The sequence below is a fragment of the Geotrypetes seraphini genome, chromosome 3 (genome assembly GCF_902459505.1).
Source record: "Geotrypetes seraphini chromosome 3, aGeoSer1.1, whole genome shotgun sequence".
NCBI lineage: Eukaryota > Metazoa > Chordata > Amphibia > Gymnophiona > Dermophiidae > Geotrypetes > Geotrypetes seraphini.
The window spans coordinates 228054842-228122702 of record NC_047086.1 but is presented as its reverse complement, the minus strand read 5'-3'; the positions used below and the strand labels follow the sequence as shown (position 1 = coordinate 228122702).

The window sequence follows — 67861 nt, the reverse complement described above, 5'->3', positions numbered from 1 at the left end:
GTTAGGATTGACGGTGTAGGCTTGATCTGTACTAGTCTGGCTTGTTTAGTTTTACAATGGGTGTATTGATGTTGTACTGCTCACTGCAATATGTAAGATGCTGCCTTTTCCTAGATACTCATGTGTGAAGTGTGGCTTGTTACTAAAAATCATGTTTTTCGTACAGATGGGGGGGGGGGGTTGCCAAAAAATGATGTGCCCTGGGTGTCACATATGCTAGGTACGCCACGGCTTCTAAGATCTCCTTCAAAGCATCATACATTATATTCCACATTTGCAACAATCGCTCACCAGAGGAACTTATTCAACTATTCTCTAAGCTCTACTTCACATCAACCTACATCACCAACAGATTGCAGATGGTCCTCCCCTCACCTAAAGGAACCAAGTACCTGTGCATCTTCAATTTATGGAACAACCTGCCATCGGATACTAGAAAGGAAACTTGGTACTTAAAATTCAGAAGGATACTAAAAACATTTCTGTATGATAAGCCCTCAGAATAGATCCAGCATCAACTGCCTTAGGGCTCCTTTCACTAAGCTGTTGTAGCGTTTTTAGTGCTATGTGGAAAAACTAACACCAGCTCAATGGAGGCATTAGCGTCTAGTGTGTGCAGCATTGCAGCACGCGCTAAAACCACTAGCGCAGCTTAGAAAAAGAAGCCCTTAGACTCTTTCAGTGGAGTATATGGAACATCCTTTAATTCTGACACTATCACAGGCATTATTATACTCTGTTAATTGAGGGAATACAGATGATGGCCAAAGCAGACTAGTTTTGAATACAGAGTTATCAAAAAGACAATGAACTTTGTACCCTGTAGCTCCCCATGATATACACGGGTTCTTGACATTGTAAATAACCTTGATCCTTTATAGGCGTAGAGCAGTGGTAGGGAACTCCGGTCCTCGAGAGCCGTAATCCAGTCTGGTTTTCAGGATTTCCCCAATGAATATGCATTGAAAGCAGTGCATGCAAATAGATCTCATGCATATTCATTGGGGAAATCCTGAAAACCCAACTGTAATACGGTACTCGAGGACCGGAGTTCCCTACCCCTGGTGTAGAGCGATCCACAAATCCTAGATTAGATTCAAGTTACAACAATGTAATGTGTGTAACCTTTTTAAGGAAGACTAACACACTGCACATCCCTAACTGGCACTGCAGCCCCCTAAGCTGTAATATTTAAGAGAACCCCATCCCCCTCAGTTAAATAGGAAATGCATTTTAGGTTTTCTATGCTAGAGAAGTATGATCCTCTAAGAGAGGGGTAGGCAATTCCGGTCCTCAAGAGGCAGAGCCAGGTCAGGTTTTCAGGATATCCACAATGAATATGTATGAGATGGATTTGCATGCACTGCCTCCTTGAGATGCAAATCTATCTCATGCATATTTATTGTGGATATCCTGAAAACCTGACCTGGCTCTGGCTCGAGGACTGGAATTGCCTACTCCTCCTCTAAGATGTAACTTGTTTAGCTCAGTGGTTCCCAACCCTGTCCTGGAGCCAGTTGGGTTTTTGGGATAGCCCTAATAAATATGCATGAGATAGATTTGCATATAATGGTTGTGACAGGCATGCAAATCTGCCCCATGTATATTCATTAGGGTTATCCTCAAAACCTGACTGGCTGGTGGTCCTTCAGGACAGGGTTGGGAACCACTGGTTTAGCTTAAAACACTGAAATCAAGAACCTTTTCCTCGCATTGTAAAGCTTAATGTGCCACCTGTCAGGATTATTTGTGGCTAAGTGCATCACATGGCAAGTGTCCATATAAAAGATTCTACAGGGTCTGTTTATACCTTATTAAGCAGTACTTCACAGGGCTTTAAACTAGGTAAGTCAGGGGAGGGTACCCATTCACATATTAGTGCAGAAAGGAATTATCCTGATGAGGTGAGTCGAAACTCCGCTTCCATGTCCAAGGTAAGTACCCACATTGCAAACAGTTCTTTGGGAGTCACACCGACTCGGGTAGGATACGCCTCACAGGGACTTATCAAACACAAGATATGGAGGGCCATGTATGTCAATGCACACAGTTTAGGTAACAAAATTCTAGAATTGAGGCTGAAATAAGGAATGCCGACCTAGATGTGGTGGCAATATCTGAAACTTGGTTCACGGACTCACATGGGTGGGATATGGCTATACCGGGCTACAATCTACTTCGTCAGGACAGAGAGGGCAGGTTAGGAGGGGGGGTAGCTCTATACATTAAAGAGGACATCAAAACCACCAGGATCACAGATGTCAAGTACACCGGGGAGTCCGTCTGGGTAAACCTGGCAAGAGGCAGAGAAAAATGCCTGTATCTAGGTGTGGTATACAGATCCCCAAGACAACTGGAAGACATGGACGCAGAATTAATTGAAGACATAGAGAATATCACTCTACGAGGAGAAGCTGTACTGCTAGGGGACTTCAATATGCCTGATGCAGACTGGAACTCATTTTCAGCGACAACCAGCGGTAGCAGGAGGCTCTTAACTTCCATAAAGGGAGCACGTCTCAAACAAATGGTAACGGAGCCCACTAGGGCCCAGGCGATCCTCGACCTGGTACTCACCAACGGGGAAAGCGTCTCAGAGGTCTCAGTAGGAGATACGCTAGCCTCCAGCGACCACAACATAGTATGGTTCAACCTTAGGAAAGGCTTCCCTAGATCAAACACGAAAACAAAGGTACTCAATTTCCGGGGCACAGACTTCGCACGCATGGGAGATTTCATCCATCAGACGCTGCAGGACCAAGCGGAGACCGATGATATAGAAGCTAAGTGGTTAACACTGAAATCAACCATACATGAAGCAACTAGCCGCTTCATAAAATCAGTAAATAAACGACAAAGAAACAATAAACCCCAATGGTTCACCACGGAGATCTCGCACCTCATTAAGGAGAAGAAAAAAGTGTTTCTCTCCTACAAGCGCATGGAGAAAAGAGAGGCAAAAGTAGAATATAGGACCAGGTCTACAGCGGTCAAAATGGCAGTTAGGGAGGCAAAACTTCGAGTGGAAGAAATTCTGGCAAAAAACATTAAAAAGGGGGACAAATCCTTCTTCAGGTATATTAGTGACAGAAAAAGGAACACAGGCGGGATAGTACGCCTTAGAAGACCGGACGGAAGTTACGTGGAAGCAGATTCCGATAAAGCCGAACTACTGAATGAATACTTCTGTTCAGTCTTCACCTGTGAGGTCCGCAATTGAAGGCAACACAAAGCACAGAAGACCCGTTTCAGAATTTTGAGTTCACACCAGGTGAAGTTTACAGTGAACTGGCAAGACTCAAGGTGAACAAAGCCATGGGACCAGACAATTTGCACCCAAGAGTGCTCAGAGAATTGAGCGATGTCCTGGCGAAACCGTTGGCTGAGCTATTCAATCTCTCCCTAAGTAAGGGGAACGTTCCCCTGGACTGGAAATTAGCTAATGTCGTTCCTCTGCATAAAAAGGGTTGCAGGGCAGAGGCTGCGAATTATAGACCAGTGAGTCTCACATCAATAGTGTGCAAACTCATGGAAACACTAATTAAAAGCAAATTGGGCACGATCTTGAATGAAGGGAATCTTCGGGATCCCAGTCAGCATGGATTCACCAAGGGTAGGTCCTGCCAATCCAATCTCATCAGCTTCTTTGACTGGGTAACAAGAAAGTTGGACTTGGGAGAGTCTTTGGACGTCGTGTACCTGGACTTCAGTAAAGCTTTTGACAGTGTCCCACACCGCAGGCTGCTAAGCAAGATGGAATCGATGGGGTTAGGAGAGACACTAACTGCATGGGTCAATGATTGGCTGAGTGGCAGACTTCAGAGGGTGGTGGTTAATGGTACCCTCTCTAAAACATCGGAGGTGACCAGTGGAGTGCCACAGGGCTCGGTCCTGGGTCCACTCCTTTTCAACATATTCATAGGGGATCTGACTCAAGGGCTTCAAGGTAAAATAACACTATTCGCCGATGACGCCAAACTATGTAATATAGTAAGTGAATGCAGTTTACAGAATTATATGGCGCAGGACCTGCTTACATTGGAAAGTTGGTCCTCAACCTGGCAGATAGGCTTCAATGATAAGAAATGTAAGGTCATGCACCTCGGAAGCGGAAATCCATGCAGGACGTACTTCTTGAATGGAGAAACTTTAACTAGGACTTCAGCAGAACAAGATTTAGGAGTAATCATCAGTGCAGACATGAAAACTGCCAATCAAGTGGAGAAGGCTTCATCTAAGGCAAGGCAGATATTGGGTTGTATCAATAGAAGTTTCGTCAGCCGAAAGCCTGAAGTCATAATGCCGTTGTACAGGGCCATGGTGAGACCTCATCTGGAGAACTGTGTGCAATTCTGGAGGCCACATTACAGTAAAGATGTGCGCAGAATTGAATCAGTTCAACGGACGGCCACCAGGATGATCTCGGGGCTCAAGGGTCTCTCGTACGAAGAGAGACTGAACAAATTGCAGCTCTACACTCTCGAGGAACGTAGGGAGAGGGGAGACATGATCGAAACTTTTAAGTACCTCACGGGACGTGTCGAAGTGGAAGATGATATTTTCTTTCTCAAGGGACCCTCGGCCACAAGAGGGCACCCGCTCAAACTCAGGGGCGGAAATTTCATGGCGACACCAGAAAGTATTTCTTCACAGAGAGAGTGGTTGATCACTGGAACAAGCTTCCAGTGCAGATGATCGAGGCAGACAGCGTGCCAGACTTTAAGAATAAATGGGATACCCATGTGGGATCCCTACAAGGGTCAAGATAAGGAAATTGGGTCATTAGGGCATAGACAGGGGGTGGGTAAGCAGAGTGGGCAGACTTGATGGGCTGTAGCCCTTTTCTGCCGTCATCTTCTATGTTTCTATGTTACCTGTATATCTTCTCAGTATTATGCTTTACATATATGCAAGAGGAGAATGGGAATTAAAATATGGTTTTTGTTTAGTTTTGATTAATAGTAACACAGATAAATTAACAATTAAGGTCAGACTAAAGAAATATGTAGAAACGTACAACCTCTGTGTCTCAGTAAGATGCTATCTTTAATGTTTCCACACAGTCAGTACCACATATTTACTCTAGTTTACCCCCTGTTTAGTGAATGGACTTAAGCTTTGCTAGTTACTGTCAGGCTAGTACTGCTCAAAAAAAAAAAAAAAAGAGTCTGATTTAAAACAGAATTTTACTGTAGAAGAATGTCTGATGTTAGTTCAGTTTGAATAGAAATCTCTCACCTCTGCCTAGGGAGAGATCCTTGCTCCTCTCACCCCTCCGGGGAAACATCATTCTTCATGCCACATCTTTCCAGTGCCTTGGCCGAGCTGGAAGTCACCAATTCTCTCTCACATTCTGTCATTTTCCCACTCTCTCATTGTGGCTTACCCTCACTCTCTGATAGACTCTGGCTCTCATTTGCCCACTCTCACAATTATCCAGGAAATTTCATGTTATACAGAATTTGTCTCCATAGCCATTAATGGCTATAATAGAGCTTGCCAATTCATGCTTGATCTATCTTAATGATGATTAAGTCATGGGAATTAGTCCTATGATACAAAGGCTTAGTCAACTTAAGCATGTACAACCCATTCTCTTGACAGGCCCAGCAAAGGAGAGTCTCAGTAGACTTTTCCTCTGATCACCTTCATGGGTGGGCATAATTGGCCTACATCATTATGACCTAAATGGCCTTGCACCACAGTGTAAGGTGGACAGCTCAGGTCCCCCTGATTCGCCTGGTCTCTTTCATTACTTCTGGTCCTCCTTGGTCACCTCTGGTCAATTCCATCACATCAGGTTATTTTGGCCTTTGACCACACTGGTTTAAAGGCTTACTGAGGGTTTGGAAGATACCAACATTCATCCCCTAAGGGGTCATTTGATAGCCCACATGGCTCACCTTCTAGTGGTGTTCAACCCGGGAGTCTTATTAGTCACCTCCTAGGTTAGTTAGGATGAAAGCCCCCCCTCTTAGACCAGACCTCTCTTAGCAATTCATCATAGGTGTCCTGCAAACCTTCAGATGAGGCTCCCCCCTCTGTTCCCCAATTTCCTCCGTTCTTTCACAGTCTGTTTCCTTTCAAACACTTTCATTAAATGTAAATTAGTATGCAAATGAGCTTTGCTCACTGGGGTCTATTCTCCATCTTTAGATACAGGATTTCCCTAAGTGATGCCCTCTTCTCTTTCCTTACTCCAGATGACAGGACATACACCCCGTCACACATAGTTTTTCTGTCCCATGATCTTACCTAGAATAAACAGTCCAGCTCCACATTGCAATGTTCTTTGGTATACCAGCTTGGATCAATAATACTGACAGCTTAACTCTCTATAAAAATACAGTTCAGGCCTGGTCTGGACAGCTATGTAGCAAAGCCACATTTAATCTAACTATCCTATGGGCTCAAAACTAATCATAACAAAGAAGTCATTTTAGAAGCACTGATCTGTGTAAAAGGTGACTTTCTGAACTTGCTCTTTCCACAAGTGGCCTAGTTTCACTTCTAAACTCCGCTATTTACATATGTATATGACTGTGCTGCAGAGATGAAGTAGGGCATGGCTTAAGCAGGTCAAAAACTTCAGGTATTTGCCATTGTACAATGTATTTGCAACAGTATGGTTGGCTTTATGCAGCTAAGCAGGCACAAGTTTAAAATAAGAATTAGAACATAAAATTTATTCATTTCAGCTAGGGTTAAACCACATATTAAAAATGAGTATTTTTCTTTCATCCTCCATTTCTTATTTTTTTACCTCAAAATGAAAAAAAAAAAAAAGACATTTTTTGCTAAGACTACATTTTCGTTGGCTTTTACAAAGCTGCAGTAGGCCAACGAAGTAAATGCTCCGACTCTCATAAAATTCCTGAGCACCGGAGCATTTACCTCGCTGACTCGTGGAAGAAACCTTTATCGCAGCTTTGTAAAAGGAGCTCTTTAATTGCAATTAATACAATAATTGTGATTTTCAAAAAATTAGTCATGGTGCAGCACATCTGCTCTCTTCCATTCCCAACCCCTGCCCTCAGCACAACCTGACATCTTCCCCCGTCTGCAGTTCAACATCACCACCCCTATGCACCTGTCTACCTTAAGGCGGTCTTCTGTTGATACTCGTTAGGAAATATGTCAAGCTATGTTAACCCAATGACCGCCCTGTACTAGATTGACAATGTAATTCTCTGGAAATGGCCAGATATTTTGGTGACAATCGCGCGAGACAACGGCGCGCAGACAACTGAGCGCCAAAGAAAAGCACTATTTTAACCCTTTCAGGACCATAAGGATCGTAGGCCAATTTTTGTGGTTTTGACGACATTTTTATGGTAAAAAGGGCTTGCAGATGCCAAAAAATTGATTTTTTTTGTGAAATATCATTATTTTTATTTAAAAAAATCACACTTCTGGCTTATGGACAGTGTGGCAAGTGAATCTTCTCGTCAATCTGGCAACGACGCTAATGAATGAATGTCGGAACCAGTTTGTTTACATAAAGGCAGTATCATATGGAATCCGTACATATCAAATTTAGAACTGTAGACTATCCCAATCAAAATTTATAGGATTTTAAAGTTATGGGACAAATATGTCCCTTGGTCCTGAAAGGGTTAAAGGGCTCCGACGGGGGGTGTGGGGGAGGAACCCCCCCACTTTACTTAACAGACATTGCGCTGGCATTGTGGGGGGTTTGGGGGGTTGTAACCCCCACATTATACTTAAAACTGAACTTTTTCCCTAAAAAACAGGCAAAAGGTTTGGTTTCAAGCATAATGAGGGGGGTTACAACCTCCCAAACCCCCCAATGCCAGCACGATGTCTGTTAAGTAAAATAGGGGGATTCCCTACCAACACCCCCCGTCGGAACCCTTTAAAATAGTGCTTTTCTTCGGCGCGCCGTCAACCTTGCGCTCAGTTGTCTGCACTGTTATCTCGCGCGATTTTGTCTATGAACCGATATTTCTTATTGTAATCCGCCTAGAACTGAACGGTTAAAGCGGAATAGAAGTCAAGAAATGTAATGTAATATGATACCTGCAACCTGGTCCGATTCTTTTCAGGTTTATTGTTATTTCATATACTGCATTTCATAAACAACATCAATGCAGTATACAATAATTGTTACATGACTAGGAAAGAGTAAGAGGGGAAAATAAAGAAAGAGAAGAAGGAACTACAATGTTTGATAGGAAAGAGGTGACAAAGGGCTCCTTTTATGAAGGTATGCTAGCGTTTTTACCGTGCACTACAATGCCACGCATGCTAACCCCGCACTACACAGAAAATACTAACACCAGCTTTAAGGAGGCGTTAGAGTCTAGCGCACGCTAAAACCACTAGCGCACTTTCGTAAAGGAGCCCGAAGTCATGGGAGATGGAATATACATAATAAAATATAATACAATACCTGTCATATCTTGTTTCGACAAACTTGTGTGAAGTAATAGTGTATTAAAGAAAAATAAATAATAAATTAAAACTTGAAGAGGAAGGCTTTGAGATTAACTTTGAATATATGTAAAGAACTTTCGAGTTGAGATGGGAGTTTGTTTGAGAGAGAAAGACCGGTGACTGAAAAGATAGCAGATCGTGAAAACTTCTATGTTATTTGTCTGGATGAAAGAATTATAAGCAGATTTTGCTGTACTGAGCGGCGTGCATGAGGGTACGAATGACGTTAAGAATTTTGAACTTAATGTATAGGCTTCCAATCGCACCTTTCCCTCTAGCGGCCCAGCGGTAGGCAATTCTGGTCCTTGAGAGCCGGAGCCAGGTCAAGTTTTCAGGATATCCACAATAAATATGCACGAGATAGATTTGCATCTCAAGGAGGCAGTGCATGCAGATCCATCTCATATATATTCATTGTGGATATCCTGAAAAACCTGACCTGGCTCCGGCTCTCGAGGACTGGAATTGTCTACCCCTGCTCTAGCCTATACCTCCATCTCTGACATCACTTTCTGTGTCTGCCTGGGCAGGACAGGCCAGAGGGAAAGCTGCTGAGCAGGCCACAGGCAGCATTTGCAAACCTGCCTATATCTTCCTAAAACAACACTGAAAGAGATTATTTTACTTTATAAGATACGTGTCTTTTGGTTTTGCAATGCCCGTCATAAATGTACAAATTCACTTCAAAGTTAGGAATGCTTAGCAGTGTGATACGCAATATTTGCATTTATGTTTGATAATTTGAATATCACTTTATTCCTGTTTTATGCTTGTCAAAGATTTCTAAAAGTTCTACAGCATTGTTGTAATCTTTATTTATGAACACACACCTCCTTAAAATTGATTATTTTTAACCAGTCAATAGTTGGGGAGCTCAGTCAAGTAATATATAAGATGTTACACAAAGAGGAAGTCTTATGTCAGAAGCATGCTTTGTTGCTTGCACAGAAAAATAAAACTAACATCTTGTAGTAAGATAACGTGACTAGTAACACTACACCACTGCTGAAGATAGAGATCAGGATTCCTTCTGAAAAGTGACAAAACAGCACCCCCTGCTGGTAAGAATGGCAACACTCCAGACCTTGGCAGTGCTCTCTAGCCTCTCCACTATCTCACCCATTTAAAAAACAAACAACCCACTAGTTTTATAGTATGGGATGATTTTTTTTTTTCTCACAACCTCTCTCTTACAAGTTGTGAGCATCCTATACATCCAAACAAAAAATAAATAAATAAAATTGTGCATGAGCTAATCCATACTGAAACTTTAGGGCTGCTTTTACTAAGCTGGGCAGCGGTTTTGCCGCACATGCTAGACACTAACACCTCCATTGAGTTGGCGTTAGTTTTTCTGCATAGCGCAGGGGGCAGCGCACGCTAAAAACACTAGCGCAGCTAAGGAGCCCTTAGTGTACAGTTCCTGTAAATCAGTGGTAAAATAACAGTTCTGCATCACAGATGCAGAAATGTGCAAGACTGCACACCACCAGGGTTTTAAAGCCAGGTCTGAGGTGGCATAAATGTTTTGTTCAAAACTTCTTCTGTAATGTTGGTAAAGATTTCATGTCTGCTTTTTCTTTATGTCAAATGTCTGCACTATAATTTACTTAAAGGTGGCTAAAACATTCAACTCACAATTAAGCCAGAATTTTATTACTCCAGCTGGACTAGCAACCTTTATCCAGTCTTATCAAACCCTCAGCGCCACCACTCAGAACTCAAACTTCTCATAGTTCTAAGCTTTACGTGCCAGCTCGTCACTGGGTTTGTTATTTCTTATCTCTATTCAAGAGCTTAATAGTTTAATTTTTCTTTTACTCTATTTATTCATTTTCAATAAGTTAATACTTAGCTTGGGTTAGAGATATCAATGCCGTTGGGAATGTCAAAGCCAACATGTTTCACGAGAACCGCTTTATCAAGGCTCCACCCCTAAAACATAACCAACAAAACCTCTTGTTAGAATCAACTAAGAAACCCTTAGTTAACATTAAGTTGTCATAACTTTTAGTGTGTTCTTAAGCTTACCTTATCTCTGCCGACAACCATTGAATCTCTACGAGGCCGACGGCAGCGTTCTTACTTTTAAATAGCAGGGGCCGCCCAATAATGTAATGTAATGTAATGTAATTTATTTCTTATATACCGCTACATCCGTTAGGTTCTAAGCGGTTTACAGAAAATATACATTAAGATTAGAAATAAGAAAGGTACTTGAAAAATTCCCTTACTGTCCCGAAGGCTCACAATCTAACTAAAGTACCTGGAGGGTAATAGAGAAGTGAAAAGTAGAGTTAGAGGAAAAATAAAAATAAAATAAACATTTTAACAAGACAGCATTGATCTAAATACTTTGGAAGGTAGAAGAGAGGAGAGAAAAGAATAGAAGCATGATGAAGTGATGAAGTGGAGCAAGTAAGTTTAGGAGGAGCGATTGACGTTTCCAGAAAGGGCTTCTTCAGGGAAGAGACTTGGCAGACAGTCCCAGGATGCCTATGTCTCCTCCCCTGAGATGTTCTCCCATCCATGCATTCCCTCCCAGACACACTGCCCGTGCCCCAGCCGCTCCAAGGAGGCTGCCCCAGATGAGGCCCACGGTGAATGCAGGATTCTCTCCTCTGCGGGAAAGCCGCCCGGAGCCGACAGTCGATCTTCTTAGCGGATTGCAGGGGGGGAATAGTTAACACTCTTGGTAGTATCGGGTCTGTGTGCTCTCGGTGGTTGTGGCTGGTCTCGTTGCTGCTTAGGTGTAATAGCAGTTGATCTCCACTGCTGCTGATATTTAAAAGCAGGCAGATTGATCTCTCCAATGGACTGCAGGGGGAGGAGTTCACACTCCTGGCAGGATCGGGTCTGTGGGTTCTTGGTGGTTGCGGTAGGTCTCGTGTGTCCAGGCGTCTGGATCTCCATGCGGGTTAAATACAGAGTTACTAACATAGTAACATAGTAGATGACGGCAGATAAAGACCCGAATGGCCCAACCTGATTCAATTTAAATTCTTTTATTTTTTTTTCTTCTTCTTAGCTATTTCTGAGCAAGAATCCAAAGCTTTAACCGGTACTGTGCTTGGGTTCCAACTGCCGAAATCTCTGTTAAGACTTACTCCAGCCCCATCTACACCCTCCCAGCCATTGAAGCCCTCCCCAGAGTTGGAGTGGATGTCTCTAGTTTGATTTGAAAAAAGGTAGGGGGGAGGATTCTGAATAAGTAAGTTAGAGGGGAGGATCCAGACGCCTGGAGACACGTCATCACGTGGCCCGGGCCTATTGGGCGGCCCCTGCTATTTAAAAGTAAGAACGCTGCCGTCGGCCTTGTAGAGATTCAATGGTTGTCGGCAGAGATAAGGTAAGCTTAAGAACACACTAAAAGTTATGACAACTTAATGTTAACTAAGGGTTTCTTAGTTGATTCTAACAAGAGGTTTTGTTGGTTATGTTTTAGGGGTGGAGCCTTGATAAAGCGGTTCTCGCGAAACATGTTGGCTTTGACATTCCCAACGGCATTGATATCTCTAACCCAAGCTAAGTATTAACTTATTGAAAATGAATAAATAGAGTAAAAGAAAAATTAAACTATTAAGCTCTTGAACAGAGATAAGAAATAACAAACCCAGTGACGAGCTGGCACGTAAAGCTTAGAACTAAGAGAAGTTTGAGTTCTGAGTGGTGGCGCTGAGGGTTTGATAAGACTGGATAAATAATAATAATAATAACTTTATTTTTGTATACCGCCATACCCAGTGAGTTCTAGGCGGTTCACATTAATTAAACATAGTTACATACAGTTAAGTATTAATTGAACAGAGTTGCAGACAACGAAGTAGATGGAATTGGGGAGCAGGATAGAGTGGATCAAGGGGGGTGGGGCTAATAAAGGGGGAGGGAGGAGGTTTAGGTTCTTTGAGGAGGGGGCAATTAAGTGTCCTGGCCTTGAAAGAGGTGTGTTTTGAGTAATTTTCTAAAACTGAGGTAGGTGGGAGCCTCGAGGATTAATTGGACTATCCATGGGTTTAGTTTGGCGGCCTGGAAGGCGAAGGTTTTGTCGAGGAATTTATTGGAGTGACAGAGTTTTAGGGAGGGGAAGGCGAATAGCTGGATTCTGTGGGAGTTCTTGTTTCTGTGATTCAGGAAGAAGTGTGGGTTGATGTAGTTTGGGGCTAGACCGAATACTGTTTTGTAACAGACACAGGCAAATTTAAATAGGACTCTGGATTCCAATGGCAGCCAATGAAGTTTGTTCCCATTTTTTTTCAGGCCAAATATAAGGCGGACAGCAGTGTTCTGGATCATTCTGAGTCTTCTGATAGGTTGCTAGTCCAGCTGGAGTAATAAAATTCTGGCTTAATTGTGAGTTGAATGCTTTTTCTTTGTGAGCATAAGGATCCACAGCTGTTTTAGATCATGCGGGAGGTGTGCACTGCTACAGACTGGGGAGATACATTTGCATATAAAACTCGCACTGTTACCCGAGTTGCTTGTGTATACGAGGTGTGATCGAAAAATACAGTGAATGCTGCTGAGCGCCATCCAACCCGAAGGCAGAGATTTTCAATATGGGAAGCAGTGTGTCAAATCTTAGTAACAAGTTTAAACTTATGCAGTGCAGTCAGTCGGGCAGGTGTGTGTAAGTCATGGATCATGAATGACAAAATTTTTGTTTCAACATCAAAAATCCAAGAGACTGTTGAAAGAGTAAGCGAAACGATTCGATCAAACGGGCAATTGATTACATTAGGGAAATTTCTGAGAATCTGTCAAAACATTTTAACAACAGATTTGAACACGAAGCGAGTGAGGTGCGACCTGAGAAATGGGCAAACAGTTTCATCCTCCATCATGAGGACACTCCGTGTCACCCATCACTTCTGGTACAGCAATTTCTGTCAAATAAAAATATTATGGTGTGTCCTCATCCACCTTATTCGGCACCATAGCACTTCTGGCTGTTCCCCAAAGTCAAAATGACCATGAAAGGTAAACATTTTGAATCGATTCAGGACAGCGAGGCAGCCATGACAGTGCAACTAAGGACATTTCAAAAAAGAAGACGTCCAGAACTGCTTCAGAAAGTGTGTTCAAAGCAAAGGGGAAAAAAATTGAAGGGGGATTAATGGCAATGTATCTTACTGTAACAATTTATTATTAAATTTAAATCATTTACTCACTCGGCAAATATGACCACATCACCAAAGCATACCTAGACTCACACTGGCTACCAATAAAAGCAAGATCCCAGTTCAAATTCTATTGTCTACTATACAAAGTAATACATGGAACAGCCCCCAGCTACCTAAATAACAGACTACACCGTAACCTCTCACACAGACTAAGGAGAACTCAGAGCCTATTCACTCACCCCCCTCTCAAAGGAACACGACGAAAGAAACTATACGACAGCCTTTTAGCGACACAGGCAGCAAAGATCGATACTACCATCACCAATCTACTGACCAAATCTACAGACATTAAAGTATTCCGAAAAGAAATCAAAACTCATCTCTTCAAAAAACACTTCCCATCATCATAACCTCACAAAAGTATTAGAAAATGTTCTCACGACCACCTCCATCACCACCACCAGCAACACCCTGAATCCGAACAGTATTATCTCTATTCGTCTAAACAACCTATCACTATCTACTACCTGCTATCAATTTCTCCTGGAAAAGTCCAGACTAACAATTGTAACTGGACACACTCTTGATTACATGTACTGCAATGCTACTGGAAATGTCCAGTCCTCTAACTTGTAATCCGCTTAGAACCGCAAGGCACAAGCGGAATAGAAATCACTAATGTAATGTAATGTAATGTATATATTTTTATCACACCTCATACATCTGTGCATGTGTTACAATACTGGTTGTGCGCATAGTTATTGATATTGCAAAGGTTTTATGCATTGTTCTAGTACATGGACTCTGGGTGCTAATTTGTGCACAAGACATAGCTGCTACTAGCGCTAAACTGCGTGCAATGCACATTTGTGTAAGCCTGATTTGCATATTTGGTGACTGCATCGAGGAGCAAAGCTTTGGTATTTCTCTTATGTGTCAGGAAGCCATGTGTTAGGAATTAGTGCACAGCTGTACTGCAAGCTTTTTGCAGCAGCCCTCAAGTCTGTATTAGCTTGCCTCTAGAATCAGACAGCATATTTCAAAATTTTATTTACAACTCCGAATCCTTTTATTTCTTTAGTTTAAAAAAAAAAAATGTTAATTAAAAAAAAAAAGAGCAAAGTGAAAAAGAAACACACTCCACAACCTTAGAAATTTCTGTACTTTAAAACGGACCAACACAGCGATCCCCAGTGCTTTAACACAAGTTACTGAATGACATTTTACGTTCAACAAGTTTCCTTACTGGGAGTCAGGCACAAGTGTGTGAAATGAAGTACCGTAGTTTCCACAAGTCCACAGAAAGACCGCCAACTGGGAGAGCTCCAACTGAACTCTGCAAGGTACTCTAGGCCCAGAAATGAACAATCTTGCCTTTATTGTCACATTTTTTATACAGACACATCCATTAAGTGATACAAACAAAGTAGAATCCACTTCAGTGCCCAAGACCCATTGCTTACATTCCCCCACCCATCCGAGGGATGCTTTGTACATATTCATATAAATATTATATTTTACAAACAGTTCTTTACAGATCTTCAGACCCTGTATTGGTAACAAAATTATAAGCAAATTACAATAAAAATTGTCACCCTGGTATGAATTAGGAGCACCAGTACTGGTTACAGATCAGGCAAAACCCACAGTTAGTAACAGAATGAGAATACGTTTATATTATTTTGTTCAAAGTGCTGTTAGAGAGTGTTAGGAAACCCGAGAGCTAGCAGAGGGAGACACTGTCTCCCACCCTTGCTTTTGCACGGGAGCACACTGAAAACACAAGACATCAGCTCTCACCCTTCATTAAAGTCTAGAAAATTAGTGTATTTAGGAAACAAGGCCTTTATATAAGTTTAATACTTCTGGGAGAGGCATGCAACCACTCCAGAGGTGCAAACTGAAAACTATCCAGCAATGTGGTAAAACTGTAGCCAAGGAGAGCAAACAAGAGTTCCCTCTACCTGGATATTATCACCTTTTCTGTTCTTGGACAAAGTCTACGGCCTGAGAACAGTACCGTCCCTTATCTCAGAAGGCTGGAATGATGGCATTGAGCCTATTGGGATCTGAACCCATAAGAACCTATGCTTATACAGATCAAGGCACGTTTCCTCACTGTTGGAGGATGGACATTTGTGCGCTAGGTTAATTATTTGTAGCCAGATTCAAGTCAGTAAACTCAGGCACTGTAGGGATAGGAGACCGTCAAGGACAAAGGAGTGAAATTCAAAACTGGAACTTCCAACGATCAGGCATACACTTACACTGAAAGCTCTCCTTTTGACACGATGCCCCATTTTAGCCAGCAGACATAGAAGAGGTAAGGTGCGACTCTTGTGCAGATTCTGCACTAGACAGGAAGCAGACCCTACTCTGGTGTTAGCACTGCATTGCTCAGCTCTCTTCACATAAAATCACTCCGAGTGCTAAAGTTGCCATTGGGTGACAGCATTGGGATTACCAGAGTACAGCTGCCTAAATTGTTCCCCAATTACAAGTGAGAAAAATACTTCCGTCCTCTGCCATCTTCTCAGTATGGCTATGCTACCATCAAGCATTATTACCTATACCAAAACAGAGTCCACACAGATATCCATTTAAATCGTTTTGGCAGGGAGTGATCTTAACTGCAAGATGGTCTAATCTCAAAATGGCGGATCTGAACTGGAGTCACAGGGGCCTATGTTGCTCGAGACAAAGGGCAATGGCTCTCCTACCTTAAAAAGGTAAACAATAGAGGGCGATCTGCCCACCTATTGTAAAACACATCTCAAAGCTTTGTTTTCTGGCAGATGTATTACCCCCTGTAACAGCAAAGAATTATAATGGAAACCAGTAAAAAAACAGAGTAGAACTGCGCGACAATCACAAAAGGTATCAGCCTGTCATGTTTCACGGGGAGGCCTTGTTTCACCCCAGCATTCAACTCCTGTCCTCCTACACGCCTGGAAACAAAGTTTGCCAGCTGTTCAGTCCACATGGCAGTCAGGAAGCATACATTCAGTGCAACACCTCTTGCGGACTGAGGGCTGTTTAAAGGCACACCTGGATGAGAAGTCCCAATTCGTATGCACAAACAGCTGTCTGTTCCCGCTTTGTCCTTAGCTACAGAGCACACGGATCACGCACGGAGAGTGGGTGCAGTGGCTGTAAGAGGCACCGTGGAGCCAGTGTCATAGTCCAGGTCGATAATGCTCTGGATATTGGTGCCGAGGCTGCTCAAGGATGTGCCAGTGACTGTCTGGCGCTCCCGCAGACTCTGGATGTAACTCTAAAAGAAAGAGAGACAAAGAAGGAGCAGTGAATAACCCATCAAAGTGCCAGCTCCTGCAATGTTACTCCATTCGGCTGCATCTGTTTCATGGCTCTCAGTTCTCTCATGGATCATTTTATATTTGCTAATAGAAAATATCTACTTGATCTTCGGCTCTTTGATTTTCCTTCTGTAAAAGGATGTGTATATACCGTAAACGATTTTTAGTAAGATCTTAGCGTATCAGGCGACATTATGGGATAAACAAAATTAGTCTGTATCTTTCTATCTCTACTTCTTATTTGGCATTTAGAAAATTTACGAAGACTGATCTATTTGGTAAATATTTTAAATTAATTAATTGTGTTAATACCATATATACTTGTATTTTAATTTTTGTTAACCACACAGAACCATGAGGTAGCTGCGGTATAAAAGAAATTTTGTTATGTTATATTATTCTGAGGGTTAATACAGGATGCCTGTGACAAGAGGACGACTGAACCAGACTTTTAGGTTTGGACAAAACCATCTGTGGCAGAAATGCAATGCTTGGTTTTGACCAAAACGGCATATCCCCTCACAGACTAGCCCCCACTGACATCCACCCCTCCCCCTCTACTCCAGGCATCCACTGATACTCTACTACCCTGGCCTACCACATGTCTAGTGACAGGCCAGGAGTGACCCCAGTCATTTCTACCCATCTTGTATCCTCAGTCAAAATGGCTACCATGACATCCAGCAGCAGTCTAATGAGATCGCTGGTGGAAAGAGGGGAAGCCATTTTGAGACCGAAACGGGCACGACTCAAGAGGGAAAGAAAAAAAAAAAAAGGAGTTTCAGTTTCAGCCGAAAATGAACTGGCATTTGCAGCTGAAAACAAAATACAAGTATATGTATTTCAGGCCAATTTTGGTGCAGAAACCAAACACCTAAACACTTGGATCGACCTCTAATGACAAAGTTGGAAGACACTCCTATTTTTAAAGGCTCTCATCTACGATTCTGCAGCTCTAAAACTAATTCACTTCTACATTTGGGAAAGCATTTTAAAGAGAAATACAACTCAATGTCTCAACAGCTAATATTACCAGAATTATACACAACAAAATATTTAACACCTGTTTGCTCTGTGAAATCCTGCAGGCTGATAGTCAAATCTATTCAACCAGCCAGGCTAATTACGGCTATTCCATGCCAAACCGGCTGTGTTTAGCAGCTAAACTAAGCCGCATAAATAGCAGGCCTAACCACTATGCACTTAAACTGGTTAGCTCTGAATTAGGGAATGGCAGTGTGAGAAAATTCATCACGGTCCCTGCGAATAACCACAGGAAACCCATCTCCATGTCATTCTTTAAGGAGAGAGGGAAGAATCAGAGTATGAATGGGCACAGCCACTGACCCTCAAGCCTTGCACTGAAGAATGCTGGTGTAGAAGGACCAAGATTGAGATAGACACTAAAGAATGACAGTCTCTGGCAGGGGTTCCCAAAGTCCCTTCTTGAGGGCCGAATCCAGTCGGGTTTTCAGGATTTCCCCAATGAATATGCATTGAAAGCAGTGCATGCACATAGATCTCATGCATATTAATTGGGGAAATCCTGAAAACCCAACTGGATTCAGCCCTCAAGGAGGGACTTTGGGGACCCCTGGTCTCTGGTATCCAGAGCTGAAATTGTGATGTCATAATGCCTCAGTCCACCAATGCCTAAGAGCCAACCTCATCAGTGATGCCACAATGGCTTGACTGTCCTATACTTGGCTCACATGAGAATCAGAGTATGAATGGGCACAGCCACTGACCCTCAAGCCTTGCATTGGAGAATGGTGGTGTAGAAGGACTGAGGATGAGATAAACACTAAAGAATGACATGGAATTGTTTCCCGCGGTTATCCGCAGGGACGGGAACGGTGATGAATTTTCTCACCGTGTCATTCTCTACTCTGAATATCAGCATAGCCAGTTAAGTTGCTGTGCCAAAAATGAAACCGAATATGGCCCAAAATTGAATATCTGGGCTTAATCCCAGCACAAGCAGTGCCTGCCACTGGTTAAATATTGGACCCCCATGTTTTCTGAAAGATCCAATGTGATGCGTTTCACTAAAACAAGTCATATTCATGGCCCAATATTGCTCACGAACATTTTGTAAAGAAAAATGGGAGGTTTTTTTCTAAAGATCTTGAGGCAGGTCAGCTGGCACAGAACAAAATAGTATTGATGAACCATTCAGCTACCTCATTTGGGCAAAGGTTTTTCAAAGTATAAATCCAAAATAGCTCCCCCCCCCTCAGATTCACTTTGCAATCATAATCTCCCCCACCCCAATCCAAATCAAGTCATTAGCAGTGTTAAATATAAACTTTTATTACTACTAAATGGGAAACACTATACCTGACATTCATAAGAACATAAGAAGTTGCCTCCACTGGGTCAGACCAGAGGTCCATCTCGTCCAGCGGCCCGCTCCTGCGGCGGCCCACCAGGTCCTTGACCTGTGAAGTGAATTCTTGACCTTTATAATCTACCTCTACTTCTATAACCTACCTCTGCTGCTATCTGTACCCCTCAATCCCTTTATCCTTTAGGTACCTATCCAAACCTTCCTTAAACCCCTTTACTGTGCTCTCGCCTATTACAACCTCCGGAAGAGCATTCCATGCGTCCACCACCCTCTGGGTAAAAAAGAACTTCATAGCATTGGTTCTAAACCTGTCCCCTTTCAATTTCTCCGAGTGACCCCTGGTGCTCGTGGTTCCTCGCAGTTCGAAGAATCTGTCCTTATCCACTTTCTCTAAGCCCTTCAGGATCTTGAAGGTTTCTATCATGTCTCCTCTAAGTCTCCTCTTCTCCAGGGAGAACAGCCCCAGCATTTTCAACCTTTCGGCGTATGTAGTTTCCCATACCTCTTATCAGCTTAGTCGCTCTTCTCTGGACTCCCTCAAACAACCCATTATAATGCCCTTTTAGTTATTTTAATCAATGGTTCCAAATGTCTAATAAATTATTTTATAAAATGATTCCTGAAATGTTAACTATGTGAATGTGATGTGCTCAGTACACCTTCATCATGGCCATATCCGAAGATAATTGGGCCACGACTACAAAGGGAATCATCTTGGCACACACATGTTCCCTAAATAACCAGCCCTCCTTATGTGTATTTGTAAAGGGATCAAAAACATGTGGTCACTCGGGTTCCAGTACTTATCTGGCTTGGTTAGTATCGCTTTCAATCACTGACGGAAACACTGCTTAAAAGGTCTCAATAGGTATGCTTTAGCGAAAAGATGGGAGAGCAGGAGATATGACAGACATTTAAATATTTATGTGGCATAACACACGCATGAGGGAAGTCTTTCAATTGAAAGGAATCTCTGGACTGAGGGAGCACAGGATGAAGGTGAAAGGGGACAGTCTCAAAAGCAACCTCAGAAAACATTTTTTTACTTAAAGAATGGTGAATGCTTGGAACGTCCTCTCGATGGGGGTGGAGACAAAAGTGTATCTGAATTCAAGGAAGTTTGGGACAAGTGCATCAGATCTCTAAGGGAGAGGAAGGAATAGTTGATGGCAAAGTTAGGCAGGCCATATGGTTATTGACTCCATATATAGGTAGGAACTTGCGATCTTCAAATAAGCGACCACAAAGATATAGTACACGAACACATCAGAGATGCAATTTTTGCAGTAAATGGACCTAAATATTGGAATTCATTACCACTGTCACTAAAAAATATAACTTCAGTTGATAAGTTTAAAGAAAACTTTAAAAGTATAAAGGGTGTTGCTGGGTGGATCTGGAAGGACAGAAAAAGGAAAAAAGAATTATTATTTTTTTTTTAGGATTATGTTTTGTGATGTCTCGTATTATACGTTGTTTTATTTTCTGTACATTGTGTATTTTAAACATGTTTTAGATTGTAAGCTGCCTTGAAAGTTTTCCCTAAGGCAAGATAAGAAAGTTTAAAATAAACTTAGAAACTTGGGGCTCCTTTTGCAAAGCTGGGCTAGCGGTTTTAGCGCAAGCTAGACGCTAACGCCAGCACTGAGCTAAAATTCTGCATGCGCTAAAAATGCTATCGCAGTTTTGTAAAAGGAGCCCTTGGTCTTTACCGGCTTTCATTTTTCTCTGGTACAGCTAGGGCATGTCCAAATTCAGCATCCGAAACGTCCACTTCTAGTTTCAACTCAAACAGCAAAGCAGCCTCTTTCTAGTAGCAGGCATATTATGAATAAGTCTAAAGCCCTACATGAGTCACTCAGGACCTATAGAACAAATATAGCATTCTGGAATAGTACCTTCCTAGCAAAAGGCAGCACTGTAAATATCACAGTGAGCCCAAATCAATAAATCTATTGGGACAACAAAACAAGCCAGATAATGAGTATAAACATCACTGTACTGGGACAGGTTGAAGGTCCATTAAGCCCAGTATCTTGTTTCCAACAAGAATCTGGCAGGATTCCAAAACATAATAGGATTCAATCGGCTTATCCCCAGGAATAAGCAGCACTTTTCTCAGGCCTACCTTTAACAGTTTTATGGACTTTTCTTCCGGGAACTTGGCCAAGGCTTTATCACAAGCGCTAGAATTCATTGCCAGAGAATAATTATACTTTGAATAAAGAAATTGTCTTTGTTTTAAATGTACTAACTCCAGTAACTTTGTTGCGTGACCCCTAATCCTAATCATTTTACTCTTTCGGGATCTTGCCGGGTACCTATGACCTGATTGGCCTCTGTTGGAAAGGCTTGGACCTTCATTCTGTCCCTTCAACTTATCTACCTATTCCACTCCACAAATCATTTTAGATACCTATCATAGCTCCCCTCAGCTCTCTCCTCTCTCCTCTTTAACCTGTCCTTGAAGGAAGTCTCTTGGAGAATCCTGTGGCTTTAACATATGACAAGGTGTTATTTGGTACAATGTTAAGAGCTAAAAGTCAAATTTCCTCTCACAACAATAAACTTCTTTTGATAATGACAGGGGTTGCTATGCAACCGATTTTGAGAAATTGGAAAAACTGGGACAGGTTGAGCTACAGGTTTTGGTGGGAATTGTTTTTAAAATGGAGCGGGTGTTGGCTGTACAACATTGAAATTATAAAAAAAATTTTGAGGATTTGGCAACCATTGATAAGTTATTGTAAGGATTGATTTTATTTTTGGTCATTTCATTATACACATTCAGGGGGTAGGGGGGATTCACAGGACAATTCTAACCTGATTATGTGTAATGGATTATTAATTTGGGGGGGGGTTAAAGTGATTGTTGGGTATATATATTAGTTAAAAGTGCTTTTGCTGTAACATTATTTGTGTAAATAACTGTTATGCACTATGATTGTTTGAAACTTAATAAAGATTTATATATATATATAAAAAAAAAAACAAAAAAAGATGTAGAGACCAGAACTGTAAACAATATTCATGGTGCAATCCCACCACTGAATAATATATAGATATTTATGATCTGTTTTACTCTCCATGCCTTTCCTAAAAATTCCTAACATCCAATTTGCTTTCTTAGCCACCGCTGCACACTGAGCAGAGGGTTTCACACATCGACGACGACACCTAGATCTTCTTCCTGGGAGGTGACTCTTAATGCGGAACCCTGCCTCACGAAGTTATAGTTTAGGTTCAGCGTTCCCAAAACATTACTTTGTGCTTGCTCACATTAAATTAATCTGCCATCTGGATGCCCAATCTCCCAGTCTTGTAAGGTTTTCTTTCAATTTTCACAATCCTCTTGTGACTTAAGAACTTTGAATAATTCAATCACCTCATTGTTCCTGCTTCCAGGTCTTTTTTTTGTTTTAAATATTAAGCCTTGGTCCCAGCACAGATCTCTGGGGACCCTCACTATTTACCTTTCTCCGCTGAGAATACTAACCATTTAACCTTATTCTGTTAAATCTTTTAACTAGCTCTTAATCCACAATAGAACACTACCTCTTATCCCATGATTAATTTCCTGAGAAGTCATTTATGAGGTACTTTGCTAAACCTCTTCTGAAAATCCAGATACACAAATATTGACCGCCTTACCTTTATCCATCCCTTCAAAGAAATGTAGCAGATTGGTGAGGCAAGATTTCCCTTCAGAGGAAATCTCTTTAGAAACATTGTGGGATGCTTTCAAAGCTACTATGAGAGGACAGATCATTTCGTATTCGGCATATATTCAGAAAATGCTAAAACTGGAATTTTCTAATTTGGAGCAAAATATTAAGAATTTAGAATCGCAATTGGCCTTGAAATGGGAACAAAGTACTTTACAGGCTCTCTTGAAAGCTAAATATAAATACAATGAGATTTCCACACAACTGGCCAGGAAAGATTTGTTTTCTCAGCAAGCTCTGTACTATGGAAACTCAAATAAAGCGGGAAGATTATTGGCTAATTATCTCAAAGCCAAAAAAAAGAAAAGTAAAGATTGTGGCTATTAAAGATGAGAAGGGTAATATTCATTCTCAAACTGGACATATTTTAAATTATTTTCTGAAATTTTACAAAGCTTTATGTTCTTCTGAGCTTTATTCAAGTTTTTAAAAGTAATTAAGGGGCTAAAAATTCCCGAGCATATAAGAGGAGATCTAGAAGCACCTATATCACTTAAAGAACTTCAGACAGTGTTGAAGTCCCTTAGAGTTGGATCCACTCCAGGTGGTGATGGGTTTACTGTAGAGTTTTACAAATCATTCCAAATTACATTATTATCTCATCTTTTAAATTTATATCAGGCTCAACTAACTAAAGGTTGCATTATAGGTTTTCCTCATCACCTCTGAATCCCTTTGAAAAACTGGGGTTATGTTTATTTATTTAGATTTCTATCCCATCCTCCCAGGAGCTCAGAACGGGTTGCAAGCCAGCATTCACAGTATGTTACATTGAACAGTACGTTTGGCAATACAATACAGTAGCATAATGACAAGGCTGGACAGTACAGTAACTTAAGGACAGCTTGGGTGGGGACATTCATAGGAAATTCCTGGGGAGGTAATACAGTAGCTTGGACCAGAGGGTCACAAACTAGTGGTGGTTAGTGGGAGAGTTGAGGGGATTGTTTGCGGCTGGACCTTTAGTTGAAGACAAAGGTCTTCACAGCTCTTCAGAAGGTCATTAATGGGTGTCAAGTCAAAAGCGCGCCGGGACAAAGGCGCGAGTAGACAACTGAGCACAGTGTGGAGGCGCGCGCCGAAGAAAAAGACTGTTTTAAGGGGCTACGACGGGGGGTGTGTGGGTGGAACCCCCCCACTTTACTTAATACAGATCGTGCCGCGTTGTGGGGGGCTTGGGGGGTTGTAACCCCCCACATTTTACTGAAAACTTAACTTTTTCCCTGTTTTTAGGGAAAAAGTTACGTTTTCTCTAGAATGTGGGGGGGTTACAACCCCCCAAACCCCCCACAACGCCGCCGCAATATGTATTAAGTAAAGTGGGGGGGGCTCCCCAACAAAAACCCCCGTCACAGCCCCTAAAAACAGTCTTTTTCTTCGGCGCGCCCCTCCATCTTGCGCTCAGTTGTTGGCGCACGCCTTTGTATTCCGCGTTACTGTCTATGAACCTCATTAATGAGTTCTGTGATCTGATTGGGGGGGGGGGGGCACTGTTCAATTCTAAAAAGGTACCACACTTTATTTTAAAGATATACACTTTACTAAAAGATCTGCTAGAACTAAAAGAATAAACTTGCAGTACTCTGGAACAGGGGCGTACCCATAGGGTGGGTCTGGCCCACCCACGCAGCAGCCACAGGACGCCGGCAGAGGTTCCTACACACTGCTGGCGGCTAACCTGGAAGCCTTCCCTCTTATGCATTTGCGTTTTGCTTAAGAGGAAAGGCTTCCAGGTCAGCTGCCGGCAACATATAGAAACCGCTGCCAGTGACCTGAAGTTTCAAGTTTATTTGGTTTTGATATACTGCTTTAAAATGCAAAGCAGTTTACAATTATACAGAAATTATAAAAAAATATTTTAAAAATATAAAAGTGGTAGCTAACAGACCTACATAAACAATACAGACATAACAAGGAAAAGAAGTGCTGCATAGGCTGGGGGGTGGGAGGGAGGGAAAGAGATGCCTGCCCACTTTGGGCTTAGGCCTGCCCAAAAAGTATCTGTCCGGCTCTGGAATGTATACCATCCAGTCCTGGTGATTTGCTGCTCTTTTAGTTTGTCAGTTTACTCTATCGCATCTTCCAAGTTAACTAATATTTGTTTCAGTTCCTCAAACTCATAGCCATGCCAGAAACATTAGTTAATGGTGTTCTCTCCCACATCTTCCTCAGGGAAGACTGAAGCAAAAAAATCATTTAGTCTTTCCATTATGGCCTTATCCTCCCTGAATGCTTTCTTTACCCCTCAATCTAATGCAGTCCAACAGGTTTTCTTACCAGCATTTTGCTATCTAAAAATTGTGTGTTTTTGCTCTTAAGATAAGCTTCTTTTCAAATTCCCTTTACCTCCCTATCAGTGCCATTCCTTATGCTGTTTATTCTCTTCAGTTGAACATCTTTCAAAACAAAACCCTTTCATCTTATTCTACCATGCTGGCCATCACTTGGCCTTTCTTAGAACTTTTTTTTTACATATGAAATATATATGTCTAGGCCAGGGGTGGGCAACAAGGGCCGCAATCCAGTCGGGTTTTTAGGATTTTCCCAATTAATATGCATGAGATCTATTTGCATGCACTGCCTCCTATTGTATGCAAATGGATCTCATGCATATTCATTGGGGAAATCCTAAAAACCCAACTGGATTGCGGCCCTTGTTACCCACCCCTGGTCTAGGCAAGACATTTTTTGTAGGGAAAAAAGGTACTGGTAACACAGAGCAACCTTAGGGGCGGAGTCACTATGGCTCCGTCCCTACATTAGAAATCAAAAGAAACTTGTGGAGAGACGATGATCCTGATATGGACTTTAATGAGGGAAACAAAGTTCCAAATATGCAATAAAATCAAGTTCCAAATGTACAATAAAATAATCTACATGTATAATAAAAATCCACATACAAATCAGAGGACCTAGTTCACTAATGGCGTGGGACCCAACACGGTCTGCATTTCGATGAAATGTCTTCTTCAGGGGTCCCTAAGATTCCTATGTTGATCAATACGTGGAAAAAAACTGATATGTGGAACAGCAACCGCTACATTAGCCACACCCCTTTTACCAGCCATGAAGCATATAAAAAGACATCATTGAAAATCTTATACCAATCCCTAGAATACCAATACATCTGGGAAATAAACAGGATTTTCTGGGATTTACCAAGGAATAAAACAGGATTTTCTACACAGAAACTACTTAGCAGAATACTGCACCTCAGTCATATATACATAGAACACAGATAAAACCTCATCTAAATCAAAATAAGCAACATTTCTCAATTTTTCCTCCCTTCCCGCCACCTCATGAAACATTGTGCTATCCTACCCTCCCATTTTCCAGTATTATCACCTTCCTCTCTACCTATGCTTCGGGTTGTTACCGTATGACTCCAGAGGAGGACGGCTTGAGACATCTGGATTTTACTTCCAATGGAAGTAAAACCTGGATGTCTCAATCCATCCTCCTTTTTCTGGAGCCATATGGTAACCCTGCTCTCCCTATTCTTCATTCCCTTCCCCATTGGCCAACATGCCTCTCTTGCCCCCTCCCCACCCCGTGATCTGGTACTTCCCCCATGCACCTTTCAATGTGATTTTCCCCTTTAGAACACCAAGAGTGGCACATTAAGCTGCCTGCATTGATCCCAGCATCTTTCTCTGCCGCACCCCTGTGGAAACAGAAGTTATATCAAACGGAGCAGAGATAAGGACACTGGGACCAATGCAAGCAGCTTAAGAACATAAGAATAGCCATACTGGATCAGACCAAAGGTCCATCTAGTCCAATTTCCTTTTTCCAACAGTGACCAATCCAGGTTATATGTACCTGGCAAACCCCAAATAATAGCAACATTCCAAGCTACCAATCCCAGGGCAAGCAGTGGTTTATCCCTTGTCCATCTAGACAGCAGACATGGATTTTTTTTTTTCCCCCTCCAAGAACTTGTACAAACTCTTAAACCAAGCATGTGTATCTTTTCTTCTAGATTTGCAGGGTCTTGTGTTAGGGATTCCCTGGCCCATACCAGCACTGTCTTAGCCTGGGCCCAAACATCCAGCATATTCCCTAATGAAATCCCTATAGTCTCTGTTGCTTTTGCCTCTCCCCGGTCTAATTTCTGCAAGTTTCTATACAGACTCTTATACTCTCTCAAGTAGACCAAGTACTCTGGACTATTACAAAATTGTTCATCTGGCTGGTAACCCAAAAAATTTGGTTCAATTCTGATTAATACAGAACACAGCATTGCGTCTGATTTTTAAACTGGGGAAAAAAGAAAATCTGACCATATAACTCCCTACTGTATGGAGCTGCACTGGCTCTCTATGGAAGCTAGAGTGCAGTTTAAGTGCTTGTGTTACATAACATCTGGTATGGCTCCAGCCTATCTAGTAGATCAATTCATTTTTCCCCATCATAGACGTTCTATTTGAATAGCTACACTTTGATTTTCCGTCGACCAAAGGTTGCCGCTATAAAAAGATCTCTTATTACAATCCTTCTCTGTATTCTGTGGTTGTGAGTTGTTATTCTATTTACCAATAAAAAAAAGTTTCATAATAAAAAGATCTCTTAATTGATTACTGTCATTTCAAGCAGCCATTTGGGATGCCGACTTTCGTCAGTTATTTTTTTATATCTACATCATATCAAAACTTCAGGAAATTGTTAGACCTACTTATTTAGGAAATTTTTGAAAGAATGAATTTATATTTTACTCTGTGTTTGTAGCAGTTCTCTACTTTGTTAAACCACATAGATCCGAAGGTTATGTTATATATTATATATTAAGTAATATTATAGGTTGTTATGTACCTGGGTTGCTTTAGGACTTTGTTGAAGACATTGTAGACAATCCAGAATATGGCCGATTGATTTTGTTCAGCACGGATGTATGAACGAGCTACTCCTTTATTGATCAGTTTACACTGGTTGTCTGTAGAAGCTAGGATGCAATTTTTTTTGTTGTTGTTTTTTTTTTTTTATTCTTTATTCATTTTTTAATCTTATAAGAAGTGTACAAATAATAAAACATTTAAAATTAAATACATCACTTGAATTTCTTTCTAGTATAACATCAAATAAATAAATTTATTCCCTTCCCACCCACCCTTTCCTTTAGCATTCAATCAAAAATATACCAATATAAATATTCTTTACTATTGATTAAACCTATAGTAAAACTTTAATTCACCCTCCTCCCCCCCATTTGCAAATATACTTTCAATAGAAAATGGTGTCTGCTCATTAGAGTACGGTAAGTCGTCAATGGCCCCCAGATCTTTTTAAATTTATTATAATACCCTTTTTGAATAGCAATTTTTGGATGCAGTTTCAAATTTGCATGTTTGGTTTTAAAATTTTATATGGTGGTGTACTGCACTGTACGAGTTCTATAGCACAATTAATTACTGGTAGAAATAGATTTTTTACTTGTGGCATCAAATAATAATAATTTTCCCATCTGTAAGAAATGCCATTGTTAGTGCTCTGAAGGGGAAAAATCGAAGGGGGAGAGACCAGACCAGGAGAGCTGTCACTGGAGGCTTGGCATGTGGCTAAACGCTGCTGCACAACATAATTGGCGCCTTGGCTGGTCAGAGACTGTGTCTGGGCTTCCTGGATGGTATTTTTTAACAATGCCCAGCTAGAGAATGACACGGGGACAAATTTGTCCCCGTCCCGGTCCCTTTTCTGCAAGTCCTGCCTTAACCACACAAGTCTCAAACACTTATGATTTTAAAGTGTTCGAGGCTTGTGCAGATGAGGACAGAGCAGGGGCAGGGAAAAAGATCCTGCAGGGATAGGGGGGAAAAAACCCATCAGCTGCATTTTCTTCATTTGATTATAATCCTTTTGAAAAGCTAAATTGCCAACAGTTATATTCACTCCAGTTAATAAATCAAATTTGATACATTATGATTGCTGTTGTCAGGAAGGAGTGGGGGGGGCGGGGAGGAGGATGGGTGTCGGCGCCCCCACCAAGACAGCGCCCAGGGCAGACTGTCCCCCCTGACCCCTCCCCCAGGATGCACCGGGGAGGGAAAGGTCCACCATTTTGAAGAGGCTGGCCAATTGGTTGGAGGGAATAGGCATTTCTCTGGCCAGGTAAGGGGGAGGGGGTTGTTGGAGGCATTGGGGTAGAGAGTTGCGCGGGGACAGAAATCCCACCCGTCCCCGCCAAAGTCTCACCCGTCCCCATGAGGAATCCCTCCGTCCCCACCCGTCCCCGCAAGGAATCCCCTCCGTCCCTGCCCGTCCCCGTGAGGAATCCCCTCCGTCCCCACCTGTCCCTATAAACTTCAGAAATAGTTATTTCATTTAATTATGTTACTGAATTAAAGGCTCTGGTAGAAACCCATTTACAAATAAGCAAAAAGAATTTATTAATTTGGAAATATTAATTGGGAAGAATACATACTTTGTAAATGGGTTTCTACCAGAGCCTCTTTTGTTTATAAATTTTTATCAACACAACTAATATACTACTTTATCCTGAAGCAAAAAAAAAAAAAAAAAATAGAATTCTTTTCCTACCTTTGTTGCCTGGTTTCTGCTTTCCTCATGTTCTCATTCATTTCCTTCAATCCACTGTCTCTCTTCCTTCTGCGTCTTCCATTTGCTCTGTTACTGTGCCTCTCCCTTTCTCCCCCCTTCCAAATTGGTCTGGCACCCATCTTCTTCCCTCCGCTCCCCCCATAGTCTGGCATCTCTGTCTTCTTCCCTGCCAGCGTCTTCTCCCCACTCTCTCTTCCCCATTTCCTTTCAGCATCCTTCTCCCCCCATCTTCCCCATGTTCTGTCAGCGTCCTTCTCCCCCCTCTGTCTTCCCCATGTCCTTCCAGTGTCCTTCTCCCCCTCTGTCTTCCCCATGTCCTTTCAGTGTCCTTCTCCCCCTCTGTCTTCCCCATGTGCTTTCAGCGTCCTTCTCCCTCTCTGTCTTCCCCATGTGCTTTCAGCGTCCTTCTCCCCCCCCCCCCGTCTTCCCCATGTCCTGTCAGCGTCCTTCTCCCCTTTCTGTCTTCCACAAATGCTTTCAGTGTCCTTCTCCCCCCTCCTTCTCTCCCACCCCGGCTGCAGCACAGCCGGCCAGGTCCCCTTACTTTTGTGGCGCTTTCCTGACCGACCGACCACAGCCCCGGTCTGACAAACCTCCCTGCCCTTAACCGCGAATCTAAATTTCCTTCTTACAGCTGCTGTAAGAAGTTAATTTAGATTCGCGGTTAAGGGCAGGGAGGTTTGTCGGACCAGGGCTGTGGTCGGTCGGTCGGGAAAGCGCCACAAAAGTAAGGGGACCTGGCCGGCTGTGCTGCACCCGGGGCGGGGCGGACCGCCCCCCGCCCTTGGTAGCCACTGGAGCCGCGAGGCTACTCCTTCTTACCTACCCTGCCTGCAGCACAGAGCCGAACGGAAGTCTTCCCGACGTCAGCGCTGACGTCGGGAAGACTTCCGTTCAGCTCTGTGCTGCAAGCAGAGCAGGTAGGGAGAAAAGCCGCGCGACTTAGTACATCCAGCCCCGCAGGAACCCCGCGACCCTCGGAGGCGTCCCCACGGGATCCCCGCGACCCTAGGGGGCGTCCCCATGGGATTCCCGCGACCCTAGGGGGCGTCCCCACAGGATCCCCGTGACCCGAAGGGGGAACCCGCGGGATTCCCGCGGGTCCCGCGGGATTCCCGTCGTCCCCGTGCAGCTCTCTACATTGGGGCTGTTGTCGGGGGATGGGTTGCATGGTGGCGGGAGGGAGTGGGTATCTCTCCCGCTGCCCGGGGGGTGGTGTCGGGTGGAGGGGTCTCTTTACGTGAGCAGTGGGAGGGAGTTGGCATCTCTCTCGCTGCCTGGGGGGGTGGTGTCGGGTGGAGGGGTCTCTTTACGTGAGCAGTGGGAGGGAGTGGGCATCTCTCTCGCTGCGAGGGAAAGGGGTTATTAGTGTTGGATGATTGTGCAATGAGGCAGGAGAGAGTGGGTATCTCTCCTGCAGATCTTACAAATTAAAATAATAATAAAAATAAATTGGTGTGTGTAGGCTGGGGGGTCTGAGCTGTCAAACCTTACTTTCCTGTCAGTGCCTGAGCCATTTAGTGCTCAGGCACTGATAAGAAATTAAGGAAACGACACCTCAGACCCGTCGGTAAATTTTGGCTGCAAATGTGGCACAACGATGTCAGGGAATCACTCGGCGATTATAGAGAATCGCTCGGAGCGATCATTTTAATATTAATGATCTCGTTGTACTACATTTGGATGACAGAATCGGAGACTGCTAGAAAACTCGGAAAAGACCTCGGTATGCTGTTTTGGTAATCAGCTGCTAAAATACATGAATGCTAAACTGACTGGAACCGATTTAGAGAGCACGTTAAAGGCAGATTTTAATTTTGAAAATCTGCCCCCTCAGTACTTTCCCCTGCTTCACGGCGCCTAGGTCCTGGGCCAGGCAGACTCGGGGTCTGGGAGTTCAACGTGCTCAGGATCAGGGGCCAGGAATTCAGGTGTGGATGTGGCTCCACTGAAACCCTCTGTCAAACACCCTAATGCCAGCTCTGAGCTGGTGTCAGGCTTTCAGCGGTAAGGGCAGAGTTCCGTTTGAGCATTGAGAGGGAATAGCTAAGCATCTCGTTTGCATCTGTTTCATTACATAGACAGGCTCTTTGTGCTGATTTTCAGGGCCCATGCTGTTCCCTGCGCTGGGGCCCTCTGAACACTGTGTGCCGCCTAATACTGGCACTAGGTTCTGAGTATTGGCTCACTAGTTAGCACAAAGTAAAGAGTCGTATGTAGACAAAAGTTAACTTGAACTCCCAAGATGCCAAACTCTGCAGGTAGCACCAACACCAGAGAAAAAGAAAGATGCATTTCCTCCTGTACTACGCAAATTAAGACAGCAATATCGGTTTCCAAAACAGACCTATTCTAGTCTGTTCTATTTCTTCCTACCTTTGTTGTCTGGTGACTTTCTAATTATATTCACTCAGGAAGTGGGGGAGAAGGTAGAGATTTAGGTGAGCTAGGATGGGACTGAGCCAGGGCATTCTAGGCAAACAGTTGTTAATCCCTTGCAATTAACTTTTAGACCCCTTAGCACCCCCTCTTCAAAAATCCACTCCTTCCAGAATAACCCGGGTACATGGAATATTTGAAAATTGCCCACCCTCCCTGATGGCTGTGTGCACATGTGTCAGAAGCTATTGTTTTGCTTTGAGGGCAGCTGCCTTTCGGTAACTCCACCCCATTCAACTACCCCCAAAACTGTTGACTTAGGCCATTACCTAGTCTTGCCTAATAATTGGCCTGGTCCCACCTGGTGCCATATAGAAAGGAAGGGAACAGAGCACACATATCGATAGGAATGCAGCCCACTGGCAAATACTGCCCTACTCTGGTCCTAAATTTACCATATTCAGGCCAAAGACTTGCAGGTGCGAGGGTCCACCTTTCCTCCTTGACCAAAACTTAGAACCTAGGCATATAATTAGTGTTGCTATGCACAAACCCTTCTCTGTAGCTCACCAGTGTCCATGTGTCTCCAGTATACCTCTCCCCTCTTCCTGCATCCCTCACCCCAGTACCTGAATAGACTCCATTACTCTCTCCTCACCGGTGCCAGTATGTCTCCTGTGTACCTCTTCGGGGGGTTGGCCTTTCGCCGGCATGAGCTATCCTGTGGCACAGAGCTCTGCCTTTTCTTCACCTCTTGTTGGCGAATTCGAAGCAGCTGTAGTCGCTTCTGCCGGTGACTCAGAATAACTGTAAGAGGCAATAAATTGGATTAAGGTGGGGGAAGGACAGAGAAGCAGATCCCCGTCAGACTCTGTTTTTACAAATAGCAAAACACTGGGACCCGTACGCTCAAAATGCATCATACCTTTAATGATCAACGCTAAACCAGTTTTAACCGATTTGGTTTCAAAGCATTTCAGCTATTGATGCCCAAAATGGCTAATCACCGTCTTTTCTGTGGTTTGTAGCAGCCTCTGATAATAGTATAAGTGGATTATAATAATAATAATAATAATAATAATTTTATTCTTATATACCGCCATACCCAGCGAATTCTAGGCGGTTTACATTAAATTAGATTAGGATCCGCATAGACTTGTAGATTTACAACAAATTTATCGGATTACAACTAGCTCGTCAATATTAAAATGAACACTTTGATCAATGTCCAGATCATTTTGTGCATTAAGCGCTGGATTTTAACGCTCTGAAATGCTCCAAAATCTCCAACAGATCTGGATGTGCCGGTAGTATTAAAGCGCCAAACAGGGGCGTTCAATCATTTATCTACCTCAGTAGGAAAGAAATGAGTTCTCAAAATATTTTTGTTTTATTTTTCAATATTGTCCCTCTAATAGCTCCATGCACCTCATCCACTTTTCCTGCAATGATTTTAATCTCTTTGAAAAGAATTCTTCTGTTTCACCTTCAAACCAGGACATCACAACTTCATCACTTGAAAACTGCTGTCCATGGATAGATTTCTTCAAAACTCAGAACAGGAAATAATCCGAGGGAGCCAAATCAGGACTGTAGGGTAGATGGTTCAGATGCTGAAACCCACATTCTCATACGGCAGTCTGATTGTCGTGACCCGTGCACCGGCTTCGAGTTTTCCTCGTCTGTTCTCCTTGAGTAACTCCCACAAAGCGATCGTGTTGGCTTAACGCTCCACGGTCATGGTTGTCTTGTGTGGCATGAACTCCAGAAGCAAAAGTCCTTCATCATCCCAGAAGACAGTTGTCATGACTTTGCCTGAAGATTTTTCTGTCTTGAACTTTTTAGGGGTGGGGACGACTTGTGCTTCCACTGCACTAACTCCATTTTGGACTCAGGATCTCTGTGATAGATCCAAATCTCATCTCCAGTCACCAAACGATAAAAAAAATTCAACTTGGTCTTGATGGAGTATCTCCAAGTTCTCCTGACAGCACTGGAGCCTTTTGGCCTTATGACATGGCGCCAGCATCCTTGAAACCCGTCTTGCATTAACCTTGGACATGCCCAGCTTTTTATGAATTATTTTCCAAACTGTACCTGCTGAGATGCCCAATTCTTCAGCTATTTGGGAAACTGTAATTCATCTGACAAATTTAAATCCTCAACTTTTTTGCATAGACTATCCAGTGTGAAGGTCATCTTCCATTGCTTGCTCCAAAATTTTACTTTGTAGGATGATGTTGCAAACTTACCATAAACTGCAGTCATGCATTCCTTTGGCTTTCTCCATTCTTTTGTGAGAAATTTTATCATTGAATGGTGCTCCAAATCTAGCAGTTTCTTACTTGATTCATACGGGGACTCTTCTGACATCTTATCTCTTGGAATGTTAGACTCGCACTGAGCCACAACTGTGCATGAGTAACCTTGACACATATCACAACACAGAGACTTATTTCAACACACTTGCTATTTTCTTTCATGCTCAGGTAGATAAATTATTGAACATCCCTCGTCTCTGTCCCAATTTAAAAAAAAAAAAAAAATTTGTGCTGGGAACACCCTCCCTCAATGACAGCCCCCTCCTCCCCCCTCCCCAACTTTAAATAAAAAGTTAGCAGGAGGGATGCCCACTCCCTCCTGCCTCAGCCAGAGAGTGTGTTAGAAACCTTGTCTAACACATTCTCAATCCCCCACCCCCACCCTGAAACGCCAGCGCAGCAGTGGCCCTGAACCGCAAAGCCCTCCTGATGTGTCAGAAGTGACACGTCAGAGGAAAAGCCCTGCCAGAGCTGGCTATGAGCAGCCTGTTTTGCGGCTGCCTTCTCCTGACCGCTGCACTTCAGGTAAGGAAGAGAGGGAGCAAGGGGGGTTCGCAGCTCAGGACCACTGCCTGCTTCTGCCATTTTGGAGCTTGATGGAGGGAGGGAGGAGGGCTTTGTAGCTCTGAACCACTGCTGTATAGGTGCTGTGGGGCGGTAGGGAGGATGGATTTGTGGCTCAGGACGCTGCCACTGGTGATTCAGGGGACTTTTTTTTTATACCAGCAATATTTTTTTTTTTTTTGCCGGTTGTGCGAAAGCCCTGGTTAACTGAGACCTGGTTAACCGAAACTCACCTGTATGTTATTTTACTGGCAGGACATGAGGGGGGCAGGAGGGCATTGTGCCAGAATTTGACCCCATAGTCTTGGAGGGAAAAATAAACTTTAAAATTGGCAGCTCTAAAATGTAAAAACATGTTTGAGTCTCAAATTGAAAGGGGAATAGAGAATAACACCATCTCCTTTTTTTCCACAATAAAACAATCATTTCCTTCTAACATCTTATGGGAAACAGTAGTGTTGGACTAAGTGGGCTTATTATTCTCTATTGTCACAAAGAAATAGCATGGCAGGCTTGGTAGCGGCAGGAAGATGCTACAGGAGAGATGGGTAGAGTTTGGAAACAAATGAAGAGTATGGGCTTCTTGGTTTGGTTGCCTCTTGGCTCTACTTCTAAGCCCTGACTTTCCATTTTCCATATTTAATCCCAGCACAGTTTTTCCACTTTTGGGGTCTGTGACCCGTGTGGCTGTATATAGCACCATAAATGGGGGGGGGGGAGGTGTACTGCGTTCAGTGGTATGCCACCCCCCCATATCCTTCCACTTGGAGGAGTGTGTGGCCCAGTGGTTGGAGCTACAGTCTCAGCACCCTGGGGTTGTGGTTTCAAACCCCGCGCTGCTCCCCGCGACCCCCGAGCAAGTCACTCAGTCCTCCATAGCCCCAGGTACATTAAATAGATTGTGAGCCTGCCGGGACAGATAATGCTCGAGTACCTGATTGTAAAACCACTTAGATAACCTTGATAGGTGGTATATAAAAACCTAATAAACTTTAAACTTTAATGTGGGCCAGGGAAAGAAAGAAGTAGGAGAATAATGGATTTGGGAGAGAATGGAGGAAAAAGGGAATGTTTGGTAAAAGCAGGGAGAAAAAAGGAGGGGGCATTGTGTCAAAGTTGTTACCACCAAATGAGGTGCCAGTTTCCATTTTTACAGAATATGCTAGAGCAGGCGTGTCCAACCTTTTTCTACAAAGAGCCACATTTCACATTTGGAGGGCCAAAACATACACTGTTGTATTTTGGCACATGTTTTGTCAAATAGTGGTAAAATGACCATGCATCATCCTCTCCCCAGCTTTCACCCAGTTTCTTTTTCCTTACCTGGTTTCAGCTGCAAAAGAAACAGTGGGATTCCTAATTCCCCACCACAACCTGGCTCTCTGCAAGCTTCAACCATGCAGAGCCGTAAGCTTGGGTTGATCTCAGTTTCATTTCTCGCAAGATTAACCCAAACGTCTGGCACTGAACAGCTCATGCTTACAAAGAGACGAGAAATGGTGGGAGGAAGCAGGAATCCTGCTGCAAGCACCTCAAGAACTGCCAAGTAGAGAATGACCCAGGGACACATTTGTCCCAGTCCCCAAAGGAACCCAAGTTCCCCGCCCCCGTCCCCGTGAGTTTGTCATTGTCCCCGTCTCAATTCCTGTAAACCCTGCCTTAACCACACAAGCCTTGAATACTTATGATTTTTAAGTGTTTTTAAGCTTGTGCAGATGAGGATGGAACTTGCAGGAATGGGGCAGGGGCAGGAAAATACCTCGCAGGGATGGGATGGGAAAATGAGTTCCCACGGTGACGGGGAAAAATTTATCCCCATGCCATTCTCTACTTGGGAGAGCAGTATAGAAAAATTGAATAAATAAATAGTGCGAAAAGTTTCAGCCTCTGATAACCAGACCAGAGCTGGTATTGTGACATCATAATGCCTCATTCCACCAATGCCTAAGAGCCAACCTCATCAATGATATCATAATGGCTTGATTGTCCTTTACTTGGCTCACTTTTACTACATTTTGATTTCTAGAGTGGTGCAATGTAAAGAATGACACGGGGACAAATTTTTCCCCATCCCAGCAGGAACCCAAATTCCCCGCCCTGTCCCCACGAGTTTTGTTGCTGTCCCTGTCCCATTGTCTGTCTTAACCACACAAGCCTTGGACACTATGATTGTAAAGTGTTTGAGGCTAGTGCGGGTGAGAACAGAGCTTGCAGGAATGGGGCAGGGACAGGAAAAGAACTAGCAGGGATGGGAAAATGAGGTCCCACAGGGACAGGGAGAAATTTGTCTCTGCGTCATTCTCTACTGCCAAGCTTCTGAGGGCCAGAAAAAAAGCACTTAGTGAGCCAGGTTCTGGTTGGACAAGCCTGTACTAGACTCAGTGCTAACTCAGCACCCCAAGCCAACCACTTACTCTAGGACAGTGGTCTCAAATCTGTGGCCCAGGTACTATTTTAAGGCGCTCGGTATGTTACCATTGTTCTGGAATGTTGCCCGCCTCACTGCTGTAACCTTATGCAAGCACTTTCCTGCATCTGTACGCGATTGTGAGGTGGAGTGGAGATGACAATCGCGTACAGACACAGGAAAGTGCTTGCGTGATGTTACAACAGTGAGGCGGGCAACGTTCCAGAACATAAGGAAACCACTGGAAGCAGTGCAGCTTGTGCGCGTGTACATAATCTTGTGAACTCTCGCGAAATTCGGCACCTCTCCTGGAGGTGACTGCTTGATGTAAGATGGTGGTTGTGTCCAGTGCTGGAGGAGGTGAGAGCTGATATCGGTTGCGGACATGACCACCGGACACTTAAGGCACAAGTTTTCCAGGCACAAGTCGGACATTGATTCTCCCCTCTACAAAAAAAAAAAAAAAGCCTAGAGAACTGCACCAAAATCTTGTCTCTTGCAGTTGATACTTTAGAATCGAAATCACAATTCTGCATGAGGTAAAACTAGTTATAGTTTATAAATCTTTCCTTAAAGGATGAGTCCCCCATGTTTGATTCCACCACCTTACGGGAGGCTTGGGCCCGTGACCTTGCGGTTGACTTGCCTGATGATGTGCTTCTCCAGGCAGTCCGTAGGTTATCTGCCCTTAGAAAATATACTACCTTTTGGGAGCAACACTATAAGTTGATTTTTCGCTTGTACATTTCTCCCAGGAGGGCATATCTCTCAGGTTTTCGTGAGACTGCTACCTGTCTCCGCTGCCAGGCTCCTGATGCGGGCTTGGGTCATATGTTTTGGACTTCTCTCACATTCAGGCTTTTTGGAATGCTGTCTTTGCATTTGTGGAGCGTATTTGGACCATCTCGATTCAACGCTCGCCTTTGTTTTTGTTTGGAGCTGTTCCCCATTTTTACCCTCGTCCAAGGGGGGCAGCTGCTTTCCTTAAGCGGACTGTCCTCGTTGCCCTGAAGTGTATATTGCTGAAATGGCTCGAGGGGGATGCACCGGACTACTCCATTTGGCGTTGACGGATGATTACTCTCCTGATGTGGGAGCGGCGTGATGTGCAAGACTTTTCCTGCCTCCCAGGCCGTACATTTCAACGTGTTTGGGAACCATTTTGGACTACTATGACTCCTGTGGCTCGCAGCCGTTTGCTCAACTGTTGACTCCCTATTTTTGTACTCATATGTTGTAACTGGTATGCCTGTTTTCATTGCTACTTTTCTCTTCGCTATTGTTGTATTTCGAAGGAGGACCCACGGGGGGGGGGGGGAGGGTCTTCAGATTTGTAATATCAAAACGTTGAGCATATCTGAAGTTTGTTTTGTATCATTGTTTGCTGTTTTTCATGAGCTCAATAAAATATACTTGACTATAAATCTTTCCTTAATTGCTTCTGATAATTTCAGCTATACACAGCTGAAATTATCAGAAGCAATTAAGGAAAGATTTATAAACTATAACGAGTTTTACCTCATGCAAAGTTGTCATTTCTTTAATAAGACATTAACTATTTTTTTCTGCGGCCCTTTTAAGTACCTACAAATCCAAAATATGGCCCTGCAAAGGGTTTGAGTTTGAGACCACTGGCCTAGGACTACTAGAGCATTAGCAGGTGGGCTGGCATACAGTGAGTTGATATGAATACATGCCTTTGAGTTGGAGGAGCTCTTCAGAGACTCTGGTAGCCGAGCACCCACATATAGCTATTTTGATGAGAACACCCCCCCCCCCCCCAATTTTCTTTCCACCTGCGCAAGCTGTCTCAAAGAGCCTAGTCCATATCAGTTGAATTCTGTCTTCTACCAGGTAGTAAAGTAACAGGAGTGACTGTCACTCAGTTTTGCCCGTCCCTGGCACTGACTCTTACCTGACCTCATGAGACAGGGCAGAGCAGCAGCTGCAAATCAGCACCCAAGCCTCACTCCACAGCGAAAACCTCATGGTGGTGTTTATAGAGCAGAAAGTGGCAATAGAAGGGGGGAAGGAGTAGTCGACTCAGACTACATCAAGGTTCCCATTTTTTAAGTATCAACTCCACTCAAGGACTACAATACATAAACTATCATATCCTTCTTTTAGAGGACTTAAATGTACTGGGAGGCTTAGAAAATCTATGGCTTTCAAATTGGTTGAAATTTGGACTGGGCTTCCTGATTCCACCAGACTGATAGGACAGTTTTTACAATTCCGGAAAGCTCTAAAAAATCTGGCTGTTTACACTATATTGGCAGGTCTACCTGCTAAGTGCCGTAGCAACAACTTACCCTAATCTTTTCACTCTTAATTTTTAAACTAATTTTATATTTTAACTTTAATTTCCATGTTGTCTTTGAACCGATAATTCATTCTACTCTTAGGTTTCTCCTAGAGAATGACACGGTGGCGGTTTACCCGCGGCCACCGCATTTTAGCCGCGGGTCACCCGCCGAAAACGGGGAAGAAAACTAGCAGTCGCTGCGGCGACGGGGACAAGGCCATTCACCGCCCGCGGGGCGGTGAATGGTCTTGTCCCCCGCAGTGAGGCATGAAGGATCGCGCGGTCCCCGCAGCTCACACCCGCCCGCCCAATCGATTCCAGTGTCCAGCCAGCTCTCTCCCCTCTCCTCACCCCAGTCCGCAGATCCTCCTCCTCGGCGACCCGCACGCTACCAGAGAGCCGCGCACACCCGCCGCTGCTCAGCCTCGATCTTCTGCTCTGACGCAACCGGAAACAGGAAGTTGCAGCAGAGCAGAAGATCGAACACTGAGCAGCCGCGCGTGTGCGGCTCCCTGGGAAAGCGCGCAGGTTGCCGAAAAAGAAAACCCACAAACCAAGGTGAGGAGAAGGGAGAGAGCCGGCCAAACACCAGGATCGACCGGGCAGGCAGGTAGTGGCCGCGGGGACCGTGCGATCGCTAGTGTTCCCGGCTCAAATTGGAAGGAGGGAGTGAAAGGAAAAAGGCTTATATGGATGCAGCGGGGACGGTGACGGGGCGGTGAATGGGATGGCAGTGGCGGTGACGGGGCGGTGAAAGGGATGGCGGTGACGGGGCGGTGAAGGGATCGGCGGTGACGGGGCGGTGCAGAGGATGGTGGGCCGGTGACGGGGCGGTGACGGGGACAGATTTTTTCCCCGTGTCATTCTCTAGTTTCTCCTTCATAGGTTTGCTCTTATGTTATTCTAACTTAATCAACTGCAAACCGAGTCGAGATGACCCGGTATATAAACTGAAGATTAGATTAGATTTGTCGGTAACTAAAGTAACTTCTATGCACATCAAGACAGTAGCGTAGTAAGGGGGATGTGTGGGGGGGGGGCGATCTGCCCCAGGCACGGTCTTCCTAAGGATGCAGTACCCCTCCTCTCCTTGCCATGCGCCCCTTGCCTTTTACTTCCCTGGCACGAGGTTGTTGCCCACATCGATGCTCTCTCCGTCACTTCTGGGACCCTTGCTTAGGAAGAGACTTCAAAGGGCGAGCTAACACTGACGTGGGCATGCTGCTCATGCTAGAGCAGTCAAAAAAGATACAGGAGAAAGGGAAGAGGGTGCATACACGGGGGAGGGCAGGGAAGAGGTGGGGAAGGGGCACTACTGCCCCCGGCACCACTCACCCTTACTACACCACTGCTGGCAGAGTAACATTAGTCTATGGGCACCGAGAAGGTTTAGGTGTCCTGGAAACCCCATTTGAACAGTGAAGATTCCTTGGGAGTGGCTGCTGTCTGTATATTTAGCAAAATGGGGGAGGGGGATTCAATGTGTTTCTTACCATCTGTATGTGAGAAGCCCTCTGCTGTTATCCTCCACTGGACCACAATTCCCAGAATGCTGAGCACCGGCCACACTCCCAAGATCACCCAGCTGTACCAGCACAATGGCTCTGACCTGGCCACCCGGATTCGGTCGTACAAGTAGTGGGCTAGCGTCAGCAGCTCTATGAAGTAGTCCACGCAAACAACCATGATGGCAGCCCCAAAGGCGGCTGTGGAGATGACTGTGAAGAGTTTCTGCCACTGCAACGTCAGCACAGCAAAGAGCATGGCCAGGCCCATGAGGAAGCCAATGGGCACCCACACCGTATGTGGGTGATAGAACTGTTCCATGACAATTAGAGTGGCGCTAGCCAACAAAAGTCCCAGCAGTAGGCCGGTCATGAAGAGTCCCACGCTGCGCACAAGCATGGTGACCAGGCCACAAAGTACACCAATACCCAGGGCGATTCCTGCGCTGACCTCCAGGCTCAACTGTGTGTCCAGAATCCGTTCCTTGTAGCACAGCAGAAAGATGACGGCTGAACCGAACAGCAGGCCTGAGAGGAACATGATGGCTTTGAAGCAGCGGTAACCTAGAAGACAACAGAAGGTAATTGGAAGCTGCCAAATCCTCTGCACCAGAGACCCAAGGAAGGTAGATTGGAAGGGTAATATAACACATTTTAAGAAAAATGTATATATAGTAAATGATATGGGGTATCCCTTCCACCTCTTGAAATCTACAATCTCACGCCAGACAGGGTATTTTGCCAGAGTTTATGGTTGGAGAGTGACGGACCCTAGAAGGCAAGATCTCCTGTACCACAGAAAAAGCCCCTGGCCAGTTTAGGCAGTGCAGACTTCTATGGTCTGTGTGCTGAAAATGGCAAAGATCAAACATGCCTATTTTATTCCACCCTGTTGGGCAGACTGAATGAACCCTGCACGTCTTCAGCTGTTTACTCTGTTGCTATTTCTCCCTGTCTGCAGGGCTAACTTGACTTAGGCGGCAGCAGCACCAGAGCAGCTGCTGTCAAAAGCAAAGTGAAAAAAAGATTGCCTGTTTGTGGCTTTCAAAGACGCATCAGCATGCACTTTTTACCCAAGGGAGGCTGAGCAATTTCCCATACTCCATTCATCCCGGTAAACTGCTTTCTGGAAACTGCCTTCATTATGCATGCATGTATTACAACAAAAGTTAACTATTTACAAGTCCAATATCAAATTATACATTCTACAGGATTGCTCTGCGAGAAGCAGCCAGGGCTGTTCATGTTAATTATCAAAGTTTCAGGAGGGAGAGGTGAGCAGGTCCTTAAGAGCCTTAAAGATAGTGGATGGTATTAAAAGGCTGAGGGTTCAGCTATCATGCTCAACATCTTTGCATCAATCTTGAAAAAAGGAAGCTGTGGCAAATGGCTGCAGATCACATGAATTGGAAGCTTGAATAAAAAGGTAGTATGGAAAGAGGCTAGCAGCTGAGCAATAGAACAGGGGTGGGGTAAGAATGCTGAACCACATAAACCGACATACTCAGATAACACATTAAGCTCTTTACATATCCCAAAACAAAAAAATGCTCAAAACACTACACTAGGGGGGGGGGGGGAGGACAGGAAAAGTGCCAATGACATAGTTCCCTCCCCCTCTGCCCACCACACTCTCGCCCTTCCCTTCTCACCCCAGTACCTCTTTAAATCTTTGCCAGCTCGAGCAGCTTCTCCGGCCCGCTGCTCACGCTGGCTTTCCCTCCAACATCACTTCCTGGCCCTGCAACCAGGAAGGGATTTCAGAGGGAGCCAGGCCGGTGCAAGCAGCAGGCCAGAGTAGTTGCTTGCACTGGTGAAGATTTATAGAGGTGCAAGGGTGGGAAGGGAGGGTGCGAGTGTGGTGGGCGGAGAGGTGCCAGTGCCTGGTGTGATCTGTTCTGCCTCCCCCCCTTACTATTCCACTAGAAACTGTATTTAGCATGGAGTGTTGGCTGGGTTTTTGTTTTTGCATATGTCGTTGTCCACACTTCAGTTACAAACCTGCTTTATTTGCACAATCTACATTTGGCCTGTATCCGAGTAGTTTAGCAAGCTGCAGTGCTGGCATGGGAGCCCAAACTATTGTTACTTTTCCATCTACACATTAACTATGAGGGGGAAGCAGTCACAGGATATTAACAAGCAGACCTTCCACCCCACACCCCCACCCCCAATATGCACCCTGCAATCTGCAACCTTGGTATGCTCTCATATAGGGTTATCAGATGGCCGGATTTACCCAGACATGTCCTCTTTTCAGAGGACTGTCCAGGCATTTGGATGGCTTTTCAAAACCCGGCACTTTGTCCATGTTTTGAAAAGCTGGCAAGATCGGGGCCGAGTGTGGCATGCATCTGTGCATGCGTGGATGAGACACGGCATCACATGTATATGTGCAACGCCATCACATCACATCTGTGCATGCGCAGATGCATTCCAGACCCGGCCTGAAGACACGAGGTTTGCGCGGGGCTAGGGTTGGGAAGTGGAACAGGGCGGACCTGGGGCGGAACAGGGCAGGGCCACGTGTCCTCCTTTACCAGATGCAAAATCTGGTAACCCTACCCTCATGGCCCCGCCACCTTACAACCTCCTTCCCCACACTGAAAATACCAACAAGACTAGAGGAACTGGAGCCCCGTTTGTGACACATGAGGGCTTCATAAGGGTTGTCATATACTGGAATATTCCTAAGGTCCATCAAGCCCAGTATTCTATTTTCAACAGTGGCCAACCCAAGTCACAAGTATCCGGTAAGATCTCAAAAACAATAAAACAGATTTTATGCTGCTTATCCTAGAAATAAACAGGGCTGTGGAATCTGTAAACAAAACCTTCTGAAAATGACTCCTTTATTTATGGTATCTCCACTTTGACTCTGACTCCTTTATGTACGAGTCTATATAGGGGTTTGTGGGGCAGGGACAGAGCTCACAGGGATGAGGACAAACTTTGTCCTTTTGTCATTCTCTAGGTGCCGCTTTCACCAATATAAATATATTTCATTTTGTAATAAAATAAACTTGCTATCAAAATATATTCTAAAAGTAAGATGTAATCCTGAAACAAATTAATCAAATTATCTGTGAAATAAGAAATTTAAAGCATTATAATATTTGCATGACATACAATTTTACTATTAGGAGTCCGAGTTGGAGTGGGGTGCATTTTCACCGACTCCGGCTTCACAGCCCAAAGTTTGCTTCCGACTCCAACTCCACAGTCCTGGAACTAACCAGTGGATTTTCCTCAAGTTCATCTTAACAATAGCTTATGGAGTTTTCTTCTCAGAAGTTATCCAAACCTTTTTTAAACCCTGCTAAACCAACTACTTTCATTATATTCTCTGGGAACGAATTCCAGAGTTTAATTACACGCTGAATGAAGAAATATTTTCTGTTAGATTTAAAACCACTTAATAGCTTCATTGCATGCCCCCTAGACCTAGTATTTTTGGAAAGAGCAAACAAACGATTCACATCTACCTTTTCCATTCTATTCAGTATTTTATAGACCTTTATCAATATCCCCTGAGCTGTCTTCTCCAGACTAAAGGCTGAATTCTGTTCCGACATCTACCATCCACAAAACACATCCATCTCCAGAGGTGGAGGATCCCCCGAACCACACAACCAAAAAAGGCTGTTCCTGACACTTGATCAACATTGGCTCTGCCAGGCTACATTCAATACAGTGTTACAATCCAGGGCTCTACAGGGTCATCGGTTAGACAGAGGCACGCTTTAAGAGGAGCAGGTTAAGAAGTACAGAAAAGCAGAGTTCCAGAGCTCTTAAGTTTGGTGCCTCTTTTCCTAAATATTTTTCTAGGTCTGTCATCACAAAATCCTTGGCACAGCAGCTGCTAGGCTAGATAGAAAGCTTTGGTCGCAGCTGAGGATACTATTAACATAGAACCAAATCTTTTCCAGAGAAGAAAAAAATGGTAAAACTAGAGGGCATAATTTGAGGTAACAGGGAGGAAGACTTAGGATCAATGTTAGGAAATTCTTCTTCACGAAGAGGGTGGTAGATGCCTGGAATGCCCTCCTGAGGAAAGTGGTGGAGAGGGAAAAACGGTGATGGAATTTAAAAAAGCGTGGGATAAAAATAGAGGATCTCTAATTAGAAAACGAAGGATGTAAATTAAAGAACTAAGGCCAGTATTGGACAGACTTGCACAGTCTGTGTCCCATGTATGGTGATTCGGTGTAGGATGGGTTGGGTGGGCTTCAATGGAGACTCTACTAACATGGAAAATGAGGATGTTATTGGCCAGACTTTACGGTAGATAACCTGCAAACAACGGGATGGCTAGATAGGCTGGAGTGAGCTTGGACGGCAACACCAGCATTTTGAACCTAGGACAAAACCAGACTTTACAGTCTCTGGCCCAAAAATATTAAAGAAGAGACAAGTTAATCTAATCATGTATTTTTTAATAGGAATAACTTATGGGCAGACTGGATGGATCTGATGTCATTTACTATATTATTATTGCCAGACATGTCATGCAGAAAGGGCTACTTCCACTAACTTTATGGCTCCATTTACAAAATACTGCTCTGATCAACCAAATATTTGGTGGTAAGTTCCCCTACGGTATAGCCTTTGCAGCACTAGATGTAGAACTTTTAATGTTTCCACTACACTGTACCATGAGACATATTTAATCTCCAATGGTGTGCGACGTCCCCAAATGGTCCACTGGACACAGAGCAGCAGTGGAGGATCCTGTGTCGACACCCCGTGAATACAGTCCTTTGTGTCTTTTGGGTAGCGTCACGTTTGAGCTTGTGGCAGAAAAGCGAGTCTTGCTTCAGTCCGTCAGGCCTGTGGACAAGGCAGAGGCTGTACTGAGCCAGTTCGAGCCATCAGTACTGCACAGCTCTCCACTGTTCTTTGAGCCAGTGCAAAGCTATCGCTTTCTATCCCACTCTGGGGGTTTATTGTTTTCTGCAATGAAAAGGCATCTGCTACTAACGTGCAAGGTTTCCTAAAGAGGTTAAACCTTTGCCGATAAAAAAAGGAAAACCGAATGATACCCATGTTGTCATTACAAAAATTAAAAATACACATTCCTAATGTTTCAGCTCTGTGAAATCTATTTCTCAAGAGACTTTTCATACATGACAAACTTCCCCTCTTCTGTAATTTGGTTTTGACCGAGGCTACTGAAGAGCCCAGCTCGTAAGGTTCAGTTCTGGCAGCAGCATTGGCAGTAGAAGGTTTGCAACATAGAGGGTTTTGGAGTATGGAGTTGGGTGTATTACTGTATGTACTCTCTAGCCTAGATCTCCATAAGAGCTGCTTATGAAGATCTAGGCTGGAGAGTACTTACAGCTTTCTAGTAGACACACAGGGAAAGTTTGCCTCCCCTGCCGCCACCCTCTCCCCCCCCCCAGCCACCAACTTGTCAAACAGTTTGGGGATACTAACACAAGTTACCCCATCCTGGACACATTGAAGAAATTACCAATATTAGGAGCATCCTTCTAGTATACTATGCTGTTTAAATCTGAAGAAAAAAAACAAAAAGCAGTCAAACTGGAGAAACTGGATTTTGCTCCCTTTTAACCAAAACACGCATTTTGTATGTGTGTAACTTTGGTTAAGCTGTGGATAAGTGAATGGTGTACAAGTACATGAGTCTAGTTGCATGAAGGGTAGTTAGGAGGGACATATCTGGCCAGCGGGTGCTAGATTGTACAGCTAGGATCTGGCAAAGTCGACTTTATATAGACATGTTGGTAAGAATTGTGAAAACTTGTTTTTTTGAAAGCTCCAAAGAGAAAACACTTTCAAATCCTTCCTGTCACTAGTTACCCTACTCCATTCCAATGAAAAGGAGAGGGAGTTTGAACAGCACGGTTCCCAGGATCTTCCACAGGAGACAAGAGCTGTGCAGCCACAAGAAAGGCTGACTGAAGAGAAGCAAATCCTTTTGAAGTTAGGGCCTCAGGAAGATGAATAATCCTTTGGGAGTCATGTGCGGAGCAGAGCTTAGTCATGCATTAAATGAGATGGTGTAGGGAAGTAGCCCAATGGTTAGGGGCTGTGGGCCGGGAGCCTGGAAAGCCAATGATCAAATCCCACTGCCACTCCTTGTGACCTTGGGACGTCACTTAAACCTCCATTTCAGGTAGAATGTAGGTTCTCCGGGATGGGAAACATTCAGGTACAGGAGGTAACTCGCCTTAAGCTATTCTAAAAATGTGGGCCAAATCCATAATCCCTTCTCCTTCTATCGTAAAAAAAAAAACACAAAAGGCTAGATGAATGGGCCTAGAAAATTATTAAGTGTGTAAATTACAAAACATAGCAACCAATCATCCCAGGGTTGATATTGATAACAATGTAACCTGCCAGAAACGACTCTTGGCCGATTACCTTATATAGTTGAATATAAACCGACCCAAGTATAAACTGAGGTAACCTTTTTTTCGCCCCCAAGAAAAGAGGAAAAAAGTTTGATTCAAATATAAACCAGGGGATTTATATTCAAGTGCCCTGCCAGGCTCTGCACCCAGCTCTCCTCCCTCCCTGCCCCGATAGGCTTTGCACCCTGTCCCCCCTTCTCTCTCTAATGCCTTGCAGGCATCCACTGGGCCTGCCGTAAGCCCTGGTGGTTCAGCGGTGGGATGGGACATGATGGATCTCTCCCATTTCTTGTCCCAGTTGACTAACTCTTCACCTCCCTCCCGCCTCCCTGATTAGTAAAAAGTGTACCTTTAAAATCCCTGGTGGTCTAGCGGTGAACCAGGGCAAGAGCAATCTTCCTACGCTTTTGCCCCATGAAGAGCTGCTATTTGCATGGCTGCCGCAACTTCTCATGGCAACCTTGCGAGACTGCGGGAACTCAGGTTTGCCATGAGAACCATTTCAGATAGCGTCTCTGCATGGGGCAGGAGCGTAGAAGATCGTTCCTGCCCCAGTTCACCACTGGATCACCAAGGCTTTAAAGGTAGTGTATTTGAAAGCCTGGGAGGTGGGGGGGGAGGTAGGATGTGTCAGAGTTGTCCGGAACAGGAGGGATACCTCCTTTTCCGGCCCACTATTGGCCCACCAGGGCTTATGGTAGGCCTAGTGGAGGCCTGCAACAGGTCCGGGAAGGGGGGGGTGAGCAATGACCTGAATTTAAACCAAGATTCCCATTTTTGGGCCATTTTATTGTGGCAAATTGCTTGTATGGGGTTATCTGCTGATATTTAGCAGCATTTAACTGATTAGTACTGTTGAATATCACCACAGACTCCTAAACAAAGCCAGTTAATTTTGTGGGAAGTCCAGGGATGGGGAGTTGGCACTTACATGGTCAAGTGTGATATTCAGCACTTAGGGCTAGATTCACAAAGCAAACCCGATTGTGTACCGATCGGTTTGCTCGTAAAAGGGTCGCGAATTTCCCTCCGGCCTCATTCACTTACGTCTCCTGCGATCCACTTTGAATCCGTGCATGCAAATGAGATGAGGCAGGGACGTGATTCACAACACAAAATTTCACATCCGACTGGGCTGGCCGATCAACTGAAGAAGCAACTGCTGGGGACCAGTCGAAAACGTCTTTCCGATTCTCCAAAGCCCTGCTCTCTGTTGTCCCGAATCTCTCTTGCCTTCCCCCGATGCTCTTTTCCTGCCTGCCCGAAATACTGCCTGCCCCGAACTGCCCTGGTCTCCTGCCTGTCCCGACTCTCCCACCCTTCCCTGAAGTGCAAGCCCGTGGTTTTAACCTATGGGCTTAAGTGAGTTAAAACCAAAGGCTCCGTTAAAAAAAGAAAGGGGAAAAAAACTGCGACGGGCCCAGAGGTCCAGTGCATGCGTTGGGATCACTTTACAGCAATCTGGGCAGGCAGATGGGGGCGTTCCTCCGATCGCCCCCCCCATCTGCACATTGGGCTTTGGAGAATTCATCAGACCTGCCTGGATCGGGCCCGATCGGGCAGGTTCATGAATCTAGCCCTTAAATGCCTAAGTTAAGTGGCCATATCAGACTGCATGAGTCAGTCCTATCTCTATGCTGGGTCACTTAGGTGGTTAAGTGCTATATCACACGTAACCGCACTGAATATATGGAACACCTGCTGTAGTTAAAATGCTCACTGCTGATGGCTAAATATTGACCTCCATCCCTCTTTACAACAGTCAACAATTAAAAGGGAGGCCCATATCTCAAGCATGATCTGGCTCAGAAGATACATATTTCTCCAAAATTGGCAAGTGGAAGCCTCCCACAAAAAGACATATTCCATATGAGCCTCAAGCACATAGTTCCCAAACTTGTCCTGGGGCTCCCCAGACAACCAGGTTTTCAGGATATCATATAAACATGATGGCAGATAAAGGCAGTAACCATTATCTCTTTCTCTCTCCGAGAGATCCCATGTGTTTATCCCAGGCATTCACTGTGGATATCCTGAAAACCTGGCAGGCTGGGGAGTCCCCAGGACAGGTTTTGAAACCACCGGTTTAACAATTTCCCTACTGGCTCAGACCAACAGGTACTTCTAGCTCTGTATCTTGCTTCCAACAAAGGCCAAGTCCAGGTTACAAGTTTCCAGTCCCAGAGATAAGCAGCGGCTTTCCCCAAGTTTACCTTAATAATGGTTTATGAACTTTTCCTCAGCAAACTAAATGCATCAACAGACGGCTCCGACAAACACCACTCTCCAATAGGTAACACCCTTACAGTAGACAAATCCGCTAAAGTTCTAGGCTGTATTTTAGATTCTAAGCAATCAATGGAGCTACAAGTCTCCAATCTCTGGAAGAAAGCATTCTTTATTATGAGACAACTTAGACTCGTCAGACCATACTTCCACCACCAACACTTCGCCCTGATCATGCAGATGTTGATCCTGTCTCAACTAGATTACTGCAACTCCATCTATATAGGTTATCAACATCACTCTTATCTGAAAACTACAGCTCATACAAAACACAGCAATGACTCATATTCAGACTGAAAAAATATGACTCAATCTCTAAGTACCTCAAACTTCACTGGTTACTTGTCTCATCTTGAATAAAATCCAAAACATCTTGCATCATACATCATATAGTAACTGGAAGCTCTGTGGCACCACTAATTCACCTATTCTCATCTTCATCCAGAAATCACAACAGGCTACAGTTGAATCTCCCCACAACAAAAAACCTCAGTATAAATGCATTTGTCATTCAATGTTCATATTCTCTGGTGTGAAAACTTGGAAAGACCTCCCAACAATCATCAGATCTGAGAATAAATACACCATATTTCGCAAGAAACTAAAGACCTCTCTTTTCGACCCCAAAACACTACCTGCAACCAAACAGCAATGTTACTTACCGTAACAGTTGTTATCCAGGGACAGCAGGCAGCTATTCTCACTAGTGGGTGATGTCATCCGACAGAGCCCCGATACGGACGTCTCACAAGCATGTCTTGCTTGAAGAAACTCAGAAGTTTCGAGATGCCCGCACTGCGCATGCGCCAGTGCCTTCCCACCCGATGGACCGGGCGTGTCTCCTCAGTTCAGGTAGCTAGCCTGAGAAGCCAACCCAGGGGAGGTGGGTGGGACGTGAGAATAGCTGCCTGCTGTCCCTGGATAACAACTGTTACGGTAAGTAACATTGCTTTATCCCAGGAAAAGCAGGCAGGTATTCTCACTAGTGGGTGACCTCCAAGCTAACCTCAATGGGATGGTGGGAGTGTTGGCAACTTAAGAGAATAAATTTTGTAACACTGTTTGGCCAAACTGTCCATCCCGTCTGGAGAAAGTATCCAGACAATAATGAGAGGTGAAGGTATGAACCGAGGACCAAGTGGCAGCCTTACAAATCTCCTCAATTGGTGTCGATCTGAGGAAGGCTACAGAGGCTGCCATTGCTCTGACCTTATGGGCTGTGACCCTACAAGGAAGGGATAATCCAGCCTGGGCATAGCAGGAAGAGATACAAGCCGCCATCCAGTTGGAGATGGTACGCTTCAATACAGGTCGTCCCAACTTGTTCGGATCAAAGGAGACGAAAAGTTGAGGAGCAGTTCTGTGTGGCTTGGTGCGATCCAGGTAGAAAGCCAAAGCACATTTACAGTCCAGAGTGTGAAGAGCCGATTCTCCATGATGAGAATGAGGCTTTGGAAAAAATACTGGAAGTACAATGGACTGGTTGAGATGAAATTCAGAGACCACTTTAGGCAGGAATTTCGGATAAGTGGATCCGCCACCAAGGCCTGAAGCTCACTGACCCTGCGAGCAGACGTGAGGGACAACAGAAAAACCACTTTCCAGGTGAGATACTTAAGTGGAGCCCTGTTGAGAGGTTCAAACGGAGGCTTCATGAGTTGAGAAAGGACGACATTGAGATCCCAAACCACGGGAGGAGGTTTGATAGGATTATTGACATGGAAAAGTCCTTTCATAAATCTGGAAACCACAGGATGAGCAGAAAGAGGTTTCCCCTGTAAAGGCTGATGGAAAGCCGTAATAGCACTCAGGTGGACTCTTATAGATGTAGACTTGAGACCAGACTGAGACAGGTGTAGAAGATAGTCCAACACAGAGGATAGGGAAGCTCGCTGAGGCTCCTTGGCATTGGAAATACACCAGGAAGAGAATCTAGTCCACTTTTGGGAGTAGCATTGTCCAGTAGCAGGCTTCCTGGAAGCCTCTAAGACATCCCTCACCGCTTCAGAAAACTGGTGAGGAGTTACGTTGAGAGGAACCAAGCTGTCAGGTGGAGAGACTGCAGGTTGGGATGAAGCAGTGATCCTTGATGTTGAGTAAGCAGAGAAGGAAACACTGGAAGAAGGACTGGTGTCCTGCTGCTGAGTTGAAGCAGAAGGGAGAACCAAGGTTGTCTGGGCCACCGAGGAGCTATGAGAATCATGGTGGCTTGGTCCGATTTCAATTTGACCAGAGTCTTTTGAATGAGAGGAAATGGAGGAAACGCATACAGAAATCGATTCCTCCAATCCAGCAGAAAGGTATCTGCCTCGAGGCGATGAGGAGTGTAGATCCTAGAGCAAAACTGAGGCAGTTTGAAGTTGTGGGGAGCCGCAAAGAGGTCTATCTGAGGCGTCCCCCATTGTGCAAAGATCTGATGAAGGGGGTTGGAATGGAGAGTCCATTCTTGAGGCTGGAGGAGTCGACTCAAGTTGTCTGCCAAGACATTGTCCTTCCCCTGAATGTAGACAGCTTTGAGGAAGGCATTGTGGTGAACTGCCCAATCCCAGACTCTGAGAGCTTCCTGGCAGAGGGAGGCCGATCTCGTGCCCCCCAGCTTGTTGACATAGTACATGGCGACCTGGTTGTCTGTGCGGATGAGGATCACCATGTCGTGAAGCAGATGTTGAAAAGCTTGAAGAGCGTAGAAGATTGCTCTGAGCTCCAGAAGATTGATCTGATGGAGGCGGTCCACACTGGTCCAGAATCCCTGAGTGCGAAGCCCATCCAGATGAGCCCCCCAGGCATAGGCCGAGGAATCGGTTGTGAGAACCTTCTGATGAGGAGGAGTGTGAAACAGCAAACCTCTGGATAGATTCGAAGAGGTCATCCACCAAAGTAGAGACTGCCGAAGAGCAGGAGTGACTATGATGTGTCAAGTCAACGGGTCTGACACTTGAGTCCATTGAGAAGCTAGGGTCCACTGAGGAATTCTGAGATGGAGCCTGGCAAAGGGTGTCACATGAACTGTAGAGGCCATGTGGCCCAGGAGGACCATCATGTGTCTCGCTGAGATGGACTGGCGAGAAGATACAGACTGGCAGAGATGAAGAAGAGTATCCATGCGCTGAGAAGGAAGGAATGCTCGAAGCAGAATGGTGTCCAGTACCGCCCCGATGAAGGGAAGGGACTGGGTAGGCTGCAGATGGGATTTGGGGAAGTTGATCTCGAAGCCCAAGCTCTGCAGGAAGCAGATCGTGGTCAAGGTCGCCGAAATGACCTCTGGAGCAGAGGGGGCCTTGATGAGCCAGTCGTCGAGGTAGGGAAATACCTGAAGACCCCTGTTCCGGAGTGCAGCGGCCACCACCACCAGACACTTCGTGAAGACTCTGGGAGACGAGGACAGGCCGAAAGGAAGCACTCGATACTGCAGATGTAGATGTCCCACCCGAAATCTGAGGAATTGGCGGGAGGCCGGATGAATGGGAATGTGAGTGTAGGCCTCCTTGAGATCCAGAGAGCATAACCAGTCGTTCCGCTCGAGGAGGGGGTAGAGAGAAGCAAGGGTCAACATGCGAAACCTCTCCTTTACTAAAAACTTGTTGAGGACTCGAAGGTCCAGGATGGGTCGTAGTTCGTCCGTCTTTTTCGGGACGAGGAAGTACCGGGAATAAAAACCCTGGTTGTGCTGGTCCACCGGGACCGGCTCGATGGCCCGAAGCCGAAGAAAAGCCTGAGCCTCCTGAAGGAGAAGGGCGGTCTGCGTTAAGTTGGAAGGATACTCTCTTGGAGGGTGGTCCGGGGGGACCCAATGGAAATGAAGAGAGTATCCTTCTCTTACGATGGAAAGGACCCAGAGGTCTGTGGTAATAGCCTCCCATCGATGGTAAAAATGATGGAGGCGACCCCCGATGGGAAAAAAAGGGGGATGCAGAACGAGGTCGGTTATGCTCCCTGGAAGAGAGTCAAAAAGGCTGAGTAGCCTTCGGTGCAACCGGCGGCTGAGGTTTCTGCTGAGCCTTCTGGGGAGGCTGTCTCTTCGCCGGTTGTCTCGCAGCAGGAGTCTGACGAGGGGTGTAGCGCCGCTGATAAATCAAAGGCGGTCTAGAAGGTCGAGACTGCTGAGGCTTGGGCTTAGGCCGAAGGATAGATTGAAAAGACTTTTCATGATCCGAAAGTTTCTTGGTAACAGTTTCGATAGACTCGTCGAATAAATCAGCGCCCGCACAAGGCACATTGGCAAGTCTGTCTTGGAGGTTCGGATCCATGTCAATTGTCCGAAGCCATGCTAATCGACGCATGGCCACGGAACAGGCGGCAGCACGTGCCGAGAGCTCGAAGGCATCGTACGAGGACTGCATCAGCTGAAGACGTAGCTGGGAAAGGGAGGCTACCACTTCCTCGAACTCGAATCGAGCCTGAGCATCAATGTAAGGAGTAAACTTGCGGAGCACCGGCAAGAAGAACTCCAAATATGAAGAAAAAAAGAAATTATAATTGAGCACTCGAGACGCCATCATAGAATTCTGGTAGATTCTCCTACCGAACTTATCCATCGTTCTCCCCTCTCGTCCCGGTGGTACAGAGGCATAGACCTGGTAGGGATGAGAACGCTTGAGAGAGGACTCGACCAGCAGGGATTGGTGAGAGAGTTGAGCGCCCTCAAACCCCTTATGATGAACAATGCGGTATCTTGCATCCAATTTGCTCGGGACCGCAGGGATGGAGTACGGCGTCTCGAAACATCGCATGAATGTTTGATCCAGTAATTTATGCAGAGGAAGTCGAAGAGATTCCGCAGGAGGATTAGGCAAGTGCATGGTGTCGAGATACTCCTTAGAATATCGAGACCCAGTGTCCAAAGTCACATCCAAGTCATCCGCCATTTGCCGGAGGAAGGAAGAAAGAGACAACTGGTCCGCCAGTACCGGCCTCCGAGACGGGCTGGAGGAAGTAGAAGCCTCAGGATCCAGGGAGACTTGGGAGCGACAAGGAGAATAAGAGGTAGATGGCTCCTCGTACTCCGGCCCCTCCTGGGGAGATAAATCCGATGAGGAGTACCCCAGACGTGGCAGCTTCTTCTGTGGCGAAACCTCCGAGTGGCGCGAGGAGTGCCGAGAGGAGTGTCTGGATCGATGCCCCTCCCGGTGCCGGGAGGGAGAGCGAGAACATCTATACTTCGCATGGTCCCCCGAAGCTTCCAGTGAATGTATGGGACTGGAAGCGGTAGAGCGAAGGGGCGGAATGGAGGCCGCCTCCCGTGTTGCAACCCAGGCCTGGTATGGAGTGCGGAAGAACTCTTCCTGTGATTTACTATGCCCAGGGCTTCGATCATCAGTCGGGGGAACGGCACCGTGATGGCGCGGAGGCGTAATGGGCTCTAAAGGAGGCATATCGCTAAAGGAAGCCCGCCTCGAGAGACCAGCCACCCTTCGCCGCTCCTCCTCGTCAAGCAACGAGATCGATCGATGAGGAGGAGGGGGAGGGGGCGGTCCACCCCCTGGGACCGGGACCGGGAGGTCACCCTGGATGGAGGCGATTAATCTGGGCCCCATAGTCTGCATGAGCTCGACAAACTGAGCTTCCAGCAGGGACCGCAGCGAAGCCGATATAGAGGGATCCGCACCGAAAGGGGGTCCTCCAGCATGGTCTTCGCGCTCCTTCGTGGTCGAGTGCTTCTGCTTGGCAGCTTTCGGCACTTTAATGACCACAGGTGGAATAGTGGAAGGCGGTACCTGAGCCGAGGAGACGGGGACAGGCACCGACGTCGAACTCGTGGCCGAAGTCGGGGTAAACGAAGCCGGCTTCAAAAGGCCCGGAGTCGCAGGAGCAGTCGCTGGTTTCACATGGACAGGCGAAGCGGCCGATGAAGTCGAAGCCGAAGGTTCTTTAGCAGCTTCCATCTTGAACATCGACTCCCACAACAGGCAGCGCCGCTTAAACGCTCGCGCTGTTAGAGTAGAACAAGGCCGGCACGATTTCGGGAAATGTTCTGGACCAAGACACTGCAGGCAGCGTCGATGCGGGTCCGTCAGCGAAATCGCGCGCTGGCACTTGCTACACTTTTTAAAACCGGTGATTGGCCGGGACATAGGCCGAAAAAGCTCTGCCGCTAGATCGAAGGAGCTGGGCCTGAGCCACGTGGCCGACCCGGCCGACTCGCCGGAAGAAAAAAAATTTATTTTTTTTTTTTTTAAATAAAAGAAAGAAAACACACGAAAAGAGGAAAAGAAATCCAAAATCGCGGAATTAGAAGGCAATAAAACGGGAATTCAGTCAGCGCAGAATTGAAGTAAAACTTCTCAGCTCCGCGGAAAGAAAAGAACTGAGGAGACACGCCCGGTCCATTGGGCGGGAAGGCACTGGCGCATGCGCGGTGCGGGCATCTCGAAACTTCTGAGTTTCTTCAAGCAAGACATGCTTGTGAGACGTCCGTATCGGAGCTCTGTCGGATGACATCACCCACTAGTGAGAATACCTGCCTGCTTGTCCTGGGATAATCAATATCTACCAATGCCCAACAGACTTAAACACAACAGACTTCCAGGGAAATAAGCGCACTGATCACTCTTCATCTTAATTCCACCAAGGAACCAAGTATTCAGCTGACCACTAGTTAATAACTGCAACAGACTGTCTACCTCGTGACATCTTTCATCGAACCTTCTAGCTCTCTTGTTGTATATATTCTTCCCTTAATGTTCATTCAATGAATCTCCAGCAGCTCCATGAGTTGTACCAAACTACCTCTTTAAAGGTTCTAATGCATCTCTAATGCTTCCTGCACTGTAATGAATATCTAGGGTTACCATATGGCTCCAGAAAAGGAGGACAGATTGAGGCATCCAGGTTTTACTTCCACTGAAAGCATTGGAAGTAAAACCTAGATGTCTCAATCCATGCTCATTTTTCTGGAGCCATATGGTAACCCTATGAATATCTATACTTGTACTGCAATGCATATCTAAACCTCCAACTGTACTGTAAGTCGCCTTGAACCTCTGTAGGCATAGTGAAACTCAAATTCCAGATTAGGATTAGATTAGTAATATGTCCAAACCTTTTTTAAGGTCTAAGAAATTAGCAAATTACTTTGTACCCTGCCAACAGGGTAAAAATTTAATCGGGCCATCTCCAGAATCTGGGAATTATCTTGTTTCTTTTCTTACTGTGCATAATTTTCCTGTTATCAATTCACACAAAAAGTACTGGACCAATAAGCCATTTCGTAGATCTAAAATCAAAACAGCAAAAGATGAATTGCGTACAATGCTCCACTGACATCACTGGAAATTTAAAAGCAGGAAAACAAGTATGATAAAGTCTAACTGTGGAAGACGGAAAACTAAAATGTGGGTTTGGTGTAAAAACAGGCGGAAAAAAGTTCCTGAAGAAAACAGTTTTCTAGTAAAGGCTTATGGCCTTCATAGGGTTAGTTCCAAGTTTATTTAAAAATTTGATTAAACTCCTATCAAATACTAAGGGCTCCTTTTATCAAGGTGCACTATGGGGGTTAGCGTGTCGGACATTTCTTCACGCGCTAACCCCTGCGGCAAGCCAAAAACCTAACGCCTCATCAATGGAGGTATTCCGTGCGTTAACCGCCTACCGCACCTTGATAAAAGGAGCCCTAAGCGTTTTACACACGTAAGATTACTGGGAGACACAAATTTAAGAACAAAACATTTTAAAACATATGACAGGACGCATAACAAATGCATTTAACACTAGGAAAGGGAGGAGAACTACAATGGTTTATAGAAAAGAGAACGAATAAGGAAAAAAACAATAGGGACAATGGAGAAGAAGAAGAAGAAGAAAAAAAAACAACCAGTTGGAGTCAATGAAAAAAGAGAAGAGTTCAATATGCAAAAGAGTCTTTAAATAAGAAGCTTTTTAAGCCTCCTTTAAATTTTTCAAGATTTTGTTCTGCTTGAAGATGAGTAGACAAGGCGTTCCAAATTGTGGGTGCAGTAATTGAAAATATTGATGTCTAAGACTAGCTTCCCCTCCCCGTATCACTCACCAAAGAAGTTGTAGATGATGCCAAAAAAGCAGCACAAAGCACAAACTATGGAAGGTATCAGATCATAATGGCGCTCCAGCTCCAGACTGCAATGGCTTTGCAGGATCTCCTCGCCTCCGGACTCCACGGACTGCAAGTTATAGTGTCGGGGGTCAGAGGTCAAGATGAAAGGCGAAAGGTCAGATTCCATGGTGGCAAAAGAGGTGGAGGGTGGGGGTTGGAGGGTCAGTCACACCTCTGTCTCCATTCAATCACCACTGGAAAAATCTGTGAACACACACAGAGGAATGAAAGCGATGTCCAGCTTTTTACATATATTACTCGTCCGCCAGTCACATCTGTAACACAGACAAATGGTTAAGTCTGCAAATTAGAACATTGTGCAAAGGCAGAAGGAAATACGTCCATTCTGGCTGATTTGTGGGAAAAAGGAAAAACATGTGGTGCTTTGCTTCTCTGCTATGAACTTACTGCATGTTGACTCCAAAATGCTGGAGATCCTGAAGGGGTTATGCAGAAGTCCAATATATATTATGATAGGATACTTCCTAGATTACATATAGACACAAACTTATTTTTGCGACATAAATGGGCTTCCTTCGGCCATTGCAGGGCAGAATACATGTGCATCAGTCTAGAGACAAACGATACTGCGGTAACACTATGCAGCAGCCTGTGCATATTATGCTAATATATGTTAGAAGCACCTCCCCCAGCGTTGGACTAAAGCTGCTCTGTGATAAGATTATGTCACATTACCATGTATTGGCATCTGCATGTCGGGAGGCTTTTTAAATAGTCCCATGCTAGCAACTTTGCCATGGCATAGGCAGTAAGACAAAAACCCCATGAGTGTAATCTGCACTAGGTTCTTGTTAATACCTCAAACAGTAAGAGAGGAGATTCCTATTTCTCCCCTACAATCTAATCAAACTGGCCCAACTCCCACACCACACCTTGCTCCAGAATGGCCCACATTTAGAGTAGATGGATATGAAATTGGTAGTGCCTTAACAGTCCTGTGTTTGCCTCCTAGCAGAAGCCCTGGCCGTAGTAATCCATGTTCACTGCCCTCTGGTGGCAGGAGGAGGGAGCAGAAAGACCTAACCATTTGGTGCCAAGCTCAAGCACCTTATCAGGTTCCTGGTATACAATCAAGGATTGTCGTGCCAGTGGCTGAAGAGGCTGGGATGATTAAAAATAGGAGAAACCCCCTTGCTAGCACTTAGCAGCACCATTACCCAGATGCATCAGACAGCAAAAGACTCTTCCCCTGTAAGAAACAGACAGGGAATCTTCTTGAACAACTGAGTCAGCAGCCATGGAAAATCTGACAACTGCATTTCAGGGATCAGAATTAGTGCTGAAAGCATTTATCCTCCTCTTGTCCCTCCCCCAAACATCTAGCTCCCACTCTGCAATTGAAGCAGCACATGTGAGAACATCTGGCTCTTTCACAAGTGCAAGAGAATATTCTGAGAGCTGAGCTACTGTGATAGAGAGCTGTCTTTTGGGTAAGGGGCAGAAATTAGGGAATTTCTTTATAGACATCCAGACCAGGTTCCTAACCCTCCTACCTCCACATTACTGGTTAAATTCTGTTTAAAAACAGTGTAATTGCCTCATTTGTATCGCTTGACCCTGAATAAGTCCCCTATAGCATGAGACATGGTGAGAAGCAGGGATGTGTATGTGGAAATCAGAAGCGTAGCTGTGAGAGACAGCAGCACTCCGAGACCAACAAGCCAAGGTGCAGCCAATTTATCAACCCTAAAAAGATTTCCATACCTCTTCTCCACCCCATCTTTGGGCTCGCAGACAGTTCCCACGCGTAACTTAACTGGGTCAACAGATCCCCCTCCCCCCCTCTCCACACCTTATTCCTGAAGCAACCAATTTATTCCTCCCCAGAGTCCAAGCTGCCCTGACCTCCTGCCCTAGAACATGAATGCCAGGCTTGTCCACCATGCACTGCCAGTGACCCAGAAGGATAAGCCTAGCTCTTAGGAATGTAGAGAAACAACATAGGGATGTGTGTGCATGAGTGTGCCTCACCACCTGTATTTTAATGCATACTGATTTAGTGTCTGCCTGTATACACATATACCATGTGTACGTCTATGTCATGTATGCACACATGTGCATTCAACAGGTCCCAGGAAGGACTCGCCCACTACTATTTCCCTGAAACCTGACAAGAGGGAATGGAACAAGGTTCTCGGGCACTGCTCTGTTTGTATTCCCAAGCTGGGGCAGAAGGGGCTCTCTGACACACCAGTGCTTCCGGGTTTAGATGTGGGCACATACTGGGAGGAGCAGAAGCACCTCAGAACTTGGTTCTGAGTGACTGAACCAGAGCAGGCAGCAGACTTTACCCTGGGAAAATCAGATCTCCCCTCAAGCTGACAATTTCCAAATTCCTTAAGGAGATGAGCCTGTAATTCTCTACGCCAACAAGGGAGAGATGGGAGAAGACCATCCACTACAGAAGTTCAGGCCCAGCACAATTTAAGAAGTTACACAATGTGTATATAGTCTGCAGCACATTGCATTTTAGATCTGCTACTGCAAAACTAACTTATCTGAAGAAAACAAAAGCCATTTTCAATACAGGCAGTTTCCAGGTTAATAACATCCAACTTACGTCAGACTCGTACTTACAAACCGGGGTCTGCTTCTCCATTCCTGTGCCAACATGCCCCTCTTCCTCCCTTCCTTGTCTTAACATATCCCTCGTCATCCTTCCCTCCCTCTGTGCCATGTCCCAAATTCATGTCTCCCTCCCGCGGGTGTTTACCTCAACTGGCAAACTCCCTCCTCCCAGTCGCACTTCTCTTCACAAAGCCATGAGCAGCGGCTCCTGCATGCTGCCCGTGGCTGACCCAGAAGCCTTCCCTCCGATATTTGGAACCACTGCCACGGCTTTGTGAAGACAAGTATGGCTAGGAGTAGGAAGCCGGCCAGAGAAGGTAAACACCTGCGGGAGGGAGGCATGAATTTGGGACACTGCAGAGAGAGGAAAGGATGACGAGGGGCATGTTGGGACACGAAAGGAAGGAAGAGGGATGCAGCACAAACTTCGGACAAAGGATGGAAGGAAGGAAGAAAGGAGGGAGGGAGGAAGCATGAATTTGAGACATAGGATGTAAGAATGGAGGGAATGAGGGACAGAGATGCTGAGGTGGGGAAGGGAACTGAAAAGGGAGAATTGTTGGACATGGGTGTCTGAGTGAGAGGGAAAGTCATGGTGCACATAGGGAAATGAAGAAAGAGGTGAATTGGGCACAGGGAGGGAGAGAGGAATATTGGACATGGTGGAAGAGGTGGGAGATACAGATGCATGGGGAAGAGAGATAAGAGGGAGAAATGTTGGATGTGGTGGTGGAGAGGGAACAGTGGGATGGATGAAGAATGAAAGTAAGTGTAAACATCCTATCTTTTCTTTCTATTTAAACTACAGTACTTTATTTTGAGGACTGTTTCTTTAACGTTTTTATAGACTGTGTACTGTACAGGATCCAAGTTACATACAAATTCAACTTAAGTACGGTTTTAAAAAAACGGAACCTGTTCTTAACTCGGGGACTGCCTGTACCACATAGCACAGCCCCCTCCCCACATGTTAAAAATCACATGATATAAATTTAAAATGTCTTTGGACTCTTCCCTGTTCCAAGACATACGTAAGCATCACCCCACGCCAGCTATCTCTGGGATGCAACTCACAAGTACTGCTCTTCAGCACATGACTACAACTAAAGAGGACGCACAGAAGGCAAAGAGGTTTCAAGGGATGACAGAAGGACCAATAGTGAGCTATAGGGCTGCATAGCAAAGGCACTTGCCACACATGGACCATTCCAGGACAGCGAGGCTGACTGCTTTAACTGTTCTACAGGATTTTCCAAAGTTTGGTTAACCCTGCAGGAGCAGTATAGCAAGAACAGATTTCTTTCTCAGTTCCGATGCCTGTACTGCTATTTAATATACTCTATTCATAAATGATCTAGAAGCAGGGACGAAGTGTGAGATAATAAAATTTGTGGACGACACCAAATTTATTTAGTGGAGCTCGGACAAAGGAGGACTGCGAAGAATTGCAAAGGGACTTGGACAAACTAGGGGAATGGGCGATGAGATGGCAGATGAAGTTCAACGTTGAGAAGTGTAAAGTATTACATGTGGGAAGCAGAAACCCAAGGTACAACTATACGATGGGAGGGATGCTATTGAATGAGAGTACTCAAGAAAGGGACTTGGGGGTAATGGTGGACATGACAATGAAGCCGACGGCACAGTGCGCAGCGGCCGCTAAGAGAGTGAATAGAATGCTAGGTATAATCAAGAAGGGTATTACAACCAGAACGAAAGAAGTTATCCTTCCGCTGTATAGGGTGATGGTGCGTCTGTATCTTGAGTACTGCGTCCAATACTGGTCACCGTACCTTAAGAAGGATATGGCGTTACTCGAGAGAGTTCAGAGGAGAGCGACACGTCTGATTAAAGGGATGGAAAATCTTTCATACGCTGAGAGATTGGAGAAACTGGGTCTCTTTTCCCTGGAGAAGAGGAGACTTAGAGGGGATATGATAAAGACTTATAAGATCATGAAGGGCATAGAGAAAGTGGAGAGGGACAGATTCTTCAAACTTTTGAATAATAAAAGAACAAGAGGGCATTCGGAAAAGTTGAAAGGGACAGATTCAAAATGAATGCTAGGAAGTTCTTCTTTACCCAACGTGTGGTGGACACCTGGAATGCGCTTCCAGAGAACGTAATAGGGCAGAGTACGGTACTGGGGTTCAAGAAAGGATTGGACAATTTCCTGCTGGAAAAGGGGATAGAAGGGTATAGATAGAGGATTACTGCACAGGTTCTGGACCTGTTGGGCCGCCGCGTGAGCGGGCTGCTGTGCACGATGGACCCCAGGTCTGACCCAGCGGAGGCATTGCTTATGTTATGTTCTTATGAGTCTGGTCTCTCCTTATCCAAAATCTAAGGTCAGACAGCTTGGAAGAGAAAAAAAAGGAGCTGTGTGGGAGAGACCTCACTACTTTATGAGTCACAATTCTGGAGAAGATAAAACAGGGAGGGGGGGGGAGAAATAGCTCCCTCTTCCCAGCCCACACAGCTACTGAATCAGTTTAAGTGGCAACATTACTTCAGATGGACAATGGGTTCTCTACTAGAGCAAGGAGTTCTCACAGTGTGAGCACAGGGACCTTGCAGAGAAAGGATGCAACATTCTATAGTGGACTAAAAGCTTCAAAACAAAGATTGAGTGGGTAACAATTTCCTATTGTCTTAACCTCTATGCTCATTTTATTTTTTTATGAACTGTAGTTAAACCTGTCTTCCTCTTGTGTCCTGTAGTGTCATAGTGTCATAGTTTTAATATATGTGCAGGGTTGTTTTTTTTTTTTACCCTGTTTTGATTATTATTTGTAAATCGCATTGGAATATGATCAAATCAAATTTTTAAATAAGCTTGAAACTTAAACCCAGACATGTTATGTGGCTCCACCAGAATTACAGACAACCTTCATACCAGAGACAGGCCAAGTCCATCCTTGCTTTACCCCACCTTGATATACAAGTTTTTGAATGTACAACAGGATCAAGACCATGAACACAATTGTGTGTGGGGGGGGGGGGGGAGGGGGGCTATAACCTGGGCTGGACTACCCTGCTGTCCCAGATGATCCAGACCTTACTAGAAAGTCTCCATCAAAAAGCATAAAGTCACAAGTGCAATGTTATTTACCAACTTACCTTCATACCTTGAAGTATGCTAAAATGGAAATTCAGACATTATCCAAGAGATGTACATAGTTCATGGTATCTAGAGCTCACAATGCATTACTGTTACATAATTACATATGAAAATGTTATGCATATACCTATACCAGGGATCTGAAAGTCCCTCCTTGAGGGCCGCAATCCAATCGGGTTTTCAGGATTTCCCCAATGAATATGCATTGAAAGCAGTGCATGCACATAGATCTCATGCATATTCATTGGGGAAATCCTGAAAACCTGACTGGATTCCGGCCCTCGAGGAGGGACTTTGAGACCCCTGGTATAAACAGTATCTAATAGCAAGTTATTATAGATATATAGAATTGATCAGAGCACTGTACAGACCATTTATGCTTAGATGGAATGAGTCCATACACAGCTATCTAGTATTTAGATACCACATAGCATACACAGTTATGACTCTAATAGCACAGACAGCATATTATACAACGCTATAAGAGGCAGAAGCGTGACAGGTCACAGGTACTAAAAACCCAAAACAGTTTCCTCTGACAAACCAAAACATAAAGGAGATAAGGTGATATCTTATTTTTATTAGACCAACAATGCATTTTTTTAAAATTAGCTTTCAGAGGTAACCCTTCTTCTTCAGATTAGAAAACCAACGAACCGAACAGCATCAGCAAAACTGGAAGAATGCCTTACCGGCTACTGGCCCTTACACCGCCTCTCTCCGGCCTAGGGGCTCCCTCAGCACATGCCCCCATTGCACCCCAACACAGCAGCAGCTCCACCAGGACCGGCTCACCGCTGCGATCCTAAAGCGGGGTGCACTGAAGGCGCCTCCCCCCGCCTCCAAGCCCCAGGTCCACTTTCCCCGCGACCGGGCTAGTCCTGCCCAGCAAAGGGCTTCTCCCATCGGAGCTCTGCAAAATATTCTCTCCCGCAACAGCTGAACGATGACATCATCGTGGCCGGACGGCACCATTGCAGTTGGGGAGGGGGGGGGGCATTGCAGTGTGTTTCCAACCGATGTGCCACAAGGGCTCGGGGGAGGGAAGGATCCAACACAAAGAGCAATAATCCAAAATAGTGACGGCAAAAGTCAGGCAGGAAAGCAGCGGATTCCGTGGATCAAGCAGAACTTGCGCAGGAGGGGAAAGCCCGTACCGCTGCTGCAGAGATGGTCGCTTCCAGTGCAGGATAATTACTTTATTGTGTGTGAGAGAAAGGAGTCCTTTATCCCGCGGCAACGCCGGACTCTCAGGCTCTGCTTTTTGAAATGGTTGAGTGAAGTGGCCTCTTCTCTTTATTGCAATCAATAATTGAGAGTCCTCCTTGCCGATCTGTCTCGGAGGGTGCCAGTGAGATCGGAAGGGGAGGAGGGAGGAGGGCATGAGAGCGTTACAAGTCATGTAATCCTACCGCTAAATACTGAGCGTCTTCTGGCCATCATAAGGAGCTTTTCAAAATGATCGGGGGGTGCTAAAAACCAATGGGAAATGACCCCTCCCTGGACACAGTCAAAGACTTTGTTCAATGTTGAGGGTGCTCATGCACCCCTAGAACCCACAGAGTTGGCTTCTATGCTGGCCTCCCGGATGCAGAGACAGCTTGCAACTATAGGAGTCAACTTTTCAAAATGATTGGCATTGCTAACGTTGATTAAATTTTACCTCCCTGGACACAGTTAAAGAAATCTGCTTAATACAGTATAATATTTTTGTGGCTGTGACCCCCACTACCCCCAAGGTGCAGGATAATAATACCCCTATGTAGAGTCCACCCAGGTCATGACCCAAAAGATGGGTTTTGTAACCCCCATTTGAGGTCCTGACCCTTAGTGTAAGAAGCTCAGCACTTGTGCATGCCAGTGGCATAGTCAGAACTGATTTTTTTTTTTTTTTTTTTTAATGGGGCCTGAGGTTACCTTGGGTGGGCACAAGGTAGTGTGGATGTTGACATGCCTTGCAGTTCTCTCATTGGACTGTGGTGCAACTACTGACTGATGGCCCTACCTAATTCCAGAGTGGAGGCACCATGGCTCACCCAGGCCTAGGGTTACCATATGAGTTGACTCCAGAAAAAGGAGACAGATTAATACATCCGGGTTTTACTTTCGTTGCTTTCAATGGAAGTAAAGCCCATATGTTTCTGTGTGTCCTCCTTGCTTCCGTTGCTCTCAGTAGAAGTAAAACCCAGATGTCTCAATCCATCCTCCTTTTTCTGGAGACATAATAGTAACACTACCAGACCCACCTATGGTTGCACCCTTGAGGCATACAGCCACAGAGTTATGATTCGGAAGCAGTAATTCTCATCTGCATGATTTATATCCTGGCTTGCCAATTGCCAGTAATTTTACTAAAAATAATGGGTACGATATTCAACTGGTTCGCTCATTGCCAATAGAGTTATTCCCAGATATTCAAAACCAAGACCTGTGCAGATTTCAGCTTTGAGTAACCGGTTATTTTTTTAACCTACTACATATAACCCAGTGGTCTCAAACTCAAACCCTTTATAGGGCCACATTTTAGATTTGTATGTACTTGGAGGGCCTTATTAAAGAAATGACAACTTATTAATCATTCCTTTTGGTTAAGTCTTAATCATAGCATAGCATGGCATGGCATGGCATGGCATGGCATGGCATAGCATGGCATAGCATGGCATGGCATAGCATGGCATGGCATGGCATAGCATGGCATGGCATGGCATAGCATGGCATGGCATAGCATGGCATGGCATGGCATAGCATGGCATAGCATAGCATACCATACCATACCATACCATTTGAAGGGGGAAGGGAATGGGGCATACGTACAGTAGGAGGAGGGGGGGTCAAGAAGCAATGGGTGGAGAAGAGGGTGGGGGAGGGGTGCCATCACTCCAGGTGACACTCGATACACCACTGTCTGTTTATTTATTTCTTTGCTTTAGGATAAAGTAGTATTGTAGCTGTGTTGATAAATTACGTTACATTACATTAGGGATTTCTATTCCACCATTACCTTGCGGTTCAAGGCGGCTTACAAAAGATTTATAAACAGGGTTACAATGGGAGAACAATTGATTTGCTAGAGTGGTAAAGCGTAGATCTTTTGATATTTCTTTGGTAGTTAAGAGTAGATCTTTTGATATTTCTTTGGTAGTTAAGAACAAGGAGGCTTAACAGAAGATTTATAAACTGGGGTTTCAATGGGAGCACAATTGTCCTTGCTATGATAGTAAAGGGTAGATCCTTTATCTATTTTAGTGATTTTGAGAGTAAGTGAGGTTAGGGCTGTTTCAGGAATTTCTTGAAAAGTATAGTTTTTAGTTCTTTTCTGAATGTCTTGTAGTCTGGGGTGGACATCAGAAGGTTGGAGATCCGGTTGTCCAGTCTTGCTGCTTGATTGGCTAGGAGGCCGTCATGTAGTTTTGATCTTTTTACTTCTTTGATCGGGGGGGGGGGGGTATGAATGGGGAATGCGTTTTTCTGTGTCTGGTTCTGTGTCTGGTAGGACAGGCTGTCTCTGTTAAGTGTTTTAAATAACATGCAGTAGAATCTGAATTGTATTCTTTCTTGGATTGGTAGCCAGTGTGAGTTGATGTAGGCTTCTGTGATATGGTCATGTTTTCTCAATGAGTAGATGAGTCTTAAAGCTGTATTTTGGATTGTTTGTAGTTGTTTGGTCATAGAGGCTGGGCATGGGAGGAAGAGGATGTTGCAATAGTCCAGCAGTCCTAGGATTAGGGATTGTACTATAAGCTGGAATTGTGTTCTTTCAAAGAATTTCCGGATTTGTCTCAGATTTCTCATGATAGTGAAGGATTTCTGTATTGTATTGTTTATTTGCGGTTGCATGGTACAGCATCTGTCTATAGTTATTCCTAGTAGTTTTATGGTGGTTTGGATGGGGTAGTTGATTGAGTTGAGTTTTAGGTTGGCAATGGTTTGGATTTTGTCATTTTCGAAGAGAATGAATTTGGTTTTGTCTGGATTGAGTTTAAGTTTGTGATCTTTCATCCAGGTCGTAATCGTATTTAGTGTTCGATGTAGTGTTTTTGTCATGTGGGATTTTGATTGATCATAAGGTATGAGAATGGTAATGTCATCCGCGTAACTGTAGGTGGTTATGCCTAGATTGTCTAGATGTGTTCCGAGAGAGGCAGTGTATAGGTTGAAGAGGGTAGGGGATAGTGGGGATCCCTGTGATACTCCGCAGGGGTTTGACCAAGGTTCTGATTTTTCTTTGTTAGATTTTACACTGTAGGTTCTTCAAACCAAGAGTATACTTTGTCTGAGATACCTATTGCATCCAATATTTGCAGAAGGATATTATAGTCTACTAGATCGAATGCTGCCATTAGGTCCAGTTGTATGAGAAGTATTTTTTTTCCTATGCTTAGTTGTTGTCTGATTGTATCCATGAGGGAGTC

The 67861-nt window shown here is 44.8% G+C and overlaps 1 protein-coding gene across 3 annotated transcripts; it reads right to left on the bottom strand.

Moving 5' to 3' along the window:
- Positions 1–14931: 14931 nt before the first annotated feature.
- On the bottom strand, positions 14932–64394 carry LOC117358067 (transmembrane protein 198-like). Of its 3 annotated transcripts, XM_033939512.1 has the most exons (6): positions 64142–64394; positions 57677–57943; positions 40997–41572; positions 32565–32713; positions 21661–21738; positions 16809–16851 (listed from the first exon to the last, which is right to left on the bottom strand). In XM_033939512.1, exons 2-5 carry the CDS (start codon positions 57864–57866, stop codon positions 21676–21678), a joined length of 978 nt encoding a protein of 325 aa, XP_033795403.1. In that variant the 5' UTR covers positions 57867–57943; positions 64142–64394; the 3' UTR covers positions 16809–16851; positions 21661–21675. The 3 variants fall into 3 exon arrangements, with proteins under 3 accessions (XP_033795402.1, XP_033795404.1, XP_033795403.1); XM_033939511.1 differs by lacking the exon at positions 21661–21738 and having other exon boundaries at positions 14932–16851; positions 64142–64382; XM_033939513.1 differs by lacking the exon at positions 21661–21738 and having other exon boundaries at positions 16720–16851; positions 32536–32713; positions 64142–64388.
- Between the last annotated feature and the right edge of the window lie 3467 nt (positions 64395–67861).

What these genes read in the sequence shown, in the direction of transcription:
- LOC117358067 (XM_033939511.1), bottom strand. Translation starts at nt 57,866, where the DNA reads ATGGAATCTGACCTTTCGCCTTTCATCTTGACCTCTGACCCCCGACAC. An exon ending in CATCATCTACAACTTCTTTG is followed by an intron (nt 41,573 to 57,676) that starts GTGAGTGATACG and finishes GTTGTCTTCTAG; the next exon opens with GTTACCGCTGCTTCAAAGCC. An exon ending in GGGCTTCTCACATACAGATG is followed by an intron (nt 32,714 to 40,996) that starts GTAAGAAACACA and finishes TGCCTCTTACAG; the next exon opens with TTATTCTGAGTCACCGGCAG.